This window comes from Salmo trutta, chromosome 33, assembly GCF_901001165.1.
Source record: "Salmo trutta chromosome 33, fSalTru1.1, whole genome shotgun sequence".
Lineage (NCBI taxonomy): Eukaryota > Metazoa > Chordata > Actinopteri > Salmoniformes > Salmonidae > Salmo > Salmo trutta.
Genome location: NC_042989.1, coordinates 32532518 through 32604606, shown reverse-complemented (window position 1 = coordinate 32604606; position 72089 = coordinate 32532518). Strand labels below are relative to the sequence as shown.

Here is a 72089-nt window from a genome sequence, read left to right as displayed (position 1 = left end):
ATTTGCACTCGTTACATACATTTCTTAAAGGCCTGCTTGAAGTCCTCATTGAAGCTGGTGTAGAGCAGGGGGTTGATGAGTGAGTTAACATAGCCCAGCCACGTGAGAAAGTCTGATGCCTGTGCTGAGGCATGAAACACCCGGAGGCCCACCAGTAACTCCTTAACAAAGAAAGGCAGCCAGCATAGGATAAAAGCCCCCAGGATGAGGCCCAGTGTGTGGGCAGCCTTCCTCTCTCTGGAGGCACTGATCTGGGTCCTCTCATCACAGGTCCCCCCCAGTCCCCCACTGTCTGACTCATGCAGGTTGGGGCCGTTGAGTATATTTAGCTCTGTGTTTAGCACGGGGTTCGAGGCAGACTGCTCAGACACACAGAGAGACGTTGGTGTGACACGGCATCGCAGCCCGGACCTTGTACCTTGTGGTACAAGGTCCGGGCTGCGATGAAGATCCGGTAGTAGAGGATGAGGATGATGGCCATTGGGATGTAGAAGGCCCCGAAGGTGGGGTAGATGGTGTAGCCGATGTGGTCATTGTCGATGAGACACTTGGTATAATTGCCGAAGTTGTCATCCCTGCTGTGCCTCCGTAACAGAGGCGGCACTGAAATGAGGACAGAGATGGTCCACGCGATGGTAACCATGATGGCGACGTGGCGCGGGGTTCTCTTGCAGGCGTACTCCAGGGCGTTGGTGATGGCCCAGTGGCGGTCCAGTGCGATGGCACACAGATGCAGGATGGAGCAGGTGCAGCAGGTCATGTCCACGCTCAGCCATGCCTCACAGACGACACATCCCAGTAGCCACTTCTTTGTGGCGATGTAGAGGACGCTAAGGGGCATCACCAAGATGGCCACCAGGAAATCAGTGACAGCCAGAGAGCAGATCAGGTAGTTGGCGGCAGGTGGAGTTTTTTTGTGTTAATGATTGTCAATATGACTGCACTGTTCATTAAGACAGTGATCAGGGTGACAATGCTGAGAAAGATCACTACCAACACCATATCAGTCTCTGGTTCCATTTTGAAGGAGCCTTCTGATCCTGACATGCAGTTGATTTCAACTCTTAGGCTCCAAAACTATCTACCATACTCCTCGTTCTCCATTACGGTTGTCTGTGTCCCTAATCCAGATCCTTTTCTCTCTCTTACTACCATGCTTTCCCTTCCATACTTTCCCTACCATGCTTTCCCTACTTTCCCTTATATTTGGGGCCACTGCGAAGGGGGAAAAACACATAATTTTTGGTTTATTATTTTTGTGTGACAAAAAATGGATTAGAGTATATTATAACATGATACAGGTTTTCGTTATTTGTATTTAAAATTACAAATTTTCTTGAAGAGTAGATCACTTCTCCACATGGTGGCAGAAGTGATCAGGGAATCAGTGATTCACGGTCATATTGGAGGCTGTTATGCTCAGCATAGTATTCTAACTGTGTCATTGCAGCCCCATGACATCAATGTCAAGTCAATGAAGCTCTAAATTTAATCCTTTTGGGAATATTCAAGACTTTATTATTGCCTACTAGGGAGTAGCTGGATGTTTTGCATACGGAGGCAAATTGGGTTTTCATGAAGGCCATGTTAAAAAGGACCGATTTCAGTCAGTGACACTTCCAAACAGCTGTTGATACAACAACAAAAAAATGATGAAAAGAGAATTCAGTTGACAAACATATCTAGAGTCTGGCTTATTTAAATGGCTGCAGATCACATTACTTATGCAAATGTTATTATGGCTTTGTCATGCTTTGTATTTCATCCCAATGTATATGGGATGAAATACAAAAAGCATTATTTTCATTACTTCCATGGGCATCCCTGCTCAAACCACAACACAGGGACGGGTCTGTCACAGTTTTTCATTGGAAAGGCAGTTATAAGCATTTCTAAATGTAAATATCTCGAATGTTAATGTCTAGCCTGATGTGTGTGCTTCCATTGAGAGAAGGAAGCCTAATATGAACAATATTCAAATAGTTTCATGTTCAGCAAGTTCCTTTTCAAATTAAGTATTTATATCCGTCACATGCAATAAGTGGTTCTTCAAATAATTTAATGGTGTCTTTCTATAACTTTGTCATTTCAACTACTGGCTCTTCAAGTTTAACCACCCAGCTGACTAGAAATAGCCTACCTGCGCTGTCATCACATACTGTGGCTTAAACTATCGCTTTGTCAAGGTAGCGGCTGAGCTGAGTTATACACCAAAATAGTTTCAGTTTGGAAATCATTCAAAACCTGTCTGTGGGATAACAATAATGGTAATATTGTGCCACATACTCTGTGGAGCATTGTGTCCATAAGTGACTGGCATGTGACTCAGCCATTCCTGTGCTAAAGGGATCAGTCATACAAGGCCATCACCCTTCATCCTGTTGTCCGTTATTCTACTGCTCACTCACTCCCATTGATAAATATGAAATATTTGTGCTGGGTGTTATTTGACCTTTCCTCAACTATTTTTAATTTGCACATATTGAACATACTGTTGTTTTGACTTGTTATAGTCTTCAAGTTTATGTTTGGGGCATGCATCCCTTGTTTTTCAATTATAGACTTTGCAACACCTGCAGCACCTGTACCTGGTGTCCTGATATCTCTCATTAAACTCAAGAAGCTACTTTTGTAGAGGTTATTATTTAAAATGTTCCTCTTGCAATGCCATAATGCATTCAAAGATTAGATGAAGAAGATGATGAAGCAAAACGAAAGCATTAAAATGGAAGCTGGTCCCTCTTAATTAATGACCAACATGTTATTTGATAATATGATAGCCTATCATAGCCTCGGTATGATAAAATGAAACTATCCTTAAAAAAAAACACATAAAAATAGGTTATAGCCTATGGTATGCTACCAAAAATAATGAAAGGACAACCAACATATATCAGGCTACAAATGTGGGCAAATACCTTCTGAATGGTTCAATCATCGTTTATCCATCACAACACATTTCGTCTCAACTTTTGAAAGTATCCAAATAAATGTTTTTTTTTGATGACGGAACTCTCAAATGTGTCTGAAGTCGGCAATATCGTCTAAGGACAGGTCAGATGGACCTCCGTCACTTCAGAGGAATGCACGAGTGCGCGGGAGTTTGGCACTGTCCAATTGCTGCCCGCACGCCAATAAGGGAGCCAATTTATCGATTGGAGTGACAGTAGGCTTTCTCTCTCTCTCTCTCCTGGAGAATTAAAGGTGACATTCCTCCATAGCGTGGGAGGTTAGCAACATGGGCACGTTTGCGCATTGGGGACAGACGGAACTTTCCCACCATGCCATACAAGTATATGCATAATACAGTAACCTATGTGTTTCTTTGCGCAGTGCACGCACATGCATGGAATTACTATAGATGACCATACAAAGACTCCCCACAGGCTAATTCTGATGAAAACACCCATTGGCTATTGCCCAGCAGTAGAAAAGAGATTCAACCTCTTCAGTCAATAGTGTGCAACTGCAGCCTGAAATTTGGGGTGTTCCTGCATGTGGGCATTCCTACATCTGCAGAACCCCCCCCCCCCCCCCTCCTCCTCGAGCATCCCATTGGTTCTTTCATGAACACCTGCCCTTGCCGTCCTTAACAGTGCCAAACAGGCAGGGACGAAGTATAAAAAGGGGTTCCTGCATATGCAGTAATGCCCACATGCAGGAGCACCCCGAATTGCATGCCACAATTGCACACTTCTCCCTTCAGGTCACCGTCATTTACATTTTTACATTCTTGTAATTTAGCAGATGATCTTATCCAGTGCCACTTACCATAGTGAGTGCCTACATTATCGTACTTTTGCAATGCCCCAAATAATGTTGCTGTGTGAGGTCGCTATATCTGAGTCCAGTAAGCAACAAAACATTTGGCTTTTTTGACCTCTGCCTCTGTATGACATAACTGCCATCACTGAATTCATGCTTGCCATCAAATTCATGCTTGCTATCACTCTTCCTGGATGCTTAATGTTCCCCAATAGCTAGGAGACATGATTGGATACATTATCACTGGAAAGTCCGTTTCCAAAACATTTCCACCTTAGCAGAACATCGGAGTGTCGAAGAGGATATAGCGGTTCCATTCCCAGATGGTATCCTTGAGCTAAGGTACTTAGTCTGAATTGCCTCAGTAAGTGATCCTACTGTATAAATGAATATGGCGACCACTAATGAGATATACATTGTCCCTGGATGAGTAGCCTACTTGTGTGGGATTCTTTGCTATGTGGGTTTTCTGAGGATATTTGATGAATAGAGTTTCCCCATTTCTTCTAAAATAATTAGAAATTAAAAAAAATGTCTAAACTGAGTTTACATTTTTAAGACAAATTGCATGGACGAAATGATTGGCACCCCAGAGCTAGTACTTGGTTGCACAGCCTTTAGCCAAGAGAACTGCAGACAAACAGCCACCAATGAGCTTGCTGCATCTTTCTACTGACAATTTGACCCACTTTTCAGCCACAAACTGCTCTTCAATATTTTAGGGGTTCCCTACCTCAAATGCTGTTTTCAGATCTCGCCATAGGTTATGGATGTGATTCAGACCTAGACTCTTCGATGGCCACTCCAGAACAGTCCAGCATCTCTTCTTAACCTGTTAAACTCTGAGTGGTTGTTTTGTGCCCTGTACAGCGCCCAGTGGGTTTAGGGGGTACCGCCACCCAAAAAAGTCATAAAATATAAAGTGACATACACTTCATGACCAAATGTATGTGGACACCTGCTCGTCGAACATCTCATTCTAAAATCATGGGTATTAATATGGAGTTGGTCCCCCCTTTGCTGCTATAACAGCCTCCACTAGATGTTGGAACATTGGTGGGCGGACTTGCTTCCATTCAGCCACAAGCATTAGTGAGGTCTGGCACGGATGTTGGGTGATTAGGCTTGGCTTGCAGTTGGCGTTCCAATTCATGCCAAAGGTATTTGATGGGGTTGAGGTCAGGGCTCTGTGCAGGCCAGTCAAGTTCTTCCACACCGATCTCGACAAACCATTTCTGTATGGACCTCGCTTTGTGCACGGTGGCATTGCCATGTTAAAACAGGAAAGGACCTTCACAAAACTGTTGCCACAAAGTTGGAAGCACAGAATCGTCTAGAATGTCATTGCTCGATTTTATACACCTGTCAGCAACGGGTGTGGCTGAAATAGCCGAATCCACTCATTTGAAGGGGTGTCCACATACTTTTGTATATATAGTGTATCTATCTTTATCACTCTAGTATTCCTGAACATTGTAAATATGGTACTGAAACTGACTGACCCTGTATATAGTATGCTTACTTACTTTATCGTGTTCTTCTTATTTCTTATTTTTATATCTTGTGTGTTTTTGTTCTACCTTGTTATTTTTAGTATTACATTGTTATTGAAAACAACGTTTTAACATTCTGTCATTGTTGGGGTTAGAGCTTGCAAGAAAGGCATTTCATTTCATTGTGACATTGAAACTCGAAACCTGATTAGCATGAACAGCCAGAGGGCAAGTGAGATTAGTGATTCATCACTCTAACATGATAGGGTGCCATTTTGTCTTGCATGCCCAATCATTCCACTACATGTAGTTACTTTCCCTTGCCAGATGAATGCCAGTTTACTTCCACGAACAGGACCAGAGTTGTGGTTTTTCTGAACACTGGGAGATTTGTGTGTGGTCAGGTCACAGAGAATGCGATAGTAAACATGTTGATATAGTGGAAAATAAATCAATTTTTGTGTTTCATAAATAAGCACTGGGTCTGAAACCCTTTACTTGGTTTTTGATCAGATGCTCTAGGATGATAAATAATTACATCCATCCCCTTACATGATGCAATCTATTTACATCTTTGTCTCTTGTCTCATTGGTGGTCAGGAGGATACAGTAGTTTAATGTGGGGCCTTTTTGAACATTGTCCATTTTGATTGGACGCTTTAAGTGTCTGTCGCATTGATCAATCTTATTTATGGATCATTCCACGAAATGAGTGCCTTTAGCGTCCCTTTGATATTGTTTGTAGAAATTGTGCACAAATATTGAATTTTAAAAGCATGTTATATTAAGTTCCCTTTAATATAGACATAGAAAATTCAATAAATCAGATTTGAATATGAATAACGACTTCTAAAGTGCCACAATTCAGCATTTTGACATTTCCTTCTGTGCATGCTATGTGTCTTCTAGGAAGATTTTAACCCACTTAACCCTAACATTTCTCCATGTTTTCACCCTCATTGTAAAGTCCTAGTTATTTTGTTGCTTTGACAAAGTAATTTCTGAAGATTCTTATTTATTTCATGTTATTAGTGATTCATTTTAAGGTTAAAAAAAATGTGAACTGAACTCTCATTTTAATATGGTGAAACTATTCCTTTTAAATATTTTTTCAAAAGAGACATTGAACATCTAATAGTCAAATCATAGTGTAAAAGCAGGTTTTTTATTTATTTCACCTTTATTTAACCAGGTAGGCTAGTTGAAAACAACTTCTCATTTACAACTGCGACCTGGCCAAGATAAAGCAAAGCAGTGTGACACAGACAACACAGAGTTACACATGGAATAAACAATAAACAAGTCAATAACACAATAAACAAGTCAATGACAAAGTAGAAAAAATAAAGTCCATATACAGTGTGTGCAAAAGGCATGAGGAGGTATGCAATAAATAGGCCATAGTAGCGAAGAATTACAATTTAGCAGATTAACACTGGAGTGATAAATGAGCAGATGATAATGTGCAAGTAGAGATACTGGTGTGCAAAAGAGCAGAAAAGTAAATAAAAACAGTATGGAGATGTGGTAGGTAGATTGGGTGGGCTATTTACAGATGGACTATGTACAGCTGCAGCGATTGGTTAGGTGCTCAGACAGCCGATGTGTCACATTCGTCGTATAGAGTGTTTTATTGAAAGAAAATGAACACTGAACAAAAGACCGCCGAAAACAGTCCTGTAAGGTACACTGACTATACACGGAGACAACCACCCACAAAACACAAGCTGAAAACCCCTACTTAAATATGGCCTCCAATTAGAGACAACGAAGAACAGCTGCCTCGAATTGAAGGCCAAACCAAAACCCGGAACATAGAAATAGAACAACTAGATAACCACATAGAAATAGATGACATAGAACAGTACCCCAAAAACCCAACAACACAAAACAAACACACCCCTGCCACGTCGTGACCAACTACAATAATAAAATGACCCCTTTACTGGTCAGGACGTGACACGATGTTTAAAGTTTGTGAGGGAAATATAAGTCTCCAGCTTCAGCGATTTTTGCAATTCGTTCCAGTCACTGGCAGCAGAGAACTGGAAGGAAAGGTGACCAAATGGGGTGTTGGCTTTGGGGATGATCATTGAGATATACCTGCTGGAACGTGTGCTACGGGTGGGTGTTGTTATCGTGACCAGTGAGCTGAGATAAGGCGGAACTTTACCTAGCATAGACTTATCGATGACCTGGAGCCAGTGGGTCTGGCGACGAATATGTAGCGAAGGCCAGCTGACTAGAGCATACAGGTCGCAGTGGTGGGTGGTATAAGGTGATTTGGTAACAAAATGGATGGCACTGTGATAGACTGCATCCAGTTTGCTGAGTAGAGTATTGGAAGCTATTTTGTAGATGACATCGCCTAAGTCGAGGATCGGTAGGATAGTCAGTTTTACTAGGGTAAGTTTGGCGGCATGAGTGAAGGAGGCTTTGTTGCGAAATAGAAAGACGATTCTAGATTTGATTTTGGATTGGAGATGCTTAATATGAGTCTGGAAGGAGAGTTTACAATCTAGCCAGACACCTAGGTATTTATAGTTGTCCACATATTCTAGGTCAGAACCGTCCAGGGTGGTGATGCTAGTCGGACAGGCGGGTGCGGGCATCGATCGGTTGAAGAGCATGCATTTGGTTTTACTAGCGTTTAAGAGCAGTTGGAGGCCACGGAAGGAGTGTTGTATGGCATTGAAGCTCGTTTGGAGGTTAGTTAGCACAGTGTCCAAGGAAGGGCCAGAAGTATACAGAATGGTGTCGTCTGCGTAGAGGTGGATCAGGGAATCACCCGCAGCAAGAGCGACATCATTGATATATACAAAGAAAAGAGTCAGCCCGAGAATTGAACCCCGTGGTACCCCCATAGAGACTGCCAGAGGTCCGGACAACAGGCCCTCCGATTTGACACACTGAACTCTGTCTGCAAAGTAGTTGGTGAACCAGGCGAGGCAGTCATTAGAGAAACCAAGGCTATTGAGTCTGCCGATAAGAATACGGTGATTGACAGAGTTGAAAGCCTTGGCCAGGTCGATGAAGACGGTTGCACAGTACTGTCTTTTATCAATGGCGGTTGTGATATTGTTTAATACCTTGAGCGTGGCTGGCTCGGAAACCGGATTGCACAGCGGTGAAGGTACAGTGGGATTCGAAATGGTCAGTGATCTGTTTATTAACTTGGCTTTCGAAGACTTTAGAGAGGCAAGGCAGGATGGATATAGGTCTATAGCAGTTTGGGTCTAGAGTGTCAGCCCCTTTGAACGCAGCAGCTTTCCAATCTTTAGGGATCTCAGACGATACGAAAGAGAGGTTGAACAGGCTGGTAATAGGGGTTGCAACAATGGCAGAGGATGGTTTTAGAAAGAGAGGGTCCAGATTGTCTAGCCCAGCTGATTGTACGGGTCCGGGTTTTGCAGCTCTTTCAGAACATCTGCTATCTGGATTTGGGTGAAGGAGAAGCTGAGGAGGCTCGGGTGAGTAGCTGCAGGGGGGGCGGAGCTGTTAGCCGGGGTTGGAGTAGCCAGGAGGAAGGCATGGCAAGCCATAGAGAAATGCTTAGGTGAGCCTGTTCTACTCTTTTTGGCAATTTTCTGGTGTTTTGTTGTGGAAAATTGAGCAGGTTGAGCATAACACGTCAACCCTATTACCTATAGATCGACAGGCTAGAATTGTTTTAACAATAAAAAATTGTTTATGAAGCTAGCATTAAATTGTCCCTCCCTCTTGCACACGACCAGTTTCCATTCCCTCTGTCATGAGAGGATTTATGGCTGATTTAAGATAAAGTGTTAGGGTCAACTCTGTTACTTTATTTGGCACTTAATAGGCACTTACTATAGTCGTTTTTTTATTTAACCTCTTGAGATGTGGAAAAAGGTTTTATTTTATAATTGTTTTATTAAATTGAACATGCACAGAATGATAAAATGTTGTTTTCCCCCTACTCAAAAGGGACCTAATTGGTGGAACAACCCAACTATTGTACTAAAATGTACTTGTTTACTGTGCCAGTCTACAGCTCCCAGTCTTTCACACTTTGGTACATATGGTCTCATTGACAGGGCTGTAGTGGAGCAGGTTGAGAGATTCAAGTTCCTTGGTGTTCACATCACCAACAAACTATCATGGTCCAAACACACGAAGACAGTCGTGAAGAGAGCACGACAAAGCCTATTCCCCCTCAGGAGACGGAAAAGATTTGGCATCGGTCCTCGGATCGTCAAAAGGTTCTACAGCTGCACCATCAAGAGCATCCTGACTGGTTGCATCACTCCCTGGTATGGCAACTGCTCGGCCTGCTCGGCCGCAAGGCACTACAGAGGGTAGTGCGTACGCAGGGGCGGAAATCCCGGGGGGGACGGCGCGGACACGACCCCCCCATCCTGGGAAAAATATGATTTGTCCCCCTCAATATATCACTGAAACATAACTATGTAATTTAAATAATATTAATAATACGCAATGAAAGCAATTGTGCTGATTATAGACACTTAATAGCGTGTTTTTAAGTTTCAAAAGATTGCGACCCCCCCACCCTTTGCCTCACAATGGTTTGATCCACTGCCAGTTTCTTAGATGGCAAGCTAACAGAGGGGTCGTATCTACTGTCTGAAAGGCACTCAACGAACGTAACTGATGTGAGGTTAATCCAGTCAATCGCGCACACACACTAGCTGAATATGCAGAGCTAGCGCGCAAATATTAACTATTAAGCTAGCTAGTACCTATTCCATTTATGTGGCCTCGTCAAAGATGGAATCTTTGCTATCGTCAATTTATTCCAAGATCAGCATGCAGATGATGTAAGTTAGTGCTTCAAAGTCCCTGTGATAAGGTTAGCGATAAACTGAAGTCCAAACTGAACAGAACACTGTGTGTGTGTGTAGCCAGCCAGCCAGCCAGGTAGAAAAATGGCAGAAAAATAAAAGACGGACATCAGAGTATTTTTCAGTACACCAAAACGCAAAGTAAGAACCCTAGTAGCCTAATATCTCAAAGACTAGTTGATAAAATGTTCATAAGAAAGAAATGAAATTCTAATGGAAATGTTTCACAATGATGTCATTGGGCAGAGCAGGCAACAGATGGCACACAGACAGCAGAGTTGGGGACAGATATGCAGGGACAGACTGGCAGAGACAGGGAGTCTCAGGTAAGTTTGTTGAGTCTTTGTTTGGCAACATTATGAAAGGTTCTCAATTTTTTTGACTTGTAAAATAGGAACATAATTGGAAAATGCCATGGATACCCCCACTCTCAACTTAAACTGGTGACTGAACTAAGATTTGTTAAAGGCAATGGTATTGCTGTTGTGATTAGTTGTGTAGTTTTGGGTACCGGTAGTTAGGAGTACGGCAAACACCTTATTTCTTTGGTTCCTCAATATACATTTACCATATTACAATGTAGGCTATGTGTTACAGCACTACTTTTGGTGTCCCCCTCAGAAATTGCTCTTGAGAAAATTTAATGTAATTGTCCCCTCCAAAGTTGATATCAGATTTTCGCCCCTGTGCGTACGGCCCAGTACACCGCTGGGGCCAAGCTTCCTGGCATCCTGGACCTCTATACCGGGCGGTGTCATAGACTGTTCTCTCAGCTACCGCATGGCAAGCAGTACCAGACCGCCAAGTCTAGGTCCAAAAGGCTTAACAGCTTCTACCCATCAACCCATTAGACTCCTGATCAGGTAATCAAAGAGCTATCCAGGCCCCTCTTTTATACTGCTGCTACTCTCTGTTTATTATCTCTACCTACAGGTACATATTACCACAATTACCTTATTTTACTGCTGCTGTTTAATTATTTGTTACTTTTCTTTTCAATTTTTCTGTATTCTATTTTTTACATGTTTTTCTTAAAACTGCATTGTTGGTTAAGGGCTTGTAAGTAAGCATTACACTGTGAGGTCTACACTTGTCGTATTCGGCGCATGTAACAAATAAGATTTGATTTGATTGTCAGTGAAAATCCTGTTGTAAGCCTACAGTTGGGTTGTTCCAGAAATAGAGTGACTTTCATGTCCCTCTGACATTGGGTGTACATTTTGATAAAATGTTACATTTAACAGTTAGATCACATACATCTACGATCTTACTAAACCATGATACAATTCCAAAAGTAAAGTGTTTTCATTCAAATAAATGAGTTGTTTTCTCAGAAGATCCCCATTTTGACATGTAAACTTATTGGATGATTTTAACCCACACTTAACCTAGTTTAAGTTTTCACCATCATTGTAAAGCACTAGAAATGTTGTTGCTTTGAAAAAATGTTTTCTGAAGATTCATATTGGTTTAATGTGATCAGTGATTTATTTACATTTGTCCCCTCAGGTTTAAAGTCAACACTGTTTCCGGAACTGAACTCTCATTTTAATATGGTTCAAATATTGTTGTTAAGCTTGCATTCAATTTCCCCTACCTGTTGCACACAACAAGCTTCCAGTCCCCTTGTCACAAGGGGAGTAACGGCTGATATAAGATGAATCATCAACCCTGTTACAGTCAACCCTGTTACAGTCAACCCTGTTACGGTCAACCCTGTCACTTTATTGTCACTTTTATAGTCATTTTTTGTAAGTTAACCACTTGAGATGGGGAAATATGTTTGTTTTTATGTTGAACATATGCTCTTTATGACAGAATGTTAATTAAGTGAAATAAATAATTATTAGCGGCACCTCGCCCTTACGTGTGGTAAATCATTGGAAATGTATTATTTGATTAAATGTAATTCCCCCCTCCTGCGAATCAAATATGTGTTTATCTGTTCAGCTTCCTGGTCTCTGGATAGGCTACCAGCGTTCTTAACTTAAACTCTGCAGCATTTTAAAAAAGTCCATATTTCCTGTGGGATCATGGGACTTTCTGGACCGTTACTAAGGTTAGTGAGATGTGTAATATCTCATGGACAGACTACATAAACATAAATGGTACCATAGATCTGTCATGATATATCAGGATGCGTGAAATAATGTAAATGTAAATGTAAATGAAATAACAAGCAGCATTAGTTCTGGTGCATTGGACAAATCACAATTTCGCAGGTGTTAGCATATTTCAAAAGGGGAGGAGACATTTGACCCATAGACTTGCCCGTAACTTGTAAAGAGAGAGAGTGGAGCTCTTCGTTCCGGTTCTGATCTCTTCTCTTAACATATATGGACCCAGAACCTAATCGATATGTGCGATATGCCCACTTTCTGCGGCCTGTATTGGTGGCACATATTGTGATAGACCTACCATGAACCCATGTTTTCCATATCTATAACAAATAAATAAAAAAGTAGCCTACAATAGAAATATAATTACTATTGTGATGCAGAGAGCATTATTTGAAAGGATGTAAGGGTTAGTTTAAGAGTTGGGGTTAACACGGCAGCGGATCGTGAGATCTGCCTATAGGCTGCTATAAGGCAGATGAGAGGATATTACTCTGCCCATAGAAATATAATCATTATATTTCTATGACTGTGCCTTGGATACCGTGGATTGCTGCATGTTGCAATTTTATATATTGTGATCACAGGAGGTTGGTGACATCTTAATTGGGGAGGATGGGTTTGTGGTAATGGCTGGAGGGATTATAATTATTTGACCCTGCTGGTCATCTATGAACGTTTGAACATCTTGGCCATGTACTGTTATAATCTCCACCCGGCACAGGCAGAAGAGGACTGGCCACCCCTCAGAGCCTGGTTCCTCTCTGGGTTTCTTCCTAGGTTCCTGCCTTTCTAGGGAGTTTTTCATAGCCACCATGCTTCTACATCAAATCAAATCAAACTTTATTTGTCACTTGTGCCGAATACAACAAGTGTAGACTTTACCATGAAATGCTTACTTACAAGCCCTTAACCAACAGTGCAGTTCAAGAAGAAAATATTTACTAAAATAAAAAGTAATAATAAAAAGTAACACAATAAGAATAACAATAACGAGGCTATATACAGGGGGCACCGGTAATGAGTCAGTGTGCGGGGGTACAGGCTAGTTGTGGTAATCTGTACATGTAGGTGGGGGTGAAGTGACTATGCATAGGTAACAAACAAACAGCGAGTAGCAGCAGTGTACAAAGGGGGGGTCAATGTAAATTGTCCGGTGGCGATTTTATGTTGTTGTTCAGCAGTCTCATGGCTTGGGGGTAGAAGCTGTTGAGGAGCCTTTTGGTCCTAGACTTGGTGCTCCGGTACCGCTTTCCGTGCGGTAGCAGAGAAAACTGTCTATAGCTTGGGTGACTGGAGTCTCTGACAATTTTATGGCCTTTCCTCTGACACTGCCTATTATATAAGTCCTGGATGGCAGGAAGCTTGGCCCCAGTGATGTACTGGGCTGTTCGCACTACCCTCTGTAGCGCCTTACGGTCAGATGCCGAGCAGTTACCATACCAGGCGGTAATACAACCGGTCAGGATGCTCTCGATGGTGCAGCTGTAGAACCTTTTGAGGAGCTGGGGACCCATGCCTAATCTTTTCAGTCTCATGAGGGGGAAAAGATTTTGTTGTGCCCTCATACCGACTGTCTTGGTATGTTCCGACCAGGATAGTTCGTTGGTGATGTGGACACCAAGAAACTTGAAACTCTCGACCCGCTCCACATCAGCCCAGTTAATGTTAATAGGGGCCTGTTCGGCCCGCCTTTTCCTGTAGTCTACAATAAGCTCTTTTGTCTTGCTCACATTGAGGGAGAGGCTGTTGTCCTGGCAAAACACTGCCAGTTCTCTGACCTCCTCCCTATAGGCCGTCTCATCGTTGTCGGTGATCAGGCCTACCACTGTTGTGTCGTCAGCAAACTTAATGATGGTGTTGGAGGTGTGTTTGGCCATGCAGTCCACATCTGCATTGCTTGCTGTTTGGGGTTTTAGGCTGGGTTTCTGTATAGCACTTTGTGACATTGGCTGATGTAAATAGGGCTTCATAAATACATTTGATTGAAATTTGATTGATTGGAGTAGAACAGGTGGAATGGTATAAAATACAACAAACACATGGTTTCCATGTGTTTGATGCTAATCCATTTGCTCTGTTCCAGCCATTATTGTGAGCCATCCTCCCCTCAGCAGCCTCCACTGATTGTGATGCATAATTCCTAAGGTTACTTGGAAGGTCCAGTCAATGAGCATTATGGGTGTAATGAAGTCATTCTACAGATGTGTTTTACATCACTTACTTTGTGACAGCATGGTATCCCAAGGATACCGAACATTCCAAAACACAAAAACCAAACAATTATACAAAACACAGTGGAATGTAAAGTTGCCAGTACCATGTGCGAGGACGACGCACTTCTTTTGAACCTAAAATGAAGAAAATCGATCCTGCCGCAGCTGAGAGGCTTACGGTATTATGATGTAGATTTTTTACACTAGGCTACCAAAAATGTACTCTATTTGTAGAATGACCCAGTTCTAAACCTCTCAATGAAAATAAATAGTATCAATAAACAGACTAAATAGAGAACTTTCAAAGCTGTCTGCTTTCATGTCATAAACACCTACTATGAGGTTAATTGTGATGATGAACATTACAAAACCCTGTCTCTCTGCATCATCATGTTGTGGTTACTCCTGCCCCTCCCGAAGATCTTCTCCCAAGGCCTCATTCATTGGCTTCATATGTAGGATCTTAATTTGAGATATTTTGTGACAGTAGGAAAATAATCCTGCAGCAACAGGAAATTTGAACGATTATGTGGATTATAATTAACAGACATTTTTGTAGGGGTTGATACATTTTTCAATTCAATTTCAAATCAAGTTTGAAATTTCAAAGTGGAAATGACAAACTTTAGAAAACGTTTTAAAGCTCATATACACTACAGGTCTCCATTTCCTGCTGTACAGGAAAATTCTCAGAAACAAAATAGTAATCAAATGAAGATCCTACATCTGTAGGTCTCCAAGGCTGGCTGCATAGCGTGTCCATGTACTTGTCCATGCTTGATTGAGGCTGTCAGTGTAAGGGGAAAATAGCTAACCTCTCTAATTTTACATCACCTCCAGCCAGAAAGTGGAGGACTCAAATGCGAAATCTCATTCATCAAACTCTTTCAACAACCTTTGCCTCAAATTCCATACACGTCCTTTTAGATGATAAGTAGAGTTGTGATTAATTCAATTAAGGGAAGCTTTTTTCCCCTACATCACAGCTTTCACTAAGCTCAATGATAGTGTCTACTCATGTTTCACCTCATTGGGTCTGAATGAAATTAGTAATTACATGTATGGATTATTGGTATTTTTGCGAAAGTCATGGAGAACAAATTCTCTATATCCTATAACTGTGAAGTGGACATTAGCACGACCACGCATCTTGTATCTTAAAAAGGCTTTCATCGCCTAAACAAGGTATGCTTCAACTTTGTTGCTTGCTAATGTTGTGCTTGGAGAAGGATACAAAGACAGCCCAACTCACAGGGATATCAGAGGTGTGAAAGTAATGCTAGATGAATGGATCTGGTTTGGCTTCGTTCTGTTGAATACATGGGTCCCTACATCCCAAATGTTATCCAGTATGTCTGAGTACTGGTGGAGGAGACACAGTATAGAGTTATGAAGAGGCCTATCATTCTGCCAGCACATGGAGAGCCTCTTTAGATAAAGAAGAGAATATGCTTCCCTTGCCAGGAACAGCCTGTTCCTGATGAAATCTAGTTTGAGTTGTGTTCGTACCTGTAAAGCCAGGTGCCATTTAATAGTGGACGGTAGTTGGCCATTACATCGACATCAAAGTACCAGGAGCTTTGATTCGAAGGTCACCTGGGAAGAAATTCAAAGGTCACCTGTGATTACACAAGTGCCCCCCCCTGGGACTGGCCATCAGCAAGGGTAAATGTCTGGTCCTGACATGGAGACAACAGCACTGCCTCTGGATCCCAGACTTCCAAAGACTTTCTTTGATCAGTGAGGTACTGCCAGTATGAAGCAGGACAGGCTCTGTCATCCCTCAACTTAATATGCCCAGCAGTAGGCAGAGCTTTTGGAATTGCTGGAACTAAACCCTGATGTTTTCGATCGCTGTTAGAGCTCTTCTTTTAAGAGGTGTTCTTTGCATCATTGACCATGGTCCAGGGTTCTTTAACCTTAGATAAATCCTGCTGGGGTTGGTGATTCATACAACTGCTTTGTATCTGGTCCAAAACACATTCAATGGGCTATGTTCAGGGGTGAACTGACAAAAAATTGGCCCTACACTGGCAATTTTTTTCCCTTGAGGCCCCTACACAGCCCATTTATTTCCTTGAGACGACCATTATAATTTTGCTCAAAAACCCAAGTTAGACAGGCTCACTCGGCTTAAAATGGACCAGCCCATCTAGCATTTGCCCGAAATGCTAGATGGCCAGTCCACCCATGGCTATGTTGTCATTATGCAAAATCCTAGATGCACTCTCCCCATAATTGCATGTGATTATTATTTTGCTCCAGACATAATTTTTTTTTCGACTGGTTGATCAATTTCTATTCCAAATATATTCCATATTATAATCTTACACTCCCAAAATGGGTTCCCCTTCCCTGGCCAAATTAACTCATGACTCAATTATGTTTTATCAGCCAGGCTTTTAACTTCTCAATATTGGCCTATTGCATCTGACATGGAAACAAACAATACTAGGTGATGATTGATACCAAAAGAGTGCTATATAAAGGGTAGGTAAACAAGGGAGTAATGAAGACCAGGTGTGACTGATGATGTGACACAGGTGTGCATAATGACGGTTGCCAGGTGTGCGTAAAGATGGCTTGCCAGGACCGGTGGTTAGTAGATTGGTGACGTCGAGCGCCAGAGCGGAGGAGTGGACGTGACAGTACCCCCCCCCCCCCCCCCCCCCCAGACACGTGGCTCCAGGCGCAGGACAACACTGGCCAGGAGGACGGGCCCGAGAGCGAGGAGTGGGCCGGTCCGGACGACAAAGGTGGAAATCTTGGATGATGTTGGGATCTAGAATGTTGTCCACCAGAACCCAACACCGCTCCTCTGGACCGTACCCCTCCCATTCCACCAGGTACTGGAGCCAACCCCCACGACGTCGGGAGTCCAGGAGTGATCTGATGGCATAGGTGGGGATCCCCTTGATGTCCAAGGGAGGTGAGGGGGTGTCGTCGGGGATGAGGAACCACCGGTCTGAGGAGGGAAACATGAAAGATCCGGTAGTTAGTGGGGTGTTGTAATCTGTAAATTACCTCACTGACCCTCCGGAGGACTTTGAACGGCCCCACAAACCGGGGACTCAGCTTCTTACAAGGCAGGCGGAGAGGGAGGTTGCTGGTGGAGAGCCAGATGCAATCACCAGGATGAAACACGGGAGCCACACTGCAGTGGCAATCCGCCTGCTCTTTCTGACGGCGGACGGCGCGCTGGAGTCTCGCGTGGGTATCATTCCATACCTCTTCTGTGAGCCTGAACCAATCATCCACCACAGGAGCTTCAGTTTGGCTCGGAGTCCACAGAGCCAGGGCTGGCTGGTAACCCAGAAAACACTGCACGGGAGTCAGCCCGGTGTAGGAGTGTTACAATGAATTCTGGGCGTATTCAGCCCAAGGAAGGAATCGGGCCCAGTCCCCCTGCCGGTCCTGGCAGTGGCTCCTCAGGAACCTCCCCAGCTCCTGGTTCATCCTCTCCACCTGCCCGTTAAACTGGGGCCGGTGCCCAGAAGTGAAGCTGACCATGACCCTCAGCTTCTCCATGAAAGCCTTCCATACATGTGATGTGAATTGGGGGCCACGATCAGAGACGATATCCTCAGGAAGGCCATAGTGCCGGAAGACCTGCTGGAACAGTGCCTCAGCGACCTGGAGAGCAGTAGGGAGACCAGAGAGAAGGATGAAACAAAATGATTTAGAGAATCTGTCCACTATCACCAAAATGGTGGTAAAACCATCAGAAGAGGGGAGATCAGTGACAAAGTCAATGGACAGATGAGACCAGGGATGCTGAGGCACAGGAAGGGGAAGGAGTTTCCCTGCTGGAGCGTTCCGGGGAGATTGGGAGAACAGAACAGGAGTTGACATATCAAGTGATGTCCTGCACCAAGGTGGGCCACCAGTACTTTCCAGGGATGGACTGAATGGTGAGGGTAATACCTGGATGTCCAGCGATGACAGCTGTGTGCGCCCAGGTCAATGGCCGATCCCTTATTCCTGTGGGAACATAGGTGCGCTCAGGAGGACAAGTGGCAGGGGCGGATTCCCTCTCCAGGGCCTGGCGAATGTCGATATCTACATCCCAGAGCACGGGGGCTACAACTCGAGAGGGCGGGATTATGGGTGCACTCAAGACAGGAATCTCTCCCGAATCGTAGAGACGGGACAGGGCATCGGTTTTGATGTTTTTTTTTTAACCTGGGTGATATGTCAGTGTGAAATCGAATCTTGTGAAGAAAAGGGCCCACCTGACTTGGCGCGGGTTCATTCGCCTTGCTGTCCGTATGTACTCCAGTTCCGATGGTCATGGAGGTTGGGAAATGGGTCCTGGGCGCCCTCCAGCCAGTGTCTCCACTCTAATGCCAACTTCACCGCCAGGAGCTCCCGATCGCCAACATCATAGTTCCTCTCTGCAGGAGACAGCTTTTTTGAGTAATATGCACATGGATACAATTTCTGTGGATTACCTTGACATTACAACAAGAAAATGGTCCAATTAACACACTTATCAAGAGAATATCCCTGGTCTTCCCTACTGCCTCTTATCTCGCGGACTCACTAAACACAAATGTTAAGTTTGTTAATTATGTCTGAGTGTTGGAGTGTGGCCCTGGCTATCTGTAAATAAAAAAAATAAAAAAATTGTGCTGTCAGGTTGGCTAAATATAAGCAATTTCTAATTATTTATATTTTAACTTTTGATGCCTAAGTATATTTTTGCAATTACATTTACCTTTGATACTTAAGTATATTTAAAACCAAATACTTTTAGACTTTTACTCAACTAGTATTTTACTGGGTGACTTTCACTTTTACTTGAGTCATTTTCTATTAAGGTATATTTACCTTTATTCAAGTATGAGGTTTGGACACTTTTTCCACCACTGATCAGAGCTAACACATTCATTCAATGTAATAGAGCTGAGCTCTTTGACTTTCAGGCTACTATGTTTTTGAATGTAATGTAAAAGATCAAAGGGCATTTGAAAAGAAACCAAAAGAACTAGCTAGAGCCCTTCTTCCAAATCTTAATTTAAATTACAAATGCACAGCCTAAACTGTAAGTTAAGGACAGTAATGATCTAGCTAGTTAATAACACAGAATATCATGATTTTCGGAGGGAAACATATTAATCAAATCTACTTATCCTACAATACTTTAAAATAGTTAATCTCTCACTTTCTCTACACAAATGACAAGGTCATAGGTACCAATGCTTTGTAATAACTAGAGTATAAAACATTATAACTAAAGTAGTACAAACATATGTTTAGCTCCATTCGTGCAAGGATCCCTATTCCCGAGGGACAGTGGAAATCAGACCCTTGAATGGGAGATTGTAGAGTCAGGTCACTATCAAGGTCAGCTTTACCTGCCTATAAATCTACCACTGAGATGTGGAGACATACAGTGGCCATATGTGCATATTTAGGAAGTTCAGAAACTTCTTCCAACCACCCCTTCAAGCTACGCAAATTGATTATGAGTCATCCATGGGTGACATATGCAGAAAGAATATCATATTTTACAAAGATGGCTTGCTTAACTAATGCAGCATGTCCAGCTTCCGTCTGCCAAGTGAATTAATTAGTTACCAACCCATCATTCTTAGGGTCCCGTCTTATGGTGAGCCTAGAGCTCATAAATGACAAGGGCCCTGCACAATGACATTGGTCATGCCCTTTGCTCAGGCTCCACACCTTATGAATAAGCAAAGGGCATGCTCAAATGGCTCTGGCAAAATATGGAACTCTCTGGGCATTCAAGTCAACTCATCGTGGTTTGTGATCAGCTTGTGGTGGAGGATGTCATGTGATCATGACAGTATATAGGGGCTATGATAAAAATGTGATACAGCCAGCCATTAGCCTACTGAGAAAAGGTCTCAGTCAGAGGATTTAAAAACATAAGTGTGCTCACAAGTGCCGGTTTAGCAGCACAATCTTTCAAAAACCAAACCACGAGTTGTCTTGATTGACTGTTGTCAGAAGAATAGCAACTTTTGTTTCCAACTTTTTTAGGGCCAACGACTATCACAGCTATTTATCAACAAATCGAATTAAACAGTCAAACTATACAGGATTTCGTGATAAGAGTGGCGGTCTCTGGAATGAACACTGTTTGCCTGATCGCTTGTTTGGTTGAACTTCTTTGTTTACATCGGATGTTTGTGAGAACAAGCCAATGAAGAGGGTGACATGCTTTGGTGGAAAAGGGAATTTTTAAGGGTGTTTTACTATGGTTCTCTCTCCTGTCAACCAAGGATGATTTCAACTCCTCCCTAGAAGCAGGATCGTAATTCATAAGGCACCAAACAGATGAAAACAGACTAAAACCAGGAGGTATCTACCTGAACTTGTCCAATAAGAATCAATTGTTTATATTTTCTGTTGCGAAACATTTAGAAAAGTTTTGCACTAGTGAATACAACCCTGCATTACAAGGACAGTTAGACTGAGACAACAATATCGGCCTCTACACCTCAGAGGTTTGCAGAAATCAGTGTCTGATTATTCTTCAAAAAAAATATTGAGTGAAATTCAATAGGATCTGAACTGTGTAGCTTAAAAACCTGACTGACACACACTAGTTACTATGTCTAAAAAATTGTAATTAAGTTGAAAATAGCACATCCCAATAGTATCAAACACAGCCAACTGGTTTTTAAAAGATATTGAAAAGGATTGAGGTTAATTCAATTTAAATTCATGCATTTCAGTAATGGGATTGGTCAATTTACTGTTGATAATCGATCATGTCTCGATGACTCACACACACACACACAGACTTTCACACTCACTATATATGCTGCTGCTACTGTGTATTATCTATCCTGTTGCCTAGTCACTTTACCCATATCTATACGTACATAGTTACCTCAATTACCCCGTACCCCTGCACATCGACTCGGTAGCCATGTTATTTTTACTCATTATTGTTATTTGTTATTTACTGTGTATTTATTCCTAGTCTCACTATTTCAACTTTTTTCTATATTTATCTTTAACTCTGCATTGTTGGAAAAGGAATTGTAAGTAAGCATTTCACTTTTTGTCTACACCATGTGACAAATCAAATTTTATTTGGATTTGATTTGGGGTACAGATGTTGTCAAATTGACATCGTAAATAGATTTTTGGGGGCTTTTAGCTAACCCTAACACGTTTCCTAACCAAATCTGCTACGTTAATTCTCCTAACCTGCTGTGTAAATTCTCCTAAACCTGCTACGAAAAGTACATTTTGACAAAAGCTGCATCCCTTTTAGACAGAACTATGGAAGCCATTCCCAGCACATTTTTTTTAATGTTGTTTTTTTAGGTCGATTCAATCTCAACATTTCAAGATACTAATTAGAAATTTTAAGATACGTGAGTCAACATTTCGGGACACTATCTCAAAACGTTGAGATACTAAGTTGAAATTTCGAGAGAGTAGAGCAGGGGTATTCAACTCTTACCCTACCTGGGCCGGAGCCTGCAGGTTTTCTGTTTTACCTGATAATTAATTGCACCCACCTGTTGTCCCAGGTCTAAATCAGTCCCTAATTAGTGGGGTACAACTGGTTTCAAGGTCCAGAGTTGAATTTGATGGTGGTAGAGCATAGTTATAGGATATGTTTCTTCATTTGTAACATTGTGTGATTTCAGAGGTGGCACCACAGGTCCAAGATGTGGTGGTGGGGGAGGGGAGTATTTCAATAAACAGTCATCTCACATTTTATAGTTCCTTCAATATGTGTTGTGCAGACAGGGGGGTCCTGGGGTCCAGAGTTTTTCCTGATCTGGTAGGCACAGTGGTTCTCAAACCTCTCCTCAGGCATCCTCAGCCAGTTCATGTATTTGATCTATTCCAGAACTAGCATACCTGATTGAACTTGTCAGCTAACCCTTGATTAGGTGAATCAGGTGAACATCTAACACAAAATTGTGAAACGTCTGGGAGTCCCCGAGAAGAGATTTCAAAACCACTGGGCTAACCTAACCAGGTAAAACTCTGGACCCTAGTTGGAGGGTGTGACATAATAAATCAGCTGTAAAACAGTTTTATATGGGCTATGATGGGACCAGATTATTTCTGACCAGATCATATTGTTTAAAACATTTTTGGCAACAACTGATTGGAAAATAAAACTAACATGGCCGAGTTTGCTTTATGCAGGTTAGAGTCCTGTAGGCCTTTGTTGCTGTAAGTTGCTCACACAGTATGTCATCACTATTGTGTTTATTTAATTCCAATCATTTTTTTATTTTTTTTTATTGAACATTTTAACTAGGCAAGTCAGTTAAGAAAAATTCTTATTTACAATGACGGCCTATCGGGGAACAGTGGGTTAACTGCCTTGTTCAGGGGCAGAACGACAGATGTTTACCTTGTCAGCTTGGGGATTCGATCCAGCAACCTTTCGGTTACTAGCCCAACGCTCTAAACACTAGGCCCCGGATTGATACATTTGAATACAAAACCAAATTTCATCACATTAACATTTTCTCTTAACACAAATAAATGGGCCGATTTTAGGCTGTAAATATGTTACCGCTTTGTTTACCCTGGGCAGAGGCTATCGGAGCGCCAAGGCTTTTCATGCCTACCTGCAGCTTTGATTGTTCTCAGTAGACTAGTTGACTGAAACACAGATTAATTGTGCACGAGTTGACAAATCATGTGGCAAATCAGTCTCAACAGTCGTTTGTCCCTTTAATCAACGTTTGTCAATATTTTGTATTAAACTGAATCCAAAGTGTTGGGGCATATGCCAGCTCGTTTGCTGGCAGCCCTGCTGTGTTGATAGATGGAAATGGCCACATAATGCTACAAATGAAGAAACTATCTCGACATTTTTAGTTAGTATGTCAATGTTTAGACAGTAGCTATCGATGTTATAAAAAAATCGTGGCGGGAATGGCCTTCCATACAAAACCTTGATCATCTGCCACTCCACTAGGCAAGCCCGTGCATGGGTGTCTAAGAAACCCCATCGATGAGACAACTCGCGGCGTGAACGGGTCGTCACTAGTTACCACTGCCACAAAGTCGTAAACCCCGCCTTGTTCTATAATTTATCTTCTTAACATGTTATTTGGAACCTAAACCTAACCTCAGTGCTAACCGGATGTCTAACCCTAACCTTAAATTAAAGCCCAAAATCTTTTTTTGTTTTAATTCATGTTTACGAAAGCCTTTTTTTTTTTACTTTGTGGCTGTGGTAACTAGTGGAAACCGCGTGAACGTGGCAGCCATTTTACATCCTCAAGAGTGAATGAGTGGAGCCGGACCAGTGCCGGGAGTTTAACACTTTTTCCTCTTTTAATTCTCACATTTTCCTTCCGAAACAATCAACACCATACAAGTTGGTGATCCATCGGCAGGTATGATGAATACTACTAACTGGTCACGTGATCATAGTACAATATATAGCTAAAGTCTGTGGGCTTGTGGTGTTTCAAACAATGTGGAAACTGGTGGTTGGGACGGGTTCTACAGACCGGCTTTTTGAAAATGGACTCTCCCTATGTGGCGGCACGTTGACAAACCACGAAGCTAGCTAGCATGACTACAAGAAGGCCTCTGTTAAACCAAAGATGCTGGTAACATCAACCTATGAAATTCGAGCCAAATTATGTCAACCAGCAAGTTACATATGAGCTATCATGGTTTTAATGTTACTAGATAGCGAATTTAGCCAAGTGAGCTAATTCTGACAGATCAGGAATGACACATGTTCATTGTCAACGGGCTAGTTAGCTAACCCAGCCAGCCAAGGAGCTATCAGCAACGCGTGAGCGTGCAAACTTCAAGAGGATTGCCTTCTGCCATAGTTTTCATGCAACTCGTGAGCTAGTTCTTTAGCTAACCAATGTTGGCTAATAAAACATTTCATATCATCCCGCCAACGTAGCAAACTGGCATGCATAGCTACTAAGGTGTGTTATTGCGACTTGACAGCGTGAGGACTATCATTAGCTAGCTAGTACCGCATGCTATTATTTAGCTAACGTTGGTTGGCTAGCTAACGTTAAGTTGTTGGGCTATATACAGTATTTGGATACCGTTAGGCCACAATGCTAGCTATGCGTTATTGGTTGATCTAGGTAACTACTTAGCAACCCAGCTAAATGGATTAGTTAGATATTGGCTGCAATGAAGACTTGGCATGAACTGAAATAACGGGAGTTCAATTTGACTTACATTTACGCTCGCTAAGTTTGCTTACTAGTTAATAGTGTCAGTGGCTTGAGACAACGTATTTGTTATAACCATTGTTAATAGTTAGTCGACCACGTAGTATACTCCTGTACACATGCTTGTTGACCGGCTTGCTAGCTACCGGAAACTGGTGGTAGTTGCTCTCAGCCGAAGGAACACGTGTATCAACTATAACGTTAGTTAGCTAGTGCTGAAGTCGGCAATCAGTAGACTAATTTATTATTTAGCAATCAGGCCAAGCCCTTGTAAATGTTAGCTAGCGTGTTGTGCAAATGTGTTCTTCAAACCCAGTCGAAGGCGGGAAATGTGTAATTGCGTGTACACACATTTGACCATGTAGCCTAGCTAACTGTCCTCACAAATGGAAATGAAATTAACGTATTCAGTTAAAAATCATTGGTATTTATAAGTGTCAGGATTATCAAATTTGATAGACATGCAAAATCAAATATTGTAATTAAAATGTGACCTGATTACACTGTAAGGGACCACATGGACCCACGTGTGCCTGTTGCACATGACATCCCCCAAAAGCTCTCAACAGCCTTGCACTTGACCCAGCATTAATTTGGCTCATTACATTTGCACAGATTTCTGGAGACATGGCCACAGAACATATTAATGGAAATGGTCCAGAAGAACCAATGGATACCACTGCTGCAGTTACCCATTCTGAACACTTCCAGACTTTATTAGAAGCTGGTTTACCACAGAAAGTTGCTGAAAAACTAGATGAAATTTACATAGCAGGTAAGGCACATTGAATACCCAGCATATTTGTATACATAATTTTAATTTTTGCTATTGCATGTGCTGTCATGTATTACATTACATTTTGAATGTGGGAATTGGGATCCTCAAGCAACTTTTTGTGGTTTCCTACCAAAATGGGTACTGCAGTGTTATGAAAAAAGAGAATTTAGACACCACCAATATCGGTTGGAAATAAATGTCATGTCTACATTTCCATTGTCTTAGAGGTGCATCTGGGCAGAGACCACTGGCGACACGGCCAGTGTTGTGTTTAAGAATTCAAGTATATCAGCACAGATGAGCGGCGAGTTAGGCCACAGTTCGGCGGAGGTCTCTCTGTACAGTCTCAGGCAGAGAATTCAGCCAGATGGGCGCATGCAGGAACAATGGCAGCAGCTGTCGGTGGCTGGGACAGGTGATGGGTCTTCCAAGAGCAGAATGTGGACAAGCTCATTAGGAGCGCACAGTGCAGAGGACTGTTACATCACATCTGTTGTGATTAGTTCTGCAAAGGTTGAAGGCGCTGTTACTCAATGTACTTTGTCAAAAAAAATTCGGACATTATCTGAAGTATGACTGCATTATTCAAATTTAAGAGATCCCCAACAAAGGTATTGCCACAAAAATAAGAACTTTGATACCTCCAAACATGCGTTGTGGCTAGATCCGTTTGAGAAGATATCCCGTAGTTCTGTTCCTGCTAGTAACGGATGTTTTCTGGTGTTTCTCCTCAGGTTTAGTATCTCACAGTGACTTAGATGATAGAGCGATCGAGGCTCTGAAAGAGTTCAACGAAGAAGGTGCTCTGCAAGTTCTGTTGCAGTTCAAGGACAGCGACCTCTCACATGTCCAGGTATATATGGAGGGGGACGGCGTAGTAGAAGTTGGGTCAGCTGCATGATTAGTATGAAGATGTATGCTCACTACTGTGTCGCTCTGGATAAGATCGTCTGCTAAATGACTCAAATGTAAATGATTAGACTGCACTGTGCGTCTTTAAATTAAATGCTACCAGTTCACCTTCTAAAGCAGTGTTTCCCAACCCTGGTCCTTGAGTACCCCCAACAGTACACATTTTTATTGTAACCCTGAAGTAGCACACCTGATTCAACTTCTCAACGAATCATCAAGCCCTGAATGAGCTAAATGAGGTGTGTTTGTCCGGGGCTACAATGAAAATGTGTACTGTTGTGGGTACTTGAGGACCAGGGTTGGGCAACACTGCTATTAAGTATATGTATTGATTATTATTATTTTTTAATTTACCCAACAGAACAAAAGTGCCTTTCTTTGTGGAGTTATGAAGACATACAGACAGAGGGAGAAACAGGGGACCAAAGTCTCAGACTCCAGCAAAGGACCAGATGAGGCCAAAATCAAAGTACGGTTTTAACAAACATTCTCGAGTCAATCACCACCTTCCGGAAACACCTGAAACCCCACCTCTTTAAGGAATACCTAAGATAGCATAAAGTAATCCTTCTATCCCCCCCCCCCCCCTTAAAATATTTAGATGCACTATTGTAAAGTGGTTGCTCCACTGGATATCATAAGGTGAATGCACCAATTTGTAAGTCGCTCTGGATAAGAGCGTCTGCTAAATGACTTAAATGTAATGTAAATGTTGATATAAGCTATCGTAGAGATTTTATAAAGTTATCATTGTTTTATGATGTGCAGTTGTTCTCTGAAAGGTGTTTGACCTGAATTATGTTATTTAAATGAACAGGCCCTGCTGGAGAGAACTGGCTACACGCTTGACGTGACAACAGGTCAGCGGAAGTATGGAGGCCCCCCTCCGGAGTCGGATCACTCAGGGGCACAGCCCACGATCGGTACAGAGGTATGTCTCTACAATAATTACATAGTGTTTGATTAGTGTGTAATAATTGTCGTCCGTGTGGATGGTGTTTCCGCATTCTTTGTCCAAATGATGAAATCATGTACTTTTTCCTGGAGTGACTTTGGTTGCACTGATGGTTTACCGCTAAGATCTGACTGGACACACATTAATTCTGTATTTTGGAGATTTATTTTAACAATGATCCTTTCACACCAAGATAACCTCCATTTTGCTTTCATCTCAGATTTTTGTTGGCAAGATCCCCAGAGATCTATTTGAGGATGAGCTGGTACCTCTGTTTGAGAAAGCCGGGCCCATTTGGGACCTGCGTCTAATGATGGATCCACTCAGTGGCCTCAACAGAGGTTACGCCTTTGTCACTTTCTGCACTAAAGAGGCGGCGCAGGAGGCTGTCAAGCTGGTATGAAACACTTGTGGTAAACTTCTCTCCTAACAGAACAGTAGGAATGGAGAATTTAAGCCCACCTAACCATGACATGTCATGAACTCTCTTACCCTTTCCCCACAGTGTAACAACAATGAAATTCGACCCGGCAAACATATTGGCGTGTGCATCTCCGTGGCCAATAATAGACTGTTCGTTGGTTCCATCCCCAAGAGTAAAACAAAAGATCAGATTGTGGAAGAGTTTGCTAAAGTCACAGGTAAGGTTGAATGATCCTCTGGACATTTTGATGGGCCAGTCATGTTGTCTTTGCAAAAGTGATCGTTTCCTTGGCAGTAACTTTGACAACCGTCTGTAGACGTTGCCTTACGATTACTGAATGCACTAGAGCAGGGCTGCCCAATCCTGGTCCTGGAGGGCCAAAACACCTCTGTTTTTTGTTTCTACCTGGCAGTTAATTGCACTCACCTGGTGTCCCAGGTCTGAATCTGTCCCTGATTAGAAGAGGATGGAAAAACAGTGCTTTGGCCCTCCAGGATTGCCATGCCTGCTGTAGTGTGTTAGATTGAATTTAGTCTGTTGAGGGTTATGTGAGGTATGCTATGTAAAGCTGGGCTATATTTTGTCATTTGATAGTTAATTCCCAATGTGATGGTTCTGTGTCCAAATGATGAAATGCATATATTCTACCCTGGAGTAACTCTGGTTACGCTGATAGTTTACCGCTAAGATCTGACTGGATACTTAACTGGGCACAAATCAACGGTCTCTCGAGACTGATGTCCAAAGAGAACAGCTGTGTCAAATAAAGGAGACACTAAATGTTTTGAGTAAACCGAAGGGAACATTCCTTGATTGCATAAAGTCTTGAATGTGAAATATTCTGTTCTGGTGCCAACTGTTGTATGTATTTCAGTAAGGTACTCAGAGTACTTGGCATTGCATATGGAGCTAGAGCGAGCTGTCTGGTGAACTGGTCACTGTTCAGATAGGATACCCTTTATGCCTTTCCCCTTCTGCCCCTCTTTCAACAGAGGGTCTTAATGATGTCATACTGTACCATCAGCCAGATGACAAGAAAAAGAACAGAGGCTTTTGCTTCTTGGAATACGAAGACCACAAAACTGCCGCTCAGGCCCGCCGCAGGCTAATGAGTGGCAAGGTCAAGGTGTGGGGGAATGTGGTGACTGTGGAGTGGGCCGACCCCATAGAAGACCCTGATCCTGAAGTCATGGCCAAGGTATGGGGAGCAAAGATAACATGGCTCATTTTGCCTGTGAATAAATTGTGATTTGTTCTTTGTTCTGTCTATCCATAAACTTGTAGAATAACACTGATTTGTGTTGGAGGCTGTTGACCAAGGAGTAAGAATAGAGGTAACCACCCGTGTCTGAGCGAGCCAGAAACAGATTTACGGGATTGATAACCCGCTACTACTTTTCCCCTCCCAGGTGAAAGTGCTGTTTGTTCGGAACCTTGCGAGTACTGTAACGGAGGAAATACTTGAAAAGGCCTTCAGTCAGTTTGGCAAGTTAGAGCGGGTGAAGAAGCTGAAAGACTATGCCTTTATCCACTTTGAGGAGAGAGACGGAGCAGTCAAGGTACAGGCTGGAGTCTTTATATGTCTCTAACGAGAGAATCACGAAATTGTGGTAAAAATGGCAAATTTTTGGAATAGTTATTAAACTTGCATCTTGACAGGCCTTGGCCGACCTGAATGGGAAAGACCTGGAGGGAGAGCACATTGAAATAGTCTTCGCCAAGCCACCTGATCAGAAGAGGAAAGAACGCAAAGCCCAAAGGCAAGCGGCTAAAACACAAATGTAAGCAAACCATTGATTTGCAGTTATTCGAGACCTTCATTATAGTTACATTGTTGGGTGGCCTTTCATCATTGAGTTCTCTTTAGTGATTGAACAGAGAAGTTTAAAACATGATCTAACTAGATCATTTTATCTTGTGTCCTGTATGGTTACTAAACAAGTGCATATCCTCTCGCCTACCCATTCTTCACAGGTATGACGATTACTATTACTACGGCCCACCCCAGATGCCACCTCCCACAAGAGGCAGAGGACGTGGTGGCTATTCCTACCCCCCTGACTACTACGGCTATGACGATTATTACGATTACTATGGCTACGACTACCACAACTACCGGGGCGGCTATGAAGACCCCTACTACGGCTATGAGGACTTCCAATCTCCCGGCCGAGGACGATCCCGAGGCGGAGCCCGTGGTGGTGGTGCCCTATCCTCCCGGGGCCGTGGAGCCGTCACGCCCAGGGGCAGACTAGGGGGTTTCTCCCAGCGAGGAGGAAGCGGCCCTGGATCAAGCAGAGGTGTGCAGGGGACCAAAGGGGCACTGGGTAAATGGGGACTAGCTGTGTTAATGGTCAAAGCAAATCTTTGCAATCAGCTATACGTTAAATGCAAACATACTATTTGGACAGGACTTGAATTACCTTTTTAAACAAATATTATTATTTTTTAACCTGCATTTGTCTTCCTTATTTGGCATAAATTGACCCAGTCCTGCATCCTTTTTATATATAGAAAGTAAGGAATCAGTCATACAGATGGACTCATTTTTATTTGTACTTTTGAAAGCTGGGCTAGATGTCCCTCACATTAAATTGGAAAATGTTATGTATGCAAATGTATTTAGCTTTATGTCCAAATGATGAAATACTTATATTCTATCCTGGAGTAACTCTGGTTACGCTGATAGTTTACCGCTAAGATCTGATTGGACACTTTGGACATTTTAGGTTATTATATACATGACTAGAAGACTTCCTCAGATTTGTGTCCATTGATGGGCAAGTATGCTTATTCTCAACATTTGAAGGCAACTGCCTTGACTGATGTCACCTTTCAGAGCACCAACTCTGAAAGGTCTGCTCCTCTGCATATTTAGATTAGCATATATGTTGATTTAGATCCGCATATATATATTAGGATTACCCTAAACTAGTATTATATCATGTTAGATGATTGAATGTCATTAGTGATGTTTATATTCTGTCTCTGTTGCTTGGCCAACAGGGAAAAGGGCTCGAGGCCGATCCTGACCTGTCACTATGAAGACTGACCTACTGTGTTGGGTTACACCAGAAGCGGCAACGGATACGGATGGATAAGTCAGCGAAATGGTCCAATATTCCAGCCTTACAGAAGCATCTCCCCCAAACTGCCACCTAAACAATCACCAGATTATTTAGATACACCCCCCCTCCCCCCCCAATGCCATTTTAGATAATTATTGAAGAATTTGCACTTTTTAAGTTTTAGTTTGAAGTGGCTCAAAGGAGCTTGATGCTATTGTATATTTTTGTGCTAATCGGAATTTTTATTGTCGGAATATCCATGTTAATCTTAATCGTTTGATTTGGATGTTTGAAGAGAACATCTGCAGGTTTTGGGTGTAACCACCAGGCATGGATAAGTCAGGCATTCCAGGAAAGTGGTTCTTTTCAGAACTTGTCTTTTAATGGGTTGGTTAACTACCTCAGTACAGAGGATTAAACTACCCTGCCTGTACTGTAAATAGGGAAACTATATTGATGAAAGCAGGGCTTGTTTCCTACAAAATATGCACAAGAGCAGCAGAACAACCGAAAGTACTTAATGTAATATAGTAAATTTGTTGCAGTTCTGACACTGCAAACAGTCAAACTGGCCATGCAAAATAATTGCATATGATGAGCCTGAACAAGCCCTGCTTTTATCCTATTTTCAACTGAATTAGCTGCCTTGCTTATTCAGATTATTGTAGTTACTGGTTGTATAGTTTGGAAAATGTTACTTTTGTAAAGGCTTGAACATCAACGAAGGCATCAACTGCCTTTGAAAAAGCCCTGCAGTGTCCCTTTGCCACTCCAATGGATAAAAGAGAACAGAACATAATTATGTTCAGTACCCCCACACCCCCATTTAGTGTAAAAGAAATGTCCCAATCATGTGAAATCTTGAACGGTCCCCCTCTAACTCTAAGCCAGCTACTATTTAGTCAAGCCACTTGATTGAAATGAATTTCCATAATGCCCTGAAAGTGAGCATGTGTGCCTGTAGCTTTTTCAGGGGGGTGGGGGATCGTTGTCATAGTGGTCAAAGGGATACTGCAGCTATGATTTGTATTCCATGTATAGCAAAAAGGATACCGAGCTATTCATCCGGTTTTGTACACAGTTAACTCCCTCTCAATAAAATCATTACAACCACCTTTTGAAAAGATGTTAGCAGTTTTAAACCATTGTTGGTGGCCAACAACGTTTTTTGCATTCCTGCAAATAAATTGTTTTATACTGTAAAATGGAGGTGAGTGTAACTTATTTTTGTAATAAAGTTTTTGATTTCTATCTGTGTCTTATGACTTCCTGTTGAACCATCTCAAAGTTGTGCACTGATTATAGCATAGAATTGTAACATATCCTTTCTGATTCACACCACAAAGTAAGCACTACTTTCTCAATCCCAGGGATTCTTCAACCAGAGGCACGTGTACTGTCCTGTGATTTCAATTGAATCATTACATTCATCAGTACTTGGCAGTGACTCGCATCGGTTTTGTCGTCAGCCTACTGCAACATCAAATGAGCGTTGTAGAGATTAATATATGCTTTGCTTTTAGAATAGTCTATCTTCATCGTTATGATAGCAGGTGATATCTGCATACAGGCTATACATATGACGGCCAAAAATGTTATGTGATCCCATAATGAACCGGAGGTGACAAGCATGGCGAATACGACTCCCGTTATTCTGATGACGAAAACATGTTGGGTGTATGATTGATATTCATAAATATAAAGACAGTGAATGCATGGGGAAGCCATTGTTGACACAAGCAAGTCTTCTGCTAAGGGACAGCTCGAAATTTAATGAAGGGGGATGGGTGTTCCAAAATAGGGGTAGGTTGTGTCTTGTTTATTTATTTATTTTTGCTTTGGGGAGGATTGTCTTTTTTGGGGGCGGAACAGGGGAGGGTAGGGTTTTTTTCTCTGGTTTAAATTCACTCTTCTGCTCATACTTTCCCTATAAACAATAGCTTGACTTTTGATATTACCATAATTATTATTATTAAGGCATAATACATTTTAAAAACATTTGTGAATGTTTGTTATGGTGTGGCTATTAAGCTTTATTTACTGCAGGCCTATGATAGGAAGGAAGTGCGCCCTGGCTCTCCAACTGACTCCGACAGTTGAACCTGAGGTGAGGAAGACTCTTTCAGACCTGACAGAGTTACTCCTGTACAAATATTTTGATTGAAAGTTAACGAATTACCCTCCTGTAAGTCTTTCTGTATAGCAGACGCAGTAGCCATCTGACAAGAAATGCATCTCGGTGTCATAGCATGCCACCGGCATCTTTCTGTCTGGGGTTAGGCTTAAGTTTATCTTCCTTATATATATAAATTAAAATAATATTGTGACGACCCTCCCACTCTGTCTGCCTAATTATTTCTCTTTGCTCTTGTTTTTCTTAATAGGATGTCGGTGGGCGGAGCCGGGAGGGTCGTCAGCGAAATGGGACACACCTGGGCCCGTGCGTGTCCCGGGGATAAATACACATTTCCCCCATTCTTTGAGGACGTTCCATGCAGACATTGTATATTTGTTTGTGGAATTTTGTGGTTTGTTTGTTTTGGCACCATCTATGCAAACTATGTATATAGTTTACTTTAGTTTATAAATATATTTTTGTTATTCCTTGATATCTGACAGTGTCAGCTATGATAAGGTTAAAATGGCTGTTACAGATTTATGAATTGGTTCCTGAGGCTTACGTCAACGATTTAGAACTATAAAAAAGTCTGATAAACAGACATGTTGAGTTTGCGGGAGAGTTATCTTCAGTTTAAATGCTGGTGTTCCACCTCTGCGGTTATGACTTTCCAGTGGCTGTGTGATCTGATTACGCTAGAGCAATTTAAGGACACAATCCCTGATCGTATAGCCACGTACATTAAAGATCGAAAAATGTAGACTGTCTCCGAAGCTGCGGTTTTGGCGGATGAGTATGTTTTGACACACAAGTGGCTTTGTAGAGCCCCGTATTCGGAGTGAGTGGGGATGTTCAGAGATTTGGGCCTGGCCCACTGAGACCCTCTGGTTTACGGGCAGAGCTTCATTCATCTAGGGTTGAGCCTGGCTCCTGTGGTAAAGCTTACTTCAGTCAAGTGTCACTACTGTCATTTTTCAGGTCATTGGAAAAACAAATGTCCTGTTCTCAGGGCTAAGGGTAAATTCAGGACTTGCGCTAACATTAAACCTAAACCTACAGCATTAGCAGCACCGGTCCCACATCCGTTCACTCCTATCACTCCGTTTCACCAGCAGTGAAAGTCCCAATTGACCCAGATCGTTTACCTTTCGTTACAGAGGGTTTTCTGTCTCTGTTAAGAAGTGACGATCCTGAGGGACACAGGTGCCTCTGAGTCGTTTGTGTTAGTCTGTGTTACCCTTCTCTGCTGAGACTGATTCGGGGAATAACTTGGCCTATTGTCTCCACATCTAGTGGTTTCCGCTTAGCCGTCGTTTGAACAGATGAGCGCGCACAGTTTCCCAGAGGTGTTCTCTGCGTGCGCTGTGACGCGTTCCATGAGCTGTGGCGACTTGGTCGCTGCACCGGCTAACAATGTTACAAAGAAATCTGTCAGCATTTTTCCTGTGATCCCGTTATCTGTGCCCCGCTCCGATCTAATCAATGCACAACGGTGACATCCCTTAGAAGAGTCACGTGACTGGCCACTGTTTATTTTGTTTTGTCCTATAGCTCCTGCTTTCTTTTCGCTGCTGTCCTTGTTTTCTTCTTTCCTCTTAATTTAAAGGTTGCTTCCTGTGCGCAAAGGTTGCTTAAGTCTGGGGAGGACGAGGTTGGCTGGGCCATGGGATAGTGTTAACCAGGGCAGTATTTTGTTTGTGTTTATGTTTGGTTGGTGTAGGGTCCTTGGTGGTCCCCGATTTTATGGGGGGGGGACGGGACAACCCTCCCACTCTGTCTGCTGAATTCTTTCTCTTCGCTCTTTTCCTTAATAGGATGTCAGTGGGCGAAGCCAGGAGGGTCGTCAGCGAAATGGGATACCTGGGCTCGGGTGTGTCCCGGGGATAAATACACCTTTCCCCCATTCATTGAGGAGACTCTCCACGCAGACACACTGCATTTTTGGTTGTGGCTTGTTTGTTTTGGTCCCTCTCAACACCCCTCATTATCACTATGCACACAACCACTCATCTACCCTACTGAATACTGACTACACACACCATTGTTAATTGTATATTGTTTACTTTAGTTAATAAATATATTTTTCTTATTCCTTGATCTCTGCGTTGTCTCCCTTTTTGTTACAGACTACGAGCCAGTTTGTGACAATCATACAGTGGACACCTAAGCCTATAGGTCATTAGAAAAGTAGCCTAAAGCCCCCCCCCCCCCCCCCCCCCAAATAGGTTATAAAGTTTTACATATGCTACTCTGAAACACAAGGAACAGTGAGTATTTTTGTAAGTTGTTATATGCTGTTTTTAAGGACACGTAAATGTGGCTCATTTGGCCAACATCCTGTGTTTATTGATGGTGCTGGCTGTGCCAGGTTGGCTCTGAATGCGTATGGATGTCTGTAAAATTTCTTAAATGTCTGGTAAATTAAAATCTTCCCTGTCATGTCCGGTGCCAAATTTTTCTTAAAGAAACTGAAATTACATATAGTTTCAGAATATTCACATGAAAATCTGTCATCAATTGGATGGGAACTTAGACACCCTAAAGACTCTGGCAAGTGCGCTAGTCCAGTGTCACTTTGATTATGCCTGCACAGCAGCCCCAAACATCTAAAGAATAAGCTAACAGACAAACAAGCTTGTAAGAATAGTACTTAAACTCCAACCTCATACTCATCTGGAGGTTGAACATTTTTTCTTCTTTGTAATATCTATGTAATTGTATACTGAACAAAAACATAAACGAAACATGTAAAGTGTTGGTCCCATATTTCATGTGCTGAAATTAACGATCTCAGAAATGTTCCATATGCACAAAAAACGTATTTCTCTAAAAGGTTGTGCACACATTTGTTTACATCCCTACTAGTAAGCATGTCTTTGCCAAGATAAACCAAAAGAAATCAACCAAGACCTCAGAAAAAAATGTTGACCTCCACAAAATCTACAATTTCTAAGCCTTAAGGTACTACCTAAACCAAAGCCTGAAGGTATCACGTTTATCTGTACAAACAATAGTACGCAAGTGTAAACACCATAAGACCACGCAGCCGTTATACCGTTCAAGATGGAGACGTGTTTTGTCTCCTAGAGATGAACGTACTTTGGTGCGAAATGTGCAAATCAATCCCAGAACAACACCAAAGGACCTTGTGAAGATGCTGGAGGAAACAGGTACAAAAGCATCTATAGTAAAACAAGACCTATATCGACATAACCTGAAAGGCCGCTCAGCAAGGAAGAAGCCACTGCTCCAAAACCGCCATAAAAAATCCAGACTACGGTTTGCAGCTGCACATGGGGACAAAGATTGTACTTTTTGGAGAAATGTCCTCTGGTCTGATGAAACAAAAATAGAACTGTTTGGCCGTAATGACCATCGTTATGTTTGGAGGAAAAAGGGGGATGCTTGCAAGCTGAAGAACTCCATCCAAACCGTGAAGCCAGGGGGTGGCAGCATCATGTTGTGGGGGTGCATTGGTGCAGGAGGGATTGGTGCATTTCATAAAATAGATGGTATCATGAGGTTGGAAAATGATGTGGATATATTGAAGCAACATCTCAAGACACCAGTCAGGAAGTTAAAGCTTGGTCGCAAATGGGTCTTCCAAATGGACAATGACCCCAAGCATACTTCCAAAGTTGTGGCAAAATGGCTTAAGGACAACGATGTCAAGGTATTGGAGTGGCCATCACAAAGCCTTGACCTCAATCCTATAGAAAATGTGTGGGCAGAACTGAAAAGGCATGTGCGAGCAAGAAGGCCTACAAACCTGACTCAGTTACACCAGCTTTGTCAGGAGGAATTGGTCAGAATTCACCCAACTTACTGTGGGAAGCTTGTGGAAGGCTACCCGAAATGTTTGACTCAAGTTAAACAATTTAAAGGCAATGCTACCAAATACTAATTGAGTGTATGTAAACTTCTGACCCACTGGGAATGTGATGAAAGAAATAAAACCTGAAATAAATCATTCTCTTTACTATTATTCTGATATTTAACATTCTTAAAATATAGTGGTGATCCTAACTGACCTAAGACAGGGAACTTTTATTAGGATTGCATGTCAGGAATTGTAAAAAACGGAGTTTAAATGTATTTGGCTAAGGTGTATGTAAACATCCAACTTCAACTGTATGTTACGAATTAGAAAAATGTATGATATGTTACGAATTCTAGCTAGGTGGCTAACATTAGCAAGGCTAAGGGGTTAGGGGTTAAGGGTTAAGGTTAGGGGTTAGGTTAAAGGTTAGGGTTGGGGGAAGTGTTAGCTAACATGCTAAGTAGTTGTGTAGTAGAGGACCTGTTGGACTGTATATTTTCTTAGCACTATGTGTTTTCTTCCAGGTGCTTGTAAGGGCACAGATGACAGACTGGTAGGATTCCAGTTGAGGTAGTTTAATGACGTTGATTCACATAGAGCAGTAACGGCGCAGCACAGCACAACATATGGCTTGACAATTGTGATAATCAAGAGTGGGTGTGGTTCTGAAAAGGGGGAAATTAAATACAATAGTAAATGGCAGGTATAAGCTTAATACAACCTCCAATTACATAAACTATAAATAAAATGTCTACAATAGGTTATCTGCTGCACAGGGCAATACAATCTAACAACAGGGCTGTGACTTCACTAATGAATGATCAGAAAAGTGCAACTACACAGCACTACCGAGCAGCATCCTCACACAACTGCATGAACTTGAATGTATATAGCTACATCCACAAGGCTCATTGCTAACAAAATACCCATAATCTAAACAGTATAGATCCATAAAACTACAGGGCATATAAGACTAGACATTGAAATGCTAAATGTCTGAAATGAGATGACAGAAACAACAGAGTTAGCAAGCTTACAGTTGCTAGCTCGCGGTAAAACACTAATTAGCTCAACAAAAGAGTGTGTCCAAAACACATGAATAGTAAGAATTATGAACATTTCTGTAGGACGCACACTGGCCTTGCCTAACACAAAAAATTCTAACTAAAGGTAATCACAGGTGATGGCTGGAACTTATCACTTGGCTTGTGTACCTTCTCTAGTTACTTCCTTCTCCTCAGTTAAAGATCGCTCAGCATGCTCTGCTCCACATCATGTTGGGCGGTGCTACAGCTCTCTTCTGATGAACTAATATTTACTCTCAATAGTCTTTTGTACAGCTGCCTCCAATTGTGACATATATTTTCTCCTGAGAAAGGCTAAGGGCTTTTGGGAGGGGTTACGGCAGGCGTACTGTCGTCATCTTCTCTGTCTGGGAGAGCTGGGAGGACCACCCACCGGGCAACACGACGGGTGTATGTTCTGTCCTTGATCTTGACATCGGCAGACCTCAAATGACCATCTGCGCTTGGGTGAACTTTAATGACACGTCTGATGGGCCAGAGGTCTCTCGGAAGCTGGGTGTCCACCAACATAACCACCATATCCCTTTTGAGGTCGGCAGGGATGGCATGCCGCTTCTGGCTGGATTGCAGGCTGGGTAGATAGTGCCTCATTTAGCCGGACCAGAAGTGATCTGTCAGGATCTGGCAATGTCTCCATTGACGTCTGCTGAGGAGCTCAATCTCCGGGTACACCACTTGCGGCAGGGATCCGTCTGGCTGCCCCATCAACAGGAGGTTAAGGGTCACGGGGTCCAGGTCTGCGATACTGGAGAACACGTAGCCCAAGGGCTTTGAATTCAGGATACCCTCCACTTCAATTAGGACAGTTCTGAGCACTTCTTCATTCACTGACTGGGCACCCGCTGTAGTGTAGAGGGTGGTCTAAACGGAGCGAATCTCTCTCTCTCCTAAACTCCTCCGAAGTGTGGTGCTACAGGGGGGTTGAAGTGGAAGGCAATCTTCTGTTTTGCAAGCTGCTCTTGCAGGTTGGGAGACAAAGCAGCAAAGGTCTCGCGCAGCTCCTTCTCGCCTCCCCGGAAGTTTGTTCCCTGGTCAGAGAACAGCTCATCCGGCATCTCTCGGCGGGCAATGAATCTTCTAAGGGCCATCAGAAAGGAATCGGCATCGATGTTGGTCAGGAGGTCCAAGTATACACCCTTCATGGTGAGGCGGATCTCGGCAAACACCCTCTCAGGGCCGGAATGGCACAGACGGCTGTCGTAATCTTGGATCAGAAGTCTAGTGGGTGGATGACCAGGATGGAGGACGATGGGATGAACTGTAGCATGTTCTAGATCTTCTGCACAATGTAGTCTACCACCAACTTGGATGAGTTCTCTAGACTCGTCAAGCTTAGGTGACAAAGTAAGTAGGCTACTGCTGGACGGGACAGGCTTATCAGCTTTCAGGAGACGGAGCTCATCTGCAAAACTCTCTTACTGGGCTCTCTTGTAGATGAAGATCAATGCTTTCTGGTAGTCTTCGGCAGTAGGTTCACCACTCTGACCTGCCGCCCCGTGTAGCACTTGCGTAGTGACTACTAGAAGCTCCGTCCAGATGGTACACTGGCTCACATCTTGATCTTGGGGACCAGCAAGTGGAGTGACACCGTAGAAGGTGGGCTTCTGGAGCTAAGATGTGTACTATTCAGGATGAGTGTTTGGCTAAGCTAGCCACTCGTCTGGAATTTGAAGGAGAAACGGTGGTCCTTTGCTCGATCTGTTGGGTACCGCAAGGTCTTTCAGGGTCTTGCCTTTCGTGATGTCATTGCCGAATCTACATATGCATGGAGGTCTGTAAGATCTTGACTCTCTGCCACCTGGGTGCCTACAAAATTTTGGAAGCAGCAGGATTCCAATCGCAGCCACAACAGCACGGTTGTCCACAGGGTGGTCTGATCAATCTTCAAGGTAAGCTCTTTCTCTCGCAGCTTAGCAAGCTGGGCTCCAGTGACAGCTACACATAGCTCCAGTCTTGGAATGGAATGTAGTTGCTTAGGAGCAACTCTGGACCTGGCCTTCAGGAATGACAGGTATGTCTTGTTGTGACTGTCTCCAGGTATGCAACAGACCTGTATGCCTTCTCTGACGTGTCACAGAACACATAGATCTCTCTGGTGACACTCGACTGGTAGACATCTGCAGGTACGTAGCAGCTAGGCAGGGTGATGCGTGGCAGATCTGTAGCTCTCCTTCCAAATTGTTCCAAGCCTGGAGTATATCTTGAGGGAGAAGAGGGTCATCCCAGTCCCCATGTTAATCCCAGAGCTGCTGGACCAACACTTTGGCTTGGGTGGTGTATGGTAGAAAGAACCAAGTGGGGTCATACTGGCTGACGAGAACCTTGTACACATTCTGCATGGTCAGCACTTCGTAGTCCACGGCTCGATGCTTTTAACCCAAGGTGTCTGTCCGACTGGCAGTGCCAGCTGAGGCCTAGGGTAGTCTTACGTGAACCTTCTTTCTCTTGGGCAAACCAAAGCTTGAGGTTGTTGATCTGGCCTCCTTCAGTAGGGGATTGATTCTTGGCATGTTGCTAGCCCACTAGCGTAGCTAGAACCCGCCAGATGCCAGGAGCTCTCGTAGCTTGTCCACTAGCTGTCTGGCTTCTGCTGGTGTTGACACGCTCCGGAGGAAGTTGTCAACTTAGTAGCACCTCTCTACGGAGACCAGAATATCATCGCCAGGCTTGCTGTTTTCTGTGACATGCCTCTGGAGGGCAAACATTGAGCAGCATATGCTCCCAGGTGTGACTCACCCAAGTTAGGTCCTGGCAGCAGGGACTCATTCAGGTTGAGACCCTGCAACTGGTAGGAGCAGTTGAATACGATGTGATTCTTGCCGTTGTGACTCACCATGTGGTGGGTGATGTACCATGATTCTCCTTCTTGAGTGAGCATGTCGGAGGTTAACTTCTTAACTGAGCCTGCCTGCATCAGCTTCTGTATCTCAGCACTGTAGGCTGCAGTTCTCTTTGGATCCTTAGCAAGCCATCTCTATGTGCTTCTAAGGCTTTGCATTACCGCTTCCTTAGGGGCTTGGAAGTGGGGAGTGTCTCTCTTGCGCAGCAGTGTGGTGGTGTAGCAAAACACGCTGTCTACCTCTATGCGTGCAGTCTTGGTCTCGAGCAGGTCAACGGCTTCCTGGTCCTGCCTCGACCGGGTCACCTCTTTCTCATTTCTGAACGATAGGGTGTCAACATACCAGAGCTTCTCAATGTTCCTGAACAACTCATACGTTGGGGGGGATGATGGATGTCACTAAACAGTGCTGTGGCCGGAGGTGTTGCTCCACCAACCTTGCCGGATCCTGAAGCATCCATCCAAGTCTGGTCCGGACGGCTGCTGGCCTGCCCGGAGGACCCAACTTCAATGGTTCGATGGGGGTGATCAAATGAGGATGATCTGCACCAATGAGGACTAGAGGCTTGGCGTTGATGAATGGCCGTAGGGAGAGACCAACCAAGTGCTTGTACCTTTTCTGAAGGCTGGTCACTGGATATGAATGGTCTGCTAGTCGGGGTGAAGGCCCCTTTGATCTGGAAGCTGGTCTTGGGTTGCGAGGCAGGAGAGATGCAGAAGGTCACTGATGCATCACGGAGGGTCTGAATGTCCAGCCAAATGATTCTGAGGCCTATTTGTTCTGGGGTCGCTTGTATCCCAAGCTTCTGTGCAGCATCTGGAAGGAGCATGGTACGCTCGGACCCATCGTCCAGAATAGCATAGGTGTCGAGGGTACAGTCTCCATAGTGTAGGATCAACCTGATCATCTTCAGCAGGACGCAATTACAGTCAACTGGTCATTCTGGGTAAAGCACCTCTGTGGCTGTGCTTATCAGGCAGCTCTCCTCTTTTGGTGCATCTTTGGGGGTTCTGGCATTGACCTCACGAAGGACTTGTAGATGCGTTCCCTTGCAGAGACCGCAGGGTTTCTTGAGGGTGCACTGGGACGCCTGATGGTTCCTTCCACAATGCCAACACTTCTTGTTGGTCTTGATCCACTGTGCCACTGGCTCCTTGGTGAGCACTGGTTGAGATAGTGCTCAGGGTTGTTGCAATAAGGACACTATGGCTTCACCTTGCCTTTCTTCTTGCCGGCAGTCGAACTGTTGAATGCTGAGGCAGCAGATCCACTCTTCGGGTTGTCTTTAGCTCCGTGAAGGATGGATGTTGCACATTTCCCGTGGCGCTCTTCTGACTCCTGCCCAAGTCTGTCCTTATGCTCTTTGTTTGAAGACTGGCCATCATAGTCTTGACACCAGGACTTGTTCTGTAATGATTGGGGGGTTGGGACATATGGGACATATATTGTTACACAATGTAAGCGTATATCTTGACATGTCCCATTTTTATTGAATCCACAGATATCTGCACATGATTAAGATTTTCTGGTTGTTCCTGGCAGGAGTTGTTACTTCCTACTACTATTTAGGCACAGAAACTCAGTAAAGAAACAGTCTTTAAAGCCAAAGACCTTTAGTGTAGCTACAGTTGAAGTCTGAAGTTTACATACACCTTAGCCAAATACATTTAAACTCAGTTTTTCAAAATCCCTGACATTTAATCCTAGTAAAAATGTCCTGTATTAGGTCAGTTAGGATCACCACTATATTTTAAGAATGTGAAATGTCAGAATAATAGTAAAGAGGTTTTATTTCTTTCATCACATTCCCAGTGGTTTCGGGTAGCCTTCCACAAGCTTCCCACAATAAGTTGGGTGAATTTTGGCCCATTCCTCCTGACAGAGCTGTTGTAACTGGGTCAGGTTTGTAGGCCTCCTTGCTCGCACATGCTTTTTCAGTTCTGCCCACACATTTTCTGTCGGATTGAGGTCAGGGCTTTATGATGGCCACTCCAATACATTGACTTTGTTGTCCTTAAGCCACTTTGCGGTTTTGGAGCAGTGGCTTCTTCCTTGCTGAGCGGCCTTTCAGCTTATGTTGATATAGGACTCGTTTTACTGTGGATATAGATACTTTTGTACCTGTTTCCTCCAGCATCTTCACAAGGTCCTTTGCTGTTCTGGGATTGATTTGCACATTTCGCACAAAAGTACGTTCATCTCTAGGAGACAGAACGCATCTCGATCCTGAGCGGTATGACGGCTGCCTGGTCCCATGGTGTTTATACTTGCGTACTATTGTTTGTACAGATGAACGTGGTACCTTCAGGCATTTGGATATTGCCCCCAAGGATGAACCAGACTTGTGGAGTTCTACAATTTCTTTCTGAGGTCTTGGCTGATTTCGTTTGATTTTCCAATGATGTCAAGCAAAGAGGCACTGAGTTTGAAGGTAGGCCTTGAAATACATCCACAGGTACACCTCCAGTTGACTCAAATGATGTCAATTAGCCTATCAGAAGCTTCTAAAGCCATGACATCGTTTTCTGGAATTTTCCAAGCTTTTTAAAGGCACAGTCAACTTAGTGTATGTAAACTTCTGACCCACTGGAATTGTGATACACTGAATTATAAGTGAAATAATCTTTCTGTAAACAATTGTTGGAAAATGTACTTGTGTCATGCACAAATGTCCTAACCGACTTGCCAAAACTATAGTTTGTTAACAATAAATTTGTGGAGTGGTTAAAAAAATAGTTTTAATGACTCCAACCTAAGTGTATGTAAACTTCCGACTTCAACTGTATGCTTATAGTCCAGGTTGATTGAGTGTGGTTTTCTGTTTGTCTTTACAGCAGAACCAGCAGGAGTTGTTTCCCTTGGGTCATTGCTGTGCAGTCTGAGAGAAAATAAGATATAAAAGACACAGGTAAGACCACTGTTACAAAAGATGTGTGTGACTCAATGTCTATTAGGATGTTGGTGGTATTGTATTTCTGTGAGTTTGAGAATGAGGAATGTACTGTTCCTACTGTTAGGCCTCTGAGTTTACGGTTCATTTTAAAAGCTTCTCACAATACAGTAATAAATAAAGTACCACCAGTCTTATGTTTTACTGCCTCCCAATGGCCAAATAGTATACTGGTGCACATCATGGAATTGAAAGGGTCCCACTTGAGCACTTTTATTAATTTGGCAATATGTGACAAAAGGATGGACTAATGGTTTTATCAATATTTAACAGACTTTAAAAAACAGAAAGTAGAGTTAATTGGCATTATTTATCTTAATAATAATATACTGCTCAAAAAAATAAAGGGAACACTTAAACAACACAAGTCAATCACACTTCTGTGAAATCAAACTGTCCACTTAGGAAGCAACACTGATTGACAATAAATTTCACATGCCGTTGTGCAAATGGAATAGACAACAGGTGGAAATTATAGGCAATAAGCAAGACACCCCCAATAAAGGAGTGGTTCTGCAGGTGGAGACCACAGACCACTTCTCAGTTCCTATGCTTCCTGGCTGATGTTTTGGTCACTTTTGAATGCTGGCGGTGCTTTCACTCTAGTGGTAGCATGAGACCGAGTCTACAACCAACACAAGGTGCTCAGGTAGTGCAGCTCATCCAGGATGGCACATCAATGCGAGCTGTGGCAAGAAGGTTTGCTGTGTCTGTCAGCGTAGTGTCCAGAGCATGGAAGCGCTACCAGGAGACAGGCCAGTACATCAGGAGATGTGGAGGAGGCCGTAGGAGGGCAACAACCCAGCAGCAGGACCACTACCTCCACCATTGTGCAAGGAGGAGCAGGAGGAGCACTGCCAGAGCCCTGACCTCCAGCAGGCCACAAATGTGCATGGGTCTGCTCAAACGGTCAGAAACAGACTCCATGAGGGTGGTATGAGGGCCCGATGACCACAGGTGCGGGTTGTGCTTACAGCCCAACACCGTGCAGGACGTTTGGCATTTGCCAGAGAACACCAAGATTGGCAAATTTGCCACTGGCGCCCTGTGCTCTTCACAGATGAAAGCAGGTTCACACTGAGCACGTGACACACGTGACAGAGTCTGGAGACACCGTGGAGAACGTTCTGCTGCCTGCAACATCCTCCAGCATGACCGGTTTGGCGGTGGGTCAGTCATGGTGTGGGGTGGCATTTCTTTGGGGGGCCGCACAGCCCTCCATGTGCTCGCCAGAGGTAGCCTGACTGCCATTAGGTACCGAGATGAGATCCTCAGACCCCTTGTGAGACCATATGCTGGTGCGGTTGGCCCTGGGTTCCTCCTAATGCAAGACAATGCTAGACCTCATGTGGCTGGAGTGTGTCAGCAGTTCCTGCAAGAGGAAGGCATTGATGCTATGGACTGGCCCGCCCGTTCCCCAGACCTGAATCCAATTGAGCACATCTGGGACATCATGTCTCGCTCCATCCACCAACGCCACGTTGCACCACAGACTGCCCAGGAATTGGCGGATGCTTTAGTCCAGGTCTGGGAGGAGATCCCTCAGGAGACCATCCGCCACCTCATCAGGAGCATGCCCAGGCGTTGTAGGGAGGTCATACAGGCACGTGGAGGCCACACACACTACTGAGACTAATTTTGACTTGTTTTAAGGACATTACATCAAAGTTGGATCAGCCTGTAGTGTGGTTTTCCACTTTAATTTTGAGTGTGACTCCAAATCCAGACCTCCATGGGTTGATAAATTGGATTTCCATTGATTATTTTTGTGTGATTTTGTTGTCAACACATTCAACTATGTAAAGAAAAAAGTATTTAATAAGATTATTTCTTTCATTCAGATCTAGGATGTGTTGTTTAAGTGTTCCCTTTATTTTTTTGAGCAGTGTATATTGACAGGCCAACCTTACTACTAGAGAACTATCAACCATGGCTGGACTTGAAAGTTCCCTCAAGTTGATGCCTCTCTTTCAGAGGTATGGGACATTGCATTAAATAAGGAGATTTTTTTCATTCTTAAAAGTGGTTCTGTTCTAAGATGTGATATTTCTTTGCTCTGTTTCAAGGTTCTGGAACTGGTTCTACAAAAAGTTGTGTATCCCTGGTACAGAGGATCACTGGTGAGTTAAACAAGGCTTCTGTTTTCAGCAGCACAGTTACAGTCACCAACGCATTAGATAACATGAAAACAGCCTAACCAGCTTTGCTACGGTGAGAAAAATGGCCAGAGTGAGGTGTTCTCTCTTCTGTCTGGAAGTAGCTTGCAGGCTAGCTAACTTTAGCCGGTTATATTGGGTGCTTGACTGCCGTTGTGAGGTCAGAATGCTCGGATCAACCCTACTCCTCGGCTAGAGGGTCCAGTGCGCGTTCGGAAAACACTCCAAGAGCCAAAACCTTTGAATTTATGAACGGACAATCTGACAACGCAGTGAATTTACAAACACCCAGAGCACACTCTGAGCTTAATCTGACAATCCAGAGTGAATTTATGAACACACCATTGTTTGCCGCACACTATCTTCTATGCCCTTCAGACTGTTAGCGGCTAACACAAAACAAATGGAATATGTTAGATAACTATTTACCTTGTTGAACACACCTCAGGTGTGTTACTGTATTCTTCGCAAGTAGTGCTTCATGTTGCATTAAATATATGTTCTGACATATGTATGCATAGACATATGACCTGGTTTTCACCAGTGAAGGGATATTACAGATGAGGCGTTTGAGGATGAGCTGAGTGACTGCATTTCGTTGCTGCTGTGCTTGTACACCGAACTCAAAAGATAAAACAGGCTTTAGACTATTCTAGTAATCAGATTTTTTTACCTTAATAATATTTAACATGTGACATGTTTCATTGACACATCAAAGATTATTTATATTCTGATTCACATAGAAAAAGGTTGTTTTCAGGCTTGATTTGCTGTCTCTCCCAGGACATAAACAAGCCAAAATGGACAATTGTAAATCAATGCTCATTCCCATTTTAGGACACTGTGAACCATTTGCTTCTCATATTCATAGACAACTCTCTGCCCGAGGCCGCCATAGAGCCTAGCTCAACCTTGGTTCCCTTCCTGCACAAGTACTGTGACGTTTGCAACAAGAAGCCCTCTGTAAGTAGCCTAGTAACACCTCCCTCTTTCCCCTCTTCTCCCAAATACTGCCCTTCCTAAAACTCATTTCCTCCTAGGCCTGATAACCCTCTCTCAATTCATTTGAATTGAAAGGGCTTTATTGTCATGGGAAACATATGTTTACATTACCAAAGCAAGTCTCTCTCTCTCAAGTGCTGAAGCTAGAGCTGAAGAAGATCAGGGAGCAGCAGGACCTTCTCTTCTGCTTCATGAACTTCCTCACGCTGGAGGGGGCAGTGCACGTGCTCCAGTTCTGCCTCACTGTGGGTAAGTAGACTTTGGCCACTCACCTATATCCCAGATAGAGATACAATAGACTGACAACTATGTCCTGGCCCAGAAACACCCCCCCTAGCCTCTATTCTTTCAGTGTTTAGAAATCTGAAGGAAATGGATAAGTGAAAGCAATATGGCAGAAACTCTCCAGTCAAAATGGAAGGCTTAAGATCTGCAATCACCGAAGGGGAAGGGGTTGTTTACCGAAGGGGGAAGGGTTATTTCTGGACCAGGTCCAGGTCTTGATTCCCCCCCTTCTGCCCTTCATTACACAGGAAATAAGGTACTGAGTTCACCTAGCCCTCTAATAGGCTAATTAAAGATGTATTTATTTCACACTGTATACAAATTCCTTAATTAGCTATAGCACTGGTTGTAGTTCCTCCCTCTCATTCACCACTCTTGTCTTCCTCTGTCTGTGGTGACTTATCACCAAGTGACACTTATGAAAATGTCAATTGGTGTCAAGTGGCACTGAGAGCACATGTCTGCGAAGTTGAAGGGTTTACATGGTGCAACAAGTCTGCTAGAGCAGCCTGTCTGCTGCTGGTAAGGCCTGGGGTCATGTTATTGTAAACTGTTATGCAACGGCAAAAAAAAGAAGGGGTTTTGAAGTACAGGTAATCCCTTCCTGTTTATTTCTTTTATATTTTATTGAACCTTTATTTCACTAGGCAAGTCAGTTAAGAACAAATTCTTATTTACAATGACGGCCTACCCTGGCCAAACCTTAGCCCAGATGACGCTGGGCCAATTGTGCGTCGCCCTATGGGACTCCCAATCACGGCTGGTTGTGATACAGTCTGGAATCGAACCATGGTCTGTAGTGATGCCTCTAGCACAGATGCAGTGCCTTAGACCACTGTCCCACCCGGGAGCCCCATATCCACAGTTTTCTAAGCAGAATATTATTTTTTTTTACAAAGAACAGGGTTGTTAAGTCATGCTGATATGCGTTTCTCTCTCCATTTGCTGAGGTCCTCATGCAGGGGTGGTCAATCAATCAAATGTATTTATAAAGCCCTTGTTACATCAGCTGATGTCACAAAGTGCTGTACAAAAACCCAGCCTAAAACCCCAAACAGCAAGCAATGCAGGTGTAGAAGCACGGTGGCTAGGAAAAACTCCCTAGAAAGGCCAGAACCTAAGAAGAAACCTAGAGAGGAACCAGGCTATGAGGGGTGGCCAGTTATCTTCTGGCTGTGCCGGGTGGAGATTATAACAGTACATGGCCAAGATGTTCAAATGTTCATAGATGACCAGCAGGGTCAAATAATAATAATCACAGTGGTTGTCGAGGGTGCAACAGGTCAGCACCTCAGGAGTAAATGTCAGTTGGCTTTTCATAGCCGATCATTCAGAGTATCTCTACCGCTCCTGCTGTCTCTAGAGAGTTGAAAACAGCAGGTCTGGGACAGGTAGCACGTCCGGTGAACATGTCAGGGTTCCATAGCCGCAGGCAGAACAGTTGAAACTGGAGCAGCAGCACGGCCAGGTGGACTGGGGACAGCAAGGAGTCATCAGGCCAGGTAGTCCTGAGGCATGGTCCTAGGGCTCAGGTCCTCCGAGAGAGAAGAGAGAATTAGAGAGCATGCTTAAATTCACACAGGACATCAGATAAGACAGGAGAAATACTCCAGATATAACAGACTGACCCTAGCCCCTGACACATAAACTACTGCAGCATAAATGCTGGAGGCTGAGACAGGAGGGGTCGGGAGACACTGTGGCCCCATCTGACGAAACCCCCGGACAGGGCCAAACAGGCAGGTGGTGAAGCTGCAGACCGTACACTGCCTGTACGAGGCCTACGGGCACTTCCTGTTCCTGCTGGACAACGTCTTCACCCCCATGTTCTGCCACCACAACGAGGTCAGGACACACACCCTAGCGCTAGACAGCTAATTCAAATAATCAAAACTTGATGAGGAGTTGGTTATTTAAATCAGCTGTGTAGTGCTACGGCAAAAACTAAAATGTGCAGCCTATTTTAGCCCACCACCATGGAGGGAGCCATGTTGCCCTCCTATGGCCTGGTGGAGGCAGAGGACAACATGGTAGGTTGTACAGTGTGTGGCCACTGGGAGGCAGTGTGGATCCAGGATTAGTTAGGAAGGCACACAGTACATTTAGTGGTTCAAGATCTGTTCTCTACAATGTATGTTGATTTACTGGCCTATGCATTTGCTTATTCAATATCATGATTTGTTTCTTTCTTTGTACAAAGGTGAATGGGGAAAATATTAAGAAATATCCATTCTAAGGAGCCCTGAGACTAACTCCTTTCAAAATCATTAATGAACTTACAAAGTTGTCAAGGTTACTGGGTTTGCTGTTATTAATTTCAAGCAGGATTATCATTTAAGGGTATCTGCTAAGAAAATATGTAATGTTGTGTGATCAAATGTGTGGTTCACTGGCAGAGACCCTGCCCTGCTTCCTCTGACTATTTCATCCTCATCATTCCCACAGCATTGCTCAGCGGACTTGAACCTCAGTATGTTGCTCTTATTATTCTTCTCCCAGAGTCTTCCGTAGCTGACGCACTAGATACTTCCCATTCTAGCTGTATTTTACCCCTACTAGAGCTGCTGTCAGTGAATACATATCCTATTTTAGATCCTGTACTAGTTTATTACAGTACTTCCTGTATATGTCACTCAATCACAGTGGTCCTTTGCAATGTGTTTCCCCTTTTACCTTGCTGCAGTTCTGTGCCGTTCCACACAAGCCTGGGCCTGTATTCACAATAGTGCTGGAGTAGGCGTGCTGATATAGGATCAGATTGTAATGATTGAGATTAAATGGAGAGGGGGAACCTGATCCTAGATCAGCACTCCTACTCTGAGATCCTTTGTGAATACAAAGCATGCAATGCCTTATTATAACATTGTTTTTTAATGCGTTCTGGTACCAAGAACTGAGCTCCTGACCTCCAAGCGGAAGAAGTTCCAGGAGTACATCCAGGTAGTCATTATGGAGTAAACAAGCTCTGGGGTGAAGTTTCCCTTAGGTACAGATCTAGGATCAGCTTCCCCTCATAACCTTAACCATTAGTAAGGAAAATGATCAGCTTCTAGAGGCAAGTTCACACTGCACCAATAAAACAACAAGAGGTCATGCTTCAGAAATAGCTTTGTGGTCTGTCACCATATGAATACCTACCAGCTTATGTAGTGGCTGCAGTAAGTGTAGAGGTTAGAGAGGTGGATTAGAAACCAAAGGGTTGATGGCTCAAATCCCAGGGCTGGTGGGGTCAAAATCTACCACTGAACCCCAAATATAGGCTTACTGTGGTTTACCCTGCACTGTTTCCAGTCTCTCAAGTTACATTGTTCTAAATTAATAACAAAGTGCTATTCTGTCAGCCCTCTATGAATCAGCCAACAAGATTCACTTTGTTTACAATCTTCCAGAAACTGCTCCAGAACCCAGAGCTGAGCAACAGTCAGCTGCTGGCAGCCTTCCCATCGCCTCAGTCTAGGCTGCCTGATGTCAATCTAGGTATGCAACACTGGCCAAGTAGCCTGGTCCCAGATCTGTTTGTGCGGTCTTGTGCGGTTCTATGTCAATAACATCTCTCACAACCTGCTCTCCTGTTGAACTCATTTGATCATCAACTCAGTGCCCAGCAAACTGATAAAAGAAGTACATCATGCTTTTTCGATTTTGGTGGGGAAAGAATGTTGTGGGGGCATCATGGTAAAATAATTCCCAGCACAGGCGGCTGGTGGCACCTTAATTGGGGAGGACAGGCTCATAGTAATGGCTGGAACGGAATAAATGGAATGTTATCAAACAAATGGCTTCCATGCGTTCGATTCCATTCCAGCCATTATTATGAGCCGTCCTCCCCTCAGCAGCCTCCTGTAAATTCCGGGATAGTCCTTTAATAATGTAAGCCCAACATGCCTGTGGAATCCACCTATAACTCATGTCAGCTATGTTATTATAGTACGCCAGTTGAAATGAATAGGAAGAGCAGGGATCCAATGTCTCCAATGTAACATAACAAATGTAACTGTTTTAGATCAAACTTTCTCAGTTCATGAGCTACACCACCCCGTTCACAAAAATGGATGGCTCCTACAGACACGCACGACAGTGTCTAGGGTTTACCGAAAATGATGCGACAAAAACATCCAGTCAATGGCAGTCCTGTGTGTGAAAACAGCTTGTTGATGAGAGAGGTCGAAGGAGAATGGCAAGAATTGTGCAAGCTAACAGGCGGGCCACAAACAGACAATTAACAGCGCAGTACAAAAGTGGTGTGCTGAACAGCATTTCGGAACGCACAACTCATCAATCTTTGTCATAGATGGGCTATTGCAGCAGACGACCAACACTGGACAATTGAGGAGTGGAAAAAAATGGTTTAACATGACAGCGAGTTCAGTTTGAACGGCCTGCGCAGTCCCCAGACCTCAATCCAATAGAACATTTTTGGGATGAGATGGAACGGGCTTTTCGCAGCATGAATGTAACGTTGTCCAATCTGCAGCAATGATGCCAGCACGTCAGCATGGACCAACATCCCTGTGGAACGTTTCCGACATCTTGTAGAATGCTCCAAAGAATTCAGGCTGTTCTGGAGGCAAGGGGGGTCCGACCCGGTACTAGATGGGTGAACCTAATAAACTGGTCGGTGACGTATAAGGAATCTCCTCTGTGTTTTTACCATCTCAGAAAGGGCAGTATTTGGAGCCATTACGCCAGTCCTTTGTGAATTACCCAAGCCCCAAACCCAGCCTGCCAGAGCTGACCATCCTCAGTCCCATGTCAGAGAATGACAGGAAGGTGGTCACACACACCGCACCTGGATCTAAATAGTATTTGTTTACTTTCCATTTTTTTAGGTTGTGCCCCCCGGCTGGAAGTTTTGACTTTGCACTTTTCCATTGGTTCCATTAAACTGGGGAAGTTAAATCAAATTCACATGAAATATTTGAAAGGGAAACTAATACTTTTCCGACCTGTATCTGGCACACAGACTCCCACACACCTTTTTTACATTTATTTTTATTTCACCTTTATTTAACCAGGTAGGCCAGTTGAGAACAAGTTCTCATTTACAACTGCGACCTGGTCAAGATAAAGCAAAGCAGTGCGACACAAAAAACAACAGAGTTACACATGGAATAAACAAACATACAGTCAATAACACAATAGGAAAAAAATCTATATACAGTGTGTGCAAATGAGGTAAGATTATGGAGGTAAGGCAATAAATAAGTCGTAGTGGCGAAGTAATTGCAATTAAACACTGGAGTGATAGATGTGCAGAAGATGAATGTGCAAGTAGAGATACTGGGGTGCAAAGGACCAAATAAATAACAATAATATGGGGATGAGGTAGTAGGATGGGCTATTTACAGATGGGCTATGTACAGGTGCAGTGATCTGTGAGCTGCTCTGACAGCTGATGCTTAAAGTTAGTGAGGGAGATATGAGTCTCAGGCTTCAGTGATTCTTTTTTTTTTTTTTTGCAATTCGTCCCAGTCATTGGCAGCAGAGAACTGCCTACCTCAGCTGACAAGTGTTTTTAGTTAGAGCCATTTGATCGCTCAGCCAAATGGGAAACGATCCTAGAAATATAATGCCATTGCTGGAAGTGTTCTTTCATGTTGTAATGTTCTCCACTGCACTTTAAAGTGATGTTTGTTTTGAACTCCCTAGCTCTTCAATGACCTGTTCAAGAACAACGCCAACCGATCGGAGAGAGCAGAGAAGAAACACACCCAGAACTACTTCATGGAGACGATCACTGTGGAAGGGGTCTACTTTATGTACAGTATGTGAAAAGTTAGATGCACAAATATCATACCCCCCCCCCAAAAAAATACTAACCTCCCCTGTTATTGTAATGGTGAGAGGTTAGCATGTTTTGGGGGTATGATATTTGTGCGTCTAACTTTCTCACTCATCATTAACCAGACGGCATAAAAGGTTATCTATCAATGGAGCATCCATCCCTTCTTGTCCAATAAGGAACAACCCCTTTTTTACTGCAGGTGGCAAGACACTGGCTAATGATACCTGGCAACTTCAAAACATCCGTCAGGTGGGGACGAAGATATCATTCCATTTAAAGAGTTGATAGCAGAGTCTGGCCTGAATGATATGACATTTTTACTGTATTTGCAGCTCAAATCAATTTTTTTTAAATGTATTTCTTCAAAGGGTATTGGTGTGTGATGGACAACAAACTGAGGGGTGCTGCTAATGGAAAAGGAACGGTTTACACCTTATACAAGCTGGTTGACCTCCTTCCCAAACAGCAACATTTCAACAAGACTTGGGTGTGTCTCTCACTGCAGCACAGTGAGATGCAATATGGAAATACACAAAGCATCACTGCATTGGCCTTCCTATCAGTCAAATGTACAATACTTAATTGCAAAGTGTGTTACCGCAGTGCTTCAGCATGGACATTTGGTTAAGGGAATTCATGGACTTATTGACAATGGAACGAACGGTATCGGTCCTCCAGGGCTATGCCAATGGACTATAGCAGGGGTAGGCAACCCTGTTCCTGGAGTGCCGCAGGTACTGCAGGGATTCTGTTCCAACTAGGCACCACATCTAACCAACTGAGCTAATTGATCAGTGATTGACGAAATTCAACACACCTGGTCTTCCAGGTCAGTTAAACCAAAAACATGGAGTGCCCAGAACGAGGGTTGCCTACCCCTGGACTAGAGGGTCTTTGGGACTGTACTTTGATAGGCTGATGAGGAATTTGTTACAGGAAATAATCACTGCAATCTGGTGAGGTTAGCATAGGGCTAACGTGTGCCAGGTTATCTGCTGGTACCAGCTACAATGTATGTCAACGATTTTAATTGGCTGATGCTTAAACTTAACCTTGGACTTAAACTTGTTCTATTGTTCGTAAGTATGGCACCCAGGGTGCAGTACACTGCACAACATAGTTTACCACAATTCACCAACAACTTTTAAGGGCTGTTTGACTGTACTGTATGATTTAAACAGAAGTAAACACATTTAAGTTCAGTGATGAAAAGACCAGATTAGGATGTGTCAGAGTTTGTATTCATTTGCATCTATTTTCCTCAGTTGACTGGACCTGGTTCTTTTAGAACTGTTTCCTGAACTGAACAAGGTAAATTGATGAGTTATGTTATGATTATTTCAATGTAACTTATTGAAAGTGTGGCACCTGCATGTCTGCTAGGAGTCTCTACTAGGTGTGTTGGAACATGTAATTTGATTCACACGACTTTTCCAGACAATACTTTTAAATGTTTAATTCACTTTATTGAAATGCTGATGTATGGATCTACCGACTGATAAAGCAGAACATTCATCATATAATCATTCCAGCAGTAATCATTGTTAATACAATCAAAAATGTGTAATGGGTCCACACTGAAAAATATGTCACATAAAGCTTACTTCATTATTCAACGTTTTTAATTATTTTCACTGCATCAGCATATACAGATGTTTGGGCTTTACAGCCTTCAGTGTTTATACATACATTGAACATGTGGATTTTATGTTTTTTTTTCAACCAGCAGCAGACTGCTACTAACGTGGCTCCATGGACTTGGCAAGAGGATTGTCTGGCTTTAGTCTCGGCTTCATCTGCTGCATGTTGTTGGAACTGTACATACAGCACTTAAACCACTCATACCGCTGCACTTGTGATCATTTTTACTGATTCAGAAAACAATAATACTGAAAAAAGGGGATGTGACTGAACATGATTGTGATAATAAAAGAAAAATGTCTGAAGACTGATTAATCAAACTTGGTCACTGCTTTTGTAAACCTCCCCACATCGTTTCTTGTCTGGCCTTGTCACACCCTGATCTGGTTCACCTGTCCTTGTGATTGTCTCCACCCCTTCCAAGTGTCGCTTATTATCCCCGGTGTATATATCCCTGTGTTTCCTGTCTCTCTGTGCCAGTTCGTCTTGTTTGCCAAATCAACCAGCGGTTTTCCTTGCTCTTATTTTTCCCAGTCTCTGTTTGTTTCTAGTCCTCCTGGTTTCGACCCTTGCCTGTACTGACTCCGAACCCACCTGCCTGACCACTCTGCCTGTTCTGACCAACAGCCTTCCTATCCCCTTGTACTGTTTTGGACTCGGATCTGGTTTCTGACCCCTGCCTGGCCTGACCTTGAGACTGCCTATCGCCTGGTACTGTTTGGACTCTGACCCGGTTTATGAACTCTCGCCTGTCCCCGACCTGCCTTTGCCTACTCCCTTTGTTAATAAATATCGGAGCACTACCATCTGCCTCCTGTGTCTGCATTTAGGTCTCGCCTTCTGCCCTTATAGGCCTATAATTATCATGAAGTAAACATGCACATGTTCAGAGCCATGACTCATTTTAGTCTGCACTCTGCCGCTGTCATTGGCAGCTTGCAGTCCTGCCTTCCCGGAAAGACTTGGAAATAGTGATGTTTTAATACCATGGGTTTTTCCAAATCTGATTTGGCTTGCCTTAGAGCTAAATGGTGACAATTATTTAGATTCCTTCATCGGACTGTCATCACTTCAGTGGAAACACAACAGCTCCCCCGAACACACAGGATAGTCAGACTTACTGTACAGTGCATTCAGAAAGTATTCACACCCCTTGACTTAATCTATTTAATTCATTTTAAATTCAGGCTGGAATGCAACAAAATGTGGAAGAAGTCAAGGGGTATGAATACTTTCTGAAGGCACTCTGCTGTATATCCTGCATGCAAAATACACATTTGACATGCACCAGCTCTTCATCTACTAAATCTTTGAGGGGTCTGAGAGTATCAAAAGGTTTTAACCTAAAATATTTAGCTTTCATTAACTTTCACAAACATGTCAATCAATTCAATCAATACCACTAAATTGCAACAATAAAATACAAATATACATGACTCTATAAAAGTGACAAAACAAAGTGATTGGCAGTTTTTGTGCCACTTGCCTGTATGTACCTGCATATACTGTAGTAATGCAAATATAAATACATTATTTCTTGAAATAGTATAATACTCTTTCTCGTAAACAGCAGCCATTTTAGAAAAATGTAAATATGTGACACATCACCACAGAAACCTGCCATATTGTGATCTTCTGGAAAGAATCTCTCATAGGCTTGTGGACAGGGCCCACAGCAGGCCTAGCAGTAACAAAGTCAGACAGTTGGCCCCAGCCGCCACGGATGAGTTTCTGAACTTGATGCGGCCCTCCACAGTTGGGTATACCCTCTTCATCTCCTTGATGTAGTTGGCGAAAACCGAGATGTCCAGATCACCTATAGGCGAAAGTATAGAAAATATTAGTTTAATCCTTTGTTGCTATAGCAGGGTTATAGTATTTTATATATTTTTTTACGTGCACTACAGTATTCACTCACTGTATGGCTTGAGGTAAGGCATCAAGGTTGCCACAACCAATATTAGCTAAAACCATGTTGATTTACAAGATCATTTGAACCCGCTGTGAGATGTTTACTGCATTGTAATGGCATATTTTTTAAGCCTGTATGACATGCATAAGCAAAGTCAACAAGTATTTTAAGCCTGTACTCGTGAAGTAGTAATGGGTCTCCAAGTGCTTACGCGTTCGTATAACTAGGATACTTTTTTCACAGATATTTTCTGGAAGTTGAAGGCCTTTTATTTAATCTTCTCTGTAATGTAATGTCATATACAGTATTACAGTCTTACATCAGCAGAGCCAATGCCTTCATCTGTGCAGTGTTTTAGCTTTTAGAGGACAAATACAGAAGTATTTTTTCATGTATGAAAAATGTTTAAGGAAAGGTTGTTTAGATTGTACGTACAGTAATATGCTTCTGTCAAAGATTTGCTTTGGGTCTGGGAAACAACTCTGAAGTGTTTAACAGGCCCAGAGTTCACACAATGTTAATTCATGGTAACACCTGCTGTTACTCTTGAGTGACACTCACTGGTCGGACATACACCAGACCCTGTATGTGAACATTTTCTAATGTAACACTGAATGGCAACCAATTCTAATGTAACACTGAATGGCAATCAATTATAATGTAACACTGAATGGCAACCAATTCTAATGTAACACTGAATGGCAACCAATTCTAATGTAACACTGAATGGCAACCAATTCTAATGTAACACTGAATCTAACTTTAAAGGTTGCTTGTTGTTCATAATGAAAACTACTTACTTAGCTGTATCCCAGTGAGCACAAGATGTTGAAAATATGTATTTTCAACTAAATCAACATCTTTTGCTCATTGGGATGTTGCTAGTCAAATCGAGGAGGATGACACCATGGTCTCCTAAACTAGTGTTTTGTCATAACCTTGACACAGATGCTCACCAGATGAGACAGCCACGTCCAACAGCCAATTAAACTGAGGTTACTACAACTCAAAGGCATTTTCAGAAAACAGAGAACATTGATTTCTCATTTGACACTTTTCAGTTGGATATTTGTCCTCCAAAATAGTTACTACATGAGCCTATTTGTAATTTATAATGAGGCACAGGGGTTATTTATTCCTATTTTTCATTCAATTTCACTACCAACAGGGCTTCAGTACATACAGTGCATTCGGCAAGTATTCAGACCCCTTGACTTCTTCCACATTTTGTTACGATACAGCCTTTTCCTAAAATTGATTAACTTGTTTTTCCCCCCTCATCAATCTACACACAATACCCCATAATGACAAAGCAAAAACTGTTTTTTAGGAATTTTTGCACATTTCTGAAAAAGCAAAACTGAAATATCACATTTACGTAAGTATTCAGACCCTTTACTCAGTACTTTGTTGAAGCACCTTTGGCAGCGATTACAGCCTCGAGTCTTCTTGGGTATGAGCTACAAGCTTGGCACACCTGTATTTGGGGAGTTTCTCCCATTATTCTCTGTAGATCCTCTCAAACTCTGTCAGATTGGATGGGAAGTGTCGCTGAACAGCTATTTTCAGGTCTCTCCAGAAATGTTTGATTGGGTTCAAGTCCGAGCTCTGGCTGGGCCACTCAAGGACATTGTCCCAAAGCTGATCCTGTGTTGTCTTGGCTGTGTTCTAAGGGTCGTTGTCCTGTTGGAAGGTGAACCTTTGCCCCAGTCTGAGGTCCTGAGTGCTCTGGAGCAGGTTTTCATCAAGGATCTCTCTGTACTCTGCTCCGTTCATCTTTCCCTCGATCCTGACTAGTTTCCCAGTCCCTGCTGATGAAAAACATCGCCACAGCATGATGTTGCCTCCACCATGCTTCACCGTAAGGATGGTGCCAGGTTTCCTCCAGACGTGACGCTTGGCATTCAGGCCAAAGAGTTCAATCTTGGTTTCATCGGACCAGAGAATTTTGTTTCTCATGGTCTGAGAGTCATTTAGGTGCATTTTGGCAAACTCCAAGCAGGCTGTCATGTGCCTTTTACTGAGGACTGGCTTCCAGTTGGCCACTCTACCAAAAAGGCCTGATTGGTGGAGTGCTGCAGAGATGGTTGTCCTTCTGGAAGGTTCTCCCATCTCCACAGAGGGACTCTGTAGCTCTGTCAGAGTGACCATCAGGTTCTTGGTCACCTCCTTGGCCAAGGCCCTTCTCTCCCGATTGCTCAGTTTGGCCAGGCGGCCAGCTCTAGGAAGAGTCTTGGTGGTTCCAAACTTCTTCAATTTAAGAATGATGGAGGCCAATTGGTTCTTGGGGACCTTCAATGCTGCAGAAATATTTTGGTACCCTTCCCCAGATCTGTGCCTCGACACAATCCTGTCTCGGAGCTCTACAGACAATTCCTTCGACCTCATGGCTTGGTTTTTGCTCTGACGTGCACTGTCAACTGTGGGACCTTATATAGACAGGTATGTGCCTTTCCAAATCATGTCCAATCAATTGAATTTACCACAGGTGGACTCCAATCAAGTTGTCGAAACATCTCAAGGATGATCAATGGAAACAGGATGCATCTGAGCTCAATTTCAAGTCTCACAGCAAACGGTCTGAATACTTATGTAAATAAGGTATTTCTATTTTAGTTTTTTGCAAAGTTTTCTAAAACCTTTTTGTGCTTTGTCATTATGGGGTGTTGTGTGTAGATTAATGAGAAAAAAATTATTGAATCCATTTTAGAGTAAGGCTGTAACATAACAAAAGGTGGAAGATGTCAAAGGGTTCTGAATACTTTCCAAATACACTTTATACAATTTTGTTTCTCAAGTATATTCAGTGAGGTGTAATGTAATGATTAGAGCTCACATAATTTAAGCAATAAGGCACACCAGGAAGTGCTGTACCATGAATACAGTCACAGGTAAATGGCGTTGTTAGGGTTCCACATGAAGATATAGTCCGGATAAAAATCTGGTTGTTAGTTCTTTTGGACATGTTGCCCCATAATTAAATTGAGGAGTTTAGCACAACAGCCACAGGCTTCATCACGTATCCTAACCAATCCACATCGACGGGGTTGTTGTCGAGCGGGTGGAGAGCTTGGCATCCACATCACTAAGGACTTAACATGGTCCACACACACCCGCACAGTCATGAAGAGGGCACGGCAGCGCCTCTTCCCCCTCAGGAGGCTAAAAAGATTTGGCATGGGCCCTTAGATTCTCAAAACGTTTTACAGCTTTACCATCAAGAGCATCTTGACTGGCTGCATCACCGCTTGGTATGGCAATTGCACCGCCCTTGATCGCAAAGCGCTACAAAAGGGTGGTGCGGACAGCCCAGTACATCACTGGAGCCGAGCTCCCCTTCATCCTGGACCTCTATATCAGGCCGTGTCAAGCCATAGACTGTTCACTCTGCTACAGTTCGGGAAAACGGTAACGGAGCATCAGCTCTAGGACCAACAGGCTCCAAAACAGCTTATAAGACTGCTAAATAGTCAATTAATAATACCTAAACTATCTGCACTGACTCTATCTTGCACTGACTGTACACACATTCACTAGACTATATATACACACCATATACACACTCACTAGACTTTATACACACCATATCTACACTCACTAGACTATATACTAGATCCACATTGATCTGGTACTGGTAATACCTGTATATAGCTCCACATTGATCTGGTACTGGTAATACCTGTATATAGCTCCATATTGATCTGGTACTGGTAATACCTGTATATAGCTCCACATTGATCTGGTACTGGTAATACCTGTATATAGCTCCATATTGATCTGGTACTGGTAATACCTGTATATAGCTCCACATTGATCTGGTACTGGTAATACCTGTATATAGCTCCACATTGATCTGGTACTGGTAATACCTGTATATAGCTCCACATTGATCTGGTACTGGTACTGCCGTACCAAAATAAATGCTAGGCTGGAAGCAAAGGGAAATAATGTGCGAGTTGAGATAAATACAAGAGATGTTTCGACAGCAACATGGGCATAATATTCTTATGAGGCGCAGTGATCATTTTCCGATGGAACTGTTAGAGGCCATAGTGTGCCTGTGACCACCAATACAGCATAGTTTGAAACACTGCTTGTAGAGTCAGCATCTAGGATCCAAACAAACCGTTTTATAATTCCCTATCCTCCATGACAGACGGTCATTTCAATGTAAAAGTTCTGTATCTTTGCACCTTCCTGAACAGGCCCCTGTTCTGTTCAAACCATCTCACCCTGCCCAATGGGCTCACCAGTGTCATGTTTCAGTTTCTCCTCCTTGATCATGGTAAAACCATCTCCTCCGTCTGCGATGTAGGATGGTAGGACCAGCTTGTACAGCCTGTCTGGATCCAGGGATTCGTATCTGGGCACACGGCACTGAGAGCAGCGGAGGCTCAAGGACGTCACACGGTCCCCCACCGACCGTGACAGGTCGTATTCAACATGGATTCCTGGGAAGTTGAAGCAGCCAGAAAGGGTTTCAGTATCAATCTTTATATTTGGTGGAAGCAGTGGGATCCAAAAATACAATTTATTGGTCAATACACTGTATACAAAAAGTACAGAAAGTAATTAAGTAAAATCTATAAAGACCACAGTGAGTGTATTACAGGAGTGGTGTTTCATTCAAAGGAATGTAAAATATAAATATAATGTACAGTATATCCTACAATTATATTTTTCAACCACAGTGCCCAAAATAATCACTTATTGACTGGTACCTGAAACTTGAAGAAATTCTCCTCTGCTGCTTCCGTATCTTCGGACAGAGTTTTCAAATGCCTTTTTCAAGGTTGATCCCTTCAACTGCACCAGATCAAAAGTGCCCCCAAATGGTAAGACTGCTATAACTTCCTCCATGGTGATGGTGCCTTGAGAAAGCAATGTAGAATAAATGTATGGTGTCCATAATATGGACAGCCTTACTCTGTAGAAGTTTATTAGGACAGCCTCACACTGAAGAAGTTTATTAGGACAGCCTCACACTGTAGAAGTTTATTAGGACAGCCTCACACTGTAGAAGTTTATTAGGACAGCCTTACTCTGTAGAAGTTTATTAGGACAGCCTCACACTGAAGAAGTTTATTAGAACAGCCTCACACTGTACAAGTTTATTAGGACAGCCTTACTCTGTAGAAGTTTATTAGGACAGCCTTACTCTGTAGAAGTTTATTAGGACAGCCTCACACTGAAGAAGTTTATTAGGACAGCCTTACTCTGTAGAAGTTTATTAGGACAGCCTTACTCTGTAGAAGTTTATTAGGACAGCCTCACACTGTAGAAGTTTATTAGGACAGCCTCACACTGAAGAAGTTTATTAGGACAGCCTCACACTGTAGAAGTTTATTAGGACAGCCTCACACTGTAGAAGTTTATTAGGACAGCCTCACACTGTAGAAGTTTATTAGGACAGCCTCACACTGAAGAAGTTTATTAGGACAGCCTCACACTGTAGAAGATTATTAGGACAGCCTCACACTGAAGAAGTTTATTAGGACAGCCTCACACTGTAGAAGTTTATTAGGACAGCCTCACACTGTAGAAGTTTATTAGGACAGCCTCACACTGTAGAAGATTATTAGGACAGCCTCACACTGTAGAAGTTTATTAGGACAGCCTCACACTGTAGAAGATAATTAGGACAGCCTCACACTGTAGAAGTTTATTTGTCACGTCCTGACCAGCAGGTGGAGTAGGTGTTAAGTGTTGGTCAGGGCGTGGCAGAAGAAGTTGGGTTTTCTTTGTTCTGTCTGGGTTGGGTGTTTCTATGTAGAGGTAATTGGGGTGGACTTCCAATTGAAGGCAGCTGTGTGGTGTTGCCTTTGATTGGAAGTCCTATATTAGTTGCGTGTGTTTGTCTGTGTGTTTGTGGGGAATTGTTGTGAGCACTGCTTTGTTTGGTTTAGCCTGCCACACGTCACATTGTGAGTATTGTTTGTTGTTTTGTTTTTTCTCAAGTGGATACTTTACATGTTTTTATCAGTAATAAACATGAGTGTCCACAATCCCGCTGCGCCTTGGTCCTCCTTCGACGACAGTCGTGACAGAATTCCCCACCAACACAGGACCAAGCAGCGGAAGAAGGCTGGCAAGGACTGGGAGACCGAGAGGCACCCCCAAGAGTTTTTTAGGGGGGGGCACAAGGGCTGTGTGACGGAGCTGCCCGCCAGTCAACAGTCGTCGGAGCTGCCCGCCAGTCAACAGTCGCCAGAGCTGCCCGCCAGTCAACAGTCGTCAGAGCTGCCCGCCAGTCAACAGTCGTCAGAGCTGCCCGCCAGTCAACAGTCGTCAGAGCTGCCCGCCAGTCAACAATCGTCAGAGCTGCCCGCCAGTCAACAGTCGTCAGAGCTGCCCGCCAGTCAACAGTCGTCAGAGCTGCCCGCCAGTCAACCATCACCAGAGCTGCCCGCCAGTCAACAGTCGTCAGAGCTGCCCGCCAGTCAACAGTCGTCAGAGCTGCCCGCCAGTCAACAGTCGTCAGAGCTGCCCGCCAGTCAACAATCGTCAGAGCTGCCCGCCAGTCAACAATCGTCAGAGCTGCCCGCCAGTCAACAGTCGTCAGAGCTGCCCGCCAGTCACCAGTCGTCAGAGCTGCCCGCCAGTCAACAGTCGTCAGAGCTGCCCGCCAGTCAACAGTCGTCAGAGCTGCCCGCCAGTCAACAGTCGTCAGAGCTGCCCGCCAGTCAACAGTCGCCAGAGAGGTCAGACTGCGCTGAACTGCCGGAGTGGCCAGACTGCCCTGAACTGCCGGAGTGGCCAGACTGCCCTGAACTGCCGGAGTGGCCAGACTGCCCTGAACTGCCGGAGTGGCCAGACTGCCCTGAACTGCCGGAGTGGCCAGACTGCCCTGACTGTCCCGAGTTGCCAGACTGCACAGACTGTCCCGAGTTGCCAGACTGCCCAGACTGTCCCGAGTTGCCAGACTGCCCCGAGTTGCCAGACTGCCCCGAGCTGCCAGACTGCCCAGACTGTCCCGAGCTGCCAGACTGCCCGGACTGTCCCGAGCTGCCAGACTGTCCCGAGTTGCCGGACTGTCCGGACTGTCCCGAGTTGCCGGACTGCCCGGACTGTCCCGAGTTGCCGGACTGCCCGGACTGCCCCGAGCCGCCGGACTGCCCAGACTGCCTGGAACGGCCAGAACCTGAGCCGCCTCCAACATAGGTGGGTTGGGGAGGGGGGGTGTAGCACAGTGCCGTCGTTGACGGCAGCCACCCTCCCTTCCCTCCCTGTAGTTAGGGGGAAATTTTCGGGTTGTTTTGGGTGTTTTGTGTTTTTTCTTTTGAAGGTGCATTCGGGGTCTGCACCTTTAGGGGGGGGGTAATGTCACGTCCTGACCAGCAGGTGGAGTAGGTGTTAAGTGTTGGTCAGGGCGTGGCAGAAGAAGTTGGGTTTTCTTTGTTCTGTCTGGGTTGGGTGTTTCTATGTAGAGGTAATTGGGGTGGACTTCCAATTGAAGGCAGCTGTGTGGTGTTGCCTTTGATTGGAAGTCCTATATTAGTTGGGTGTGTTTGTCTGTGTGTTTGTGGGGAATTTTTGTGAGCACTGCTTTGTTTGGTTTAGCCTGCCACACGTCACATTGTGAGTATTGTTTGTTGTTTTGTTTTTTCTCAAGTGGATACTTTACATGTTTTTATCAGTAATAAACATGAGTGTCCACAATCCCGCTGCGCCTTGGTCCTCCTTCGACGACAGTCGTGACATTATTAGGACAGCCTCACACTGTAGAAGTTTATTAGGACAGCCTCACACTGTAGAAGTTTATTAGGACAGCCTCACACTGTAGAAGTTTATTAGGACAGCCGCACACTGTAGAAGTTTATTAGGACAGCCTTACTCTGTAGAAGTTTATTAGGACAGCCTCACACTGAAGTTTATTAGGACAGCCTCACACTGTAGAAGTTTATTAGGACAGTCTCACACTGTAGAAGTTTATTAGGACAGCCTCACACTGTAGAAGATTATTAGGACAGCCTCACACTGTAGAAGTTTATTAGGACAGCCTCACACTGTAGAAGATTATTAGGACAGCCTCACACTGTAGAAGTTTATTAGGACAGCCTCACACTGTAGAAGTTTATTAGGACAGCCTCACACTGTAGAAGTTTATTAGGACAGCCTCACATGGTAGAAGTTTATTAGGACAGCCTCACACTGTAGAAGTTTATTAGGACAGCCTCACACTGTAGAAGTTTATTAGGACAGCCTCACACTGTAGAAGTTTATTAGGACAGCCTCACACTGAAGAAGTTTATTAGGACAGCCTCACACTGTAGAAGTTTATTAGGACAGCCTCACGCTGTAGAAGTTTTTTAGGACAGCCTCACACTGAAGAAGTTTATTAGGACAGCCTCACACTGTAGAAGTTTATTAGGACAGCCTCACACTGTAGAAGATTATTAGGACAGCCTCACACTGTAGAAGTTTATTAGGACAGCCTCACACTGTAGAAGATTATTAGGACAGCCTCACACTGTAGAAGTTTATTAGGACAGCCTCACACTGAAGAAGTTTATTAGGACAGCCTCACACTGTAGAAGTTTATTAGGACAGCCTCACACGGTAGAAGTTTATTAGGACAGCCTCACACTGTAGAAGTTTATTAGGACAGCCTCACACTGAAGAAGTTTATTAGGACAGCCTCACACTGTAGAAGTTTATTAGGACAGCCTCACACTGTAGAAGTTTATTAGGACAGGCTCACACTGTAGAAGTTTATTAGGACAGCCTCACACTGTAGAAGTTTATTAGGACAGCCTCACACTGTAGAAGTGAGGACCTTCATTTCTGAAGTCATGTATGGCATCACTGTAAAGTGGCTACTTTTTCCACTTTAAAATGACTGTTTAGTTAGTAATATAAGGATTCTTAAATTAGTTGGCAGAACTTTCAAACACTTTATGAACCCATTATGAGTTATGACACACCATTTTTGTGACTTTCATCTATTCCTGTCCTTATGCCTCCACTGTTCAGGATGCATAAACTGACGTGATTCCACTGGATCTCATCTGCATACTTGATATTGTGATGAATCTAGAAGAGTCAGTGGAAACACAATGGTCACACACTTCAGTATAGAGGAAAGCCCTCAATCTGGGGCAAGTCCACCTGTAATGGACAGAAGACTGAGATACTTCCACCTGGGCTGAGAATGATATTCCGCATGGTGAAAGCGTCTGCCACGTACTCACCATTGCGTCACAGATGAGGTTCCCCAGGTTGCACTCTCGGAACCGGCACTCATTAAAGGTTCCATTGAGATACACCAGGGTTTTCCCCACGTACTGAGACGAGTACTGGGCCAAGTTCTTCTTCCACTCGTCAACATCAGCAAGGATACCTGGATCTGTGAGCCAGAGACAGGAGTCATGTTATTTTGTGTAAAAACATGGCTTTGAATGAATGTTCAACAAAAGTAAGAGGAAAGCAATGACTGCAGTTAGGCCTCGATTCAATCAGATCGAGCGTTAGCCTGCGTTGTCCGACATCCGCATAGTGGATGTTTTGGTGGTGTTGGAGATAACTAACTGCGTAACTGCGGTATGAGCTGATAGGACGGGAGTGTCAAAAAATACTCCCTTCCTACTGTCTCTACTGTGTTAAAAGTTCAAAACGTCAATAGAAGGTGTAGGCTCAAGCGATGATATAAATATGTCAAATCGATGTGTAGACAATAGTACATCACGCATTTGATTGTTCGAACTTGTAATGCGGCTGCATAGGATTTGTCTGATATAAAGTCGCATGTGGTTTTGTTGCATCCAATAGCAGTGTCTGCGATAAGTTAACACAATGATCTGCTTCTGGTTTGACAGCTATAACGCAGTTCCACCTCAGACACCGCCAAAACAACCACTGTGTTGGCTAGTGCATATTGATGTCTATTGTTATCAGTCAGATCCAGATAGTCAGTCACAACTCTTCCAGTAGTTTACCCTGGGCTATGCTGCTGTCCAGCAGGATGGGGTTTCCATTCGCCTTCACCACATTCCCAGCTTTATCGAAGACCAACTTGAGGTATCCCAGGTACTTCCCAAAGGCAAAAGCCTGTACCACAGGGACATCTCTCCCATCCTCAGACCTCACCATGAAGGGGTAGGGACCCGTCGGCACCTCTGAAGATGGGACACTCCCTACAATGACAAACAGGCCTGTTATCTATCTTCCTCCCACTTGACTATTTCACATTTTTACTTTATCATTGTGTCTTAACATTGACAGGCTACATTGACACTTGACAGTGTGTGCTTCAATCAAATTATGCCAATATCTCAATTTGGTTTGTAACATACACTACCATTCAAAGGTTTGGGGTCACTTAGAAATGTCCTTGTTTTTGAAAGAAAAGCACATTTTTTGTCCATTAAAATGACATCAAATTGATCAGAAATACAGCGTAGACATTGTTAATGTTGTAAATGTGTCACGTCCTGACCAGTATAGAGGATATTTTGTTATTGTAGTTTGGTCAGGACGTGGCAGAGGGTAGTTGATTTATGTATTACGGGGTTTGTTGGTCACTGGTTTATGTTTGTATTTCTATGGGTATGTTCTAGGTTAGTTTTTCTATGTGTAGGTTGGGTGCTGGACTCTCAATTGGAGGCAGGTGTTTCTAGTTGCCTCTGATTGGGAGTCCTATAAGTAGGTGTGTGTTTTGTTTGTCACTTGTGGGTAGTTATTTGTTAGCACTGCTTTTGTTGAGCCTGCTACTCTGTTCCTGTTGTTAGTTTCTTTATTGTTTTTTCGTGGTGTTCTAATTTTTATAATAAAGATGTTGAGCACACAACCCGCTGCGCCTTGGTCCCATTCTATCTTCCACGACAGCTGTGACAAAATGACTGTTGTAGCTGGAAACGGCAGATTTTCATTGGAATATCTACATAGGTGTACAGAGGCCCATTATCAGCAACCATCACTCCTGTGTTCCAACGGCACGTTGTGTTAGCTAATCCAAGTTTATTATTTTAAACAACAGTCTCAACATCAACAGTGAAGAGGCGACTCCGGGATGCTGGCCTTCGAGGCAGAGTTCCTCTGTCCAGTGTTTGTGTTATTTTGCCCATCTTAATCTTTTCTCATTATTGGCCAGTCTGAGATATGGCTTTTTCTTTGCAACTCTGCCTAGAAGGACAGCATCCCGGAGTCGCCTCTTCACTGTTGACGTTGAGACTGGTGTTTTGCGGGTACTATTTAATGAAGCTGCCAGTTGAGGACTTGTGAAGCGTCTGTTTCTCAAACTAGACACTCTAATGGACTTGTCCTCTTGCTCAGTTGTGCACCGGGTCCTCCCATTCCTCTTTCTATTCTGGTTACAGCCAGTTTGCGCTGTTCTGTGAAGGGAGTAGTACACAGCATTGTACGAGATCTTCAGTTTCTTGGCAATTTCTCCCATGGAATAGCCTTAATTTCTCAGAACAAGAATAAATTGACGAGTTTCAGAAGAAAGGTCTTTGTTTCTGGCCATTTTGAGCCTGTATTTGAACCCACAAATGCTGATGCTCCAGATACTCAACTATTCTAAAGAAGGCCAGTTTTATTGCTTCTTTAATCAGAACAACAGTTTTCAGCTGTGCTAACATAATTGCATAAGGGTTTTCTAATGATAAATTAGCCTTTTAAAATGATAAACTTGGATTAGCTAACACAACGTGCCATTGGAACACAGGAGTGATGGTTGCTGATAGTGGGCCTCTGTATGCCTATGTAGATATTCCATAGAAAATCAGCCATTTCCAGCTTCAATAGTCATTTACAACATTAACAATGTCTACACTATATTTCTAATCAATTTGATGTTATTTTAATGGACAAAAATGTACTTTTCTTTCAAAAACAAGGACATTTCTAAGTGACTCCAAACTTTTGAACGGTAGTGTTGCTGAACAAGAAACTCCCAAAATGTGACTGATATGATAAAACCCAAGAGGGTACTTGTGAAAGGCTGACATGGTGGACATTAACCCTGTTTACACATACACATAGTTCAACTTTCTTTTATGATCTAGAGCTGTAATCACAGAGCTATGACAGTGTAACAACTGAATAATTGGGCACCTGTGTAGAGGAAAGTGTTGGTGTGTCCTCCAATGACCAGGTCCACACCTTTCACTCGCTTGGCGATGTCTATATCCATGTCAAATCCAGAGTGACCAAGGGCGATGATCTTATTGTAACCAAGAGTGATCAGTTTATCCACCTGGACCTGCAAGGCTTTGATCTCATCCTCAAAGATCAGGTGTGGACCTGGAGTGTACACAATAGAAAAGTTTAACGTGAGTCACACAACTGAGTGACTTGACCTGAAATTCCTCGAATAAGCTAGTGATTAAGCGAGCAACCCATCAAATGATCCATCAATCAAACCATCTATTTTACCTGGTAAGGATAAGACTGGAGTTTCCGCTGAGGTGTAACCTACCACAGCCACTATTTCAGAGTCCATCGTGAATGTTGTGTAGGGTTGATAGTAACCATTGATAGTTGGGGCGAGTGTTGCATCTGCCTTGATGTTGGCACTGAGAACAGTGAAGTTCACCTTCTGCAGAAAAGGGCGGAGCAGGCCCTCCACTCCATTGTCAAACTCATGGTTTCCAAATGCCTGAAAGCCAGGGAAAGATAACGGTTACCTGTCTCACTACATGATTATGTGAATTATTATATCAGATCATGCTCTTTGTCTCTGTGTGTGTGTGTGTGTGTGTGTGTGTGTGTGTGTGTGTGTGTGTGTGTGTGTGTGTGTGTGTGTGTGTGCGTGCGTGCGTGCGTGCGTGCGTGCGTGCGTGCGTGCGTGCGTGCGTGTGTGTGTGTGTGTGCGTGTGTGTGCGTGTGTGTGAGAGATACTGAGAAAGATAAAGTGTGATAAAATGTACTATACCTAATTCACAATTTCATCAAGTTTGATGGAAATGGCTTACCATCGCATCATATCCAAGCTTGTTCATGAAATACGCAGCTTCCTCCCCTTTGTAGTAGTTGAACCAGACAGTACCCTGAAACTGATCGCCAGCATCCAGCAATAACACATTCTGCTCTTTGCTCCGGATGTCTGCTATTTTTGTGAACCTCCTGGCCACTCCACCGAAACAAGGACTACCTGGACTACATTTACCCGACTCTCTACTATTCTCCTCAATCCGAGCGTGAGCATCGTTGGTGTGTAGCAATGTAAGCTCGAAAGTTGACACACTTTCAAAATGCATGAAGAAAAAGAGCAAAGCCAATAGCATGCACGGAGGCAGAGTCCTCCACACATCCATTTCACTCACGTCAAAGCGCGTACTGTGCAATAGGCTCTGTGCCTAGACTCCAGTTCCAAATTAAACTAATTTAGTAGGCGTGTACTTGGGTAGTTAAGTGTTAACACATGTTTAAATACTTGGCTCCTCGGATGTTGTTGCCGTTGTCGTCTGTCCCTATAATTTTCTCCACAAAGAACAATAGTAGGTTTAGTTGAGGAGCTAAGACCACATGAATACCCATTCATGTTTTCCACGCAGTGCCTCACTATAATACCATGTAGCTACGCTGGATTTATATGGCTAAATATTTGCAAACCTTTATTCAGTTTCATTGGCAACATCTTCAATGCATTCTGTTTTCAGTGTCAAGTAAAATGTACATTACACCAGTCTCAACGTCAACAGTGAAGAGGCGACTCCGGGATGCTGGCCTTCTAGGCAGAGTTCCTCTGTCCAGTGTCTGTATTATTTTGCCCATCTTAATCTTTTCTTTTTATTGGCCAGTCTGAGATATGGCTTTTTCTTTGTAACTCTGCCTAGAAGGCCAACATTCCGGAGTCGCCTCTTCACTGTTGACGTTGAGACTGGTGTTTTGCGGGTACTATTTAATGAAGCTGCCAGTTGAGGACTTGTGAAGTGTCTGTTTCTCAAACTAGACACTCTAATGGACTTGTCTTCTTGCTCAGTTGTGCACGGGGGCCTCCCACTCCTCTTTCTATTCTGGTTATAGCCAGTTTGCGCTGTTCTGTGAAGGGAGTAGTACACAGCGTTGTACGAGATCTTCAGTTTCTTGGCAATTTCTCCCATGGAATAGCCTTCATTTCTCAGAACAAGAATAGACTGACGAGTTTCAGAAGAAAGGTCTTTGTTTCTGGCCATTTTGAGCCTATAATCGAACCCACAAATGCTGATGCTCCAGATACTCAACTAGCCTAAAGAAGGCCAGTTTTATTGCTTCTTTAATCAGAACAACAGTTTTCAGCTGTGCTAACATAATTGCATAAGGGTTTCCTAATGATAAATTAGCCTTTTAAAATGATAAACTTGGATTAGCTAACACAACGTGCCATTGGAACACAGGAGTGATGGTTGCTGATAATGGGCCTCTGTATGCCTATGTAGATATTCCATAAAAACATCTGCCATTTCCAGCTACAATAGTCATTTACAACATTAACATTGGCTACACTGTATTTCTGATCAATTTGATGTTATTTTAATGGACAAAAAATGTGCTTTTCATTCAAAAACAAGGACATTTCTAAGTGACCCCCAAACTTTTGAACGGCAGTGTATGCTATGATCCAGCATATCAGTGTCATAGGGTAGACATCACCATTATGAGAAATGCTGCCCAGTAGCAAGGTCCAAAATACATGGACTCTTGGGGGTGTCATGAAACTCTTGGGGGTGTCCTGGAACTCTTGAAGGTGTTCTGAAAATAGTGTTGCTGTCATTTGTTGTAGGAAAGTACTACAAAGGTGATGTGTTACTCTATTTGTGAGGCTGTAAAAGTGACAGACCACATGAACTTCAGACCAGATAGATACCTCTATTCTACCCTTGCTTGATTGAACCTGCTAGGCTCAATTTACTTCCCCGACTAAGAACACTATCTAACAGTACCCTCTAGTGAATATTGGAGGTAAATTGAAGCCCACCGAAGCCTTTCATGAAGTACAGCTCCCTTTCAAATATGTTTTTCAGTGAAATCTTGATTCACGTCATCAATTTCAATGCAATTTTCAGTTCCCTTTAATCTCTTTAGGGAGGCTCTTGTTATGAACTCTATTTTGGAGGATTTCTGGCTATCATGTTGCCTGCAGCAACATTTTTTTGGGCCATTGATTTATATCCCTTGTGTGTGTGATGTGGCACAACAACGCTGTGATCCTTCAATGGGAAACCTGCACATTTACCATTAATTAGTTAAATGAACATTTGATTAAAGAGTAAAAAACTTCAACATTAAGCTATTGCAAGTTTATCAAGGGGTGGCAAGATCAATGCATAAAACAAAAGGTAGAAAAAGAGCTTTCAAGAAGAGCAAAAGATAATATATTTTTTTATTTTTTTATTTCACCTTTATTTAACCAGGTAGGCTAGTTGAAAACAAGTTCTCATTTGCAACTGCGACCTGGCCAAGATAAAGCATAGCAATTCGACACATACAACAACACAGAGTTACACATGGAATAAACAAAACATACAGTCAATAATACAGTAGAACAAAAGAAAACTAAAAGTCTATATACAGTGAGTGCAAATGAGGTAAGTTAAGGCAATAAATAGGCCATGGTGGCGAAGTAATTACAATATAGCAATTAAACACTGGAATGGTAGATGTGCAGAAGATGAATGTGCAAGTAGAGATACTGGGGTGCAAAGGAGCAAGATAAATAAATAAATACAGTATGGGGATGAGGTAGGTAGATAGATGGGCTGTTTACAGATGGGCTATGTACAGGTGCAGTGATCTGTGAGCTGCTCTGACAGCTGGTGCTTAAAGCTAGTGAGGGAGATATGAGTCTCCAGCTTC

At 43.3% G+C, this 72089-nt stretch overlaps 2 protein-coding genes, 1 long non-coding RNA gene and 1 pseudogene across 6 annotated transcripts; 2 read left to right on the top strand and 2 right to left on the bottom strand.

Annotated features, from left to right (window-relative positions):
• Window positions 1-11: 11 nt before the first annotated feature.
• Window positions 12-1062, bottom strand: LOC115172155 (5-hydroxytryptamine receptor 1E-like; annotated as a pseudogene).
• A 22557-nt stretch (window positions 1063-23619) lies between these two features.
• On the top strand, window positions 23620-31968 carry LOC115172843 (heterogeneous nuclear ribonucleoprotein Q). 4 transcript variants are annotated; one of them, XM_029730644.1, is made up of 12 exons: window positions 23620-23767; window positions 25196-25355; window positions 26093-26211; window positions 26632-26739; window positions 27088-27201; window positions 27446-27622; window positions 27731-27866; window positions 28642-28847; window positions 29059-29208; window positions 29309-29430; window positions 29624-29976; window positions 30656-31968. In XM_029730644.1, exons 2-12 carry the CDS (start codon window positions 25208-25210, stop codon window positions 30679-30681), a joined length of 1659 nt encoding a protein of 552 aa, XP_029586504.1. In that variant the 5' UTR covers window positions 23620-23767; window positions 25196-25207; the 3' UTR covers window positions 30682-31968. The 4 variants fall into 4 exon arrangements, with proteins under 4 accessions (XP_029586504.1, XP_029586506.1, XP_029586502.1 ...); XM_029730642.1 differs by lacking the exon at window positions 23620-23767 and adding an exon at window positions 23869-23986; XM_029730645.1 differs by lacking the exon at window positions 23620-23767 and adding an exon at window positions 23875-23986 and having other exon boundaries at window positions 29624-29949.
• An 18398-nt stretch (window positions 31969-50366) lies between these two features.
• Window positions 50367-53463, top strand: LOC115172842 (uncharacterized). The gene is made up of 4 exons (XR_003871504.1): window positions 50367-50451; window positions 52624-52738; window positions 52959-53008; window positions 53128-53463. It is a non-coding gene; the product is annotated as an uncharacterized LOC115172842 (long non-coding RNA).
• Window positions 53464-55709: 2246 nt separating this feature from the next.
• LOC115172841 (5'-nucleotidase) lies at window positions 55710-69586 on the bottom strand. Its single transcript, XM_029730641.1, has 9 exons — window positions 69227-69586; window positions 68688-68910; window positions 68367-68555; window positions 66248-66445; window positions 65504-65658; window positions 65237-65345; window positions 61034-61183; window positions 60563-60763; window positions 55710-56216 (listed from the first exon to the last, which is right to left on the bottom strand). The coding sequence occupies exons 1-9, from the start codon at window positions 69566-69568 to the stop codon at window positions 56050-56052; spliced, it is 1734 nt and encodes a 577-aa protein (XP_029586501.1). The 5' UTR covers window positions 69569-69586; the 3' UTR covers window positions 55710-56049.
• Between the last annotated feature and the right edge of the window lie 2503 nt (window positions 69587-72089).

What these genes read in the sequence shown, in the direction of transcription:
- LOC115172843 (XM_029730642.1), top strand. An exon ending in CAGATGAGGCCAAAATCAAA is followed by an intron (nt 26,740 to 27,087) that starts GTACGGTTTTAA and finishes TTAAATGAACAG; the next exon opens with GCCCTGCTGGAGAGAACTGG. An exon ending in AGAGTTTGCTAAAGTCACAG is followed by an intron (nt 27,867 to 28,641) that starts GTAAGGTTGAAT and finishes CTCTTTCAACAG; the next exon opens with AGGGTCTTAATGATGTCATA.
- LOC115172841 (XM_029730641.1), bottom strand. Translation starts at nt 69,568, where the DNA reads ATGGATGTGTGGAGGACTCTGCCTCCGTGCATGCTATTGGCTTTGCTC. An exon ending in TCCAGTCTTATCCTTACCAG is followed by an intron (nt 68,556 to 68,687) that starts GTAAAATAGATG and finishes TGTACACTCCAG; the next exon opens with GTCCACACCTGATCTTTGAG. An exon ending in AGAATTTCTTCAAGTTTCAG is followed by an intron (nt 60,764 to 61,033) that starts GTACCAGTCAAT and finishes TCAACTTCCCAG; the next exon opens with GAATCCATGTTGAATACGAC.